Source organism: Vanacampus margaritifer, chromosome 13 (genome assembly GCF_051991255.1).
Source record: "Vanacampus margaritifer isolate UIUO_Vmar chromosome 13, RoL_Vmar_1.0, whole genome shotgun sequence".
Classification (NCBI taxonomy): domain Eukaryota; kingdom Metazoa; phylum Chordata; class Actinopteri; order Syngnathiformes; family Syngnathidae; genus Vanacampus; species Vanacampus margaritifer.
The window spans coordinates 2,416,887-2,488,975 of record NC_135444.1 but is presented as its reverse complement, the minus strand read 5'-3'; the positions used below and the strand labels follow the sequence as shown (position 1 = coordinate 2,488,975).

The following is a 72,089-nucleotide window of genomic DNA, read 5'->3' as shown; positions in this document are numbered from 1 at the left end:
CTACAACTCCCCCCCAATTTTAATGCACCACACAACTTGTGTGTGGGGGGGGGGGGGGGGGGCATTGGTCGGGGCAGACCGCAGTATAGAGCAGTGCTGCCGTGTCCTCGACCCCCCACCCCCATTTTTTTTTTTTAATGCACCACATACACTCACTGACATGCCTGGGAGGTGGGTGGATCGGAGTATGGGGATATAATTTCCCTCTGCTCCGGTTCACCTGCTCCCAATTTTAATGCACCACACACACACACTTGTATATACACTGGGTGGGGTCACATTCAAGGTTTAGGGGTAGAGTTTGCCAGTCGGCGAGCTGGCGAACTCAGTAACAGGGTTAACTCTCACTAAGAATGCTGGGGTGACGACCGGGGCCTTTCCCCGCTGGGCCTGGAGTTCGGGTGTGCCGCCCGTCCTCCGGTGCCCCCATCCCCTTCTGCCCCCGGTGTTCCGTCCCTCCACGCGGTGGGGGATGGGGTGGGCTCGGATGCCCTCGCCGCTCCGCTACCCGGCCCCTCTTTGGCGCCGGTGCCTGGGTGCGAGGGATCTGGGGGTCGGGGGCTGGGGGGCTGCCGGTTGGTGGGATCGGGGGGAGGGGCGGCTTGATTGCCGGCTGGGGCTGGGTTGGGGTGGATGGCGGATGTGGATGGGGGGCGGGGGGGTCGTGGGGGAACGGGGGCTGTGGGCCGGTGGGGTTCCTGGCGGGCCTGCAGTGCCCCGTCCTGCTGCATTGGGTTGGGGGCGCGGGCCACGTTGGGATGGGGGGCGCTCCTGCTCCTGGGTTTGCTCTCCGGCCGGTGGCCCCTGCGTGGCCCGGGGGTCGTCCTTTGGCGCTGCCGCGGCCTGGGGGGCCCTGAGGTGTTGCGCTTGCTCTGTCCTGGCGGGGGTCGACGGCTCCCCTCTTTGGTGGAGATTTTCATGCACGCCAGATCCACCACACCAGCATCTATTGAAACTCAGACACAATCTTCCTCAGGTCATTGAATCGGTGGAGGCTGGTGTCTGTGGATCTCACTCCGCTTTGTCTGTCCTTCCTTCCTTTTCTCAGTCTCTCCTTTGGTCTCTTGAGATCTCCCTGATTTGTTGGAATTTAGATGTCTCTGGGGTTGGTGAAGGACTCTGGTTGGTGGCCTGGTGGGTGGTGTCTGGTCGGTGCTGGATTTCACTTTCCTTTATTTTCTTTGGTCCTTTCTCGGGTTTCCTGATGGCCTCACGACTCTGGCTGGAAGTGTTCGGTTTAGGGAAACGGTATGGGATTATTTATTTTTTTTATTGGTTTTAGGTGAACTAATGAATACACACACACTCGCCCGCACGCACACATGCACATACACATATTCACCCACATACAAAAAAAAATAAAAATACAAAAAATATATATATATATATATATATATATATATATATATATATATATATATATATATATATATATATATATATAATAAAAAAAATTATTAAAAAAAGGAGAGCAATGATAATGACATGTCAAATCGGTAAAATTACCGAATGAACAATACTGAGCTCTCCAGGAAAAAAAAAAGAATTTTCAAAATAAAACAGGAAATGACAAGACAACCTCACCGCGGTGTGACAAGAAGAAGAACAAATGTGATGCTCCTCCACAGCCATTGGTTCCTTGAAGTACAAAATGCATTTGGGATATTTTCTCAGCCACGCCTTCACCAAGCAACAACCGATGTTTCCTTGGTTTAAGATAGCAAAAAAGAATGACATTGGGGAATTCCCGTGTGGTCTTGGCTTATGCATAGTCAGGAGGGTGGAGTTTGGTGGAGGACCCAAATGCAGGGAGCAAAAGCAGCCAGGCAAGGATGCAGTCAAAAAGGGGATTTAATTAAGAAAAGGGCAAACAAAGTACTTGGCGAAAATAACAAAATCAGCAATATCCAAAAACACAAGTCAAAGCAACAAACCAAACAGGAATATAGCAAGGAAATGATGACGACGGGACATGGCATGGGTGTGACAGCGACAATGACTCGACAAGGACTGAAAGAAAGCAGGGAACTAAATACACAGTAACGAGACAACGAGAGAAACCTGGACAACTTGTTTCTGTAAGTTCGACTTTTGAATGGCAAAAAAGCTGGCAGTAAAGCAACATTGACAACGCGCATGCGCATAATTGGCTTACTTGGCTTGTTCTCCAGTAAACAGTCAGTGGTTGAGAAGAGGGCCGGCAAACGTCAGATTTTTACCCTGAATAGGAACCATCGCCAGCGGGGTACATTTTTGAAAATCCTCAGTGTCCTGGAGGTCTTTGGGCGGCCGTATCTCTCATATCCTAAGACCTACCGGAGATAGAGGCGATAAAGGGCCGGCAAAAGCCAGATATCATGCCCGAGGAGGCTCCAGCAATGCCCAGGAATGCTCCAGCGAGAATATCATTTCAAGTGGTCATCCTACTGAAGTAGCCTAAACATCACGAAAACAGGGAAGAATTTCATCTCTCACTTTCAAGCAAGGATGTACAAGAAACATAAATGGCTTGCTGGCTGTCCACAGGTTAGCAAACTTTATTGTTGGTTGAAACCTCTTGCGGCTCTGCTGCAATGTCATTTTTTCCTCTCCCGGGTTGAGCCCACTTCACGGACACGAGCCAGTTCCGAATACTGTAAATTCCAACGTATTGGCAAATTTGTGGGCATGTGATTTTGTCACATGATTTCACTCACGACAGAACTGGTTACATTGTGTGTGCATCAACCTGTGTCAGTCCTGAATATTTGCGCTTTAATTTTATACCTACGCAGCAATATAAAATAATAATTAAATTATATTTTATATTAAGATTAACAAAAAAAATACCCCCACATTTTTCAGTCACTACAGCATGCACACTCTAAAAGGTCACTGCTCACCACTGCGTTTAACTGTTGCTGACGTAGGTCACTGGGGTCCCCTTCTAAATCCAGCTCCAGAGGAGGGGCTCAATAGCAAGTGCCAGGTGCCAATTCCTATGGCCGTGTGCAGAGTATAGTGTCAAAGCTGTTTCAAACCTTTTTTTGAGAGTTTGTTGACTTAAACCCCTGGGCGTTATTATAGTTTGATTAAATTCTTGTATTTTTTGCCAAAATCTGGCATGTGTGATAACTTAGTCATTTATGAATATTTTTTTCACTTTCAACCGCTCAAAATGTTCACTGGCATCAGACCTATCTATTCATATATAGTTTAATTTTTTTTTTTTTTAATGCCCTCTATGGACAATAATAGCAGTATTATGCTAACAGCAAAATTAACTATGCTGTAATAAAGGAAAAAATAAAGGTCTAATTTGAATATTTCATATGACATATTTAGAGGCTTGAAAAAGTCCATAAGTCATAACAATATAATTTTTTTATGCATGCCCAGTTTTTCACAATGGCATTTTTCTGAATAGCACAAAACTCTTGTAATTTTGCCAAAATCTGGCATTTCCTTTGAAGTGAGATAACTTAGTCATTTATGAATATTTTTTCACTTTCAACCGCTCAAAATGTTCAGTGGCATCAGACCTATCTATACATATATAGTTTTTATTTTATTTTATTTTTTTAATGCCCCCTATGGACAATAATAGCGGTATTATGCTAATAGCAAGACTAACTATGCTGTATATATATATAAAATAAAAGACTAATTTGAATATTTCATATGACATATTTAGAGGCTTAAATAAGTCCATAAGTCATAACAATAGAATTTTTTCTGCATGCCCAGTTTTCACACAATGGCAGTTTTCCGAATAGCACAAAACTCTTGTAATTTTGCCAAAATCCGGCATTTCCTTTGAAGTGAGATAACTTAGTCATGTATGAATATGACATAGTTAGAGGCTCAAACAAGTCCATAAGTCATGACAATAGAATTTTTTTATGCCTGCGTTTTGTATTCATTTATTAGCCTTTGGCGCCACCTAGTGGATTTTTGTGTTAACACTCTAAACACACAAATTCCTCTATTTTCATGTTTATGACTCGTCAAAGAAGCGATTGCATCAGTAATCACGGAAAATGCATTATAACACATCAGGTTTACAGCATATCAAAAACTGTGATTTATAATGGGAGTCAAAGAGCCAAAATCGGGCATTATTACAACAACTTCGTGTGAATCCCTCCCTCCTGTTTGGTAATAATTATAAATTACAGCATGGCGCCAATTTGAACTTCTACATTTTTAAACAATCCTGGTAAAATGTCAGGTCCCTAGTGTATTTTTTTCAAATGCTTTTTCTTTGATGAAAAACAGAAAAAAGCCAGAAATGGACAAATAACATCCAGGGGTTAAACTGGACTCAAATCGTCACATATAGTGTACACATGACTACTAAAATATGACAAAGACTAATTAATTTTCATCCAAAAGACTAAAACTCAAAGTTTGTTTCTTTTGACTTATGAATATGGAGGATCAGTTGCATAACAGAAAAGTAACTAAAAAAGCAAGATAACTGGGACAGCCAACAGCAGTGAATGTTCCAGTCTCAAGTCTCCCTTGCTGATTTGCCAAGGTTCAAGTAGAACAGTTAATATCAAGGACATGGAGTAATGGCACATAGCTTTTTTTCTCTTTTCTTGCCAAGAGAAAAAAAAAAAAAAAAAGAGAGCTGTCAGCAAACATACAGCACTTGTCCTTGGAACACTAAAATGGAATGAGTCAAAAAGGCTGGCTGACAACAACTATATATATATATATATATATATATATATATATATATATATATATATATATAAGACTTGACTGATGTGACTACTGTTTTGTACCACATTATTGATATTCTGCCTTTAAGTGATTTGGAACTATCTTCTAATAATCAAAAGACTTGGTCACACAGTGTTTAAATTAATGGTGACCACATCTGCCTCGCAGTTCTGAGGTTAGAGGTTCAAATTTGGGCTGCAATCTCTCGGTGTTGCAGTTTGCATGTTCTCCCTGTGTGTAAGTTTTATGCATACATTTTATAATTATACTTTGTTGTGAATGGTTGTTTTTCTATATGTTCCCTGTCATTGGCTGACGGCTGGCCGCCATTTTAGGGTGTTTCCTGGCTCTTGCACCAAGTCAGCTGGGATCATCTCTAGCTCACCGGCTCAAAAAAATACATGGATGGAATCAGAATAAACTCATGGCCAAATCCACTAGGAATGCACAGTGTCCACTGATAGCTCCATAATTTGCTCTTCATTTCAGTTCGCTCCCTCTGAACATCATATTCACCAACACCCCTGAATATGTATGCATTGTCCAAACTTTGGGGGAAATTACAAGACGTACACAATTTCAACATATCTATGGTCAGTGAATATGAAAAGTATTACCTCCATACATTATAACCATGTTTTGCTTCATTTTTTTTTTGAATTGTTTTCATGCTAGAACGAGGAAGAATTATGAAGACCATGGAACTGAAAATGGAAGTATGCAAGTCTTTGTTCTTGCAGCTCATGAAAATTTGAAATGATTGACAACACACCAGAAATAATGAAAGAGAAACAGATTTTACACCAAAAACTGTGTTGTGTTTAGTCTTTATGTGAAGCAATTGACCTCCCTAAGGCAATAATCTTCCACGGCAAATTGATAAAAGTGTCCATTGCACACAAGCTACACAATTTATTGTTTTTCAATAAAACTATTACTTAGAATGTATGCACTTGTTTGACACTTAAACATGAAATAAAGCTTCACATTTCATTGTTAAGTCAGTAACAATACTGTATTTTTGAATGCCTCAAATGACTTTCACAAATGTGTCATGATATTTGTTTGTCTCGCGATTCTTAGTCTTAAATTAGTACAAACCATTTCAGTTCCCCATATTGTTTGTTTGTTTTCACAACAATCCTTTAGTGCCTTTTATGTCTGGTCAATATGGCTTTGGTGATCACTTAGGAAGCATAAACATTTCTTAACAGGATGTACATTAAAATGAAATATAATAAAAATAGGGGATATCATTAAAATGCAAATCATCTAAATTCAGCAGGCCATCCAAGACATTACATTTAACTGAGTTGTCTGCCCTGCTCCCTTCTGTCAACCAATCAGCTCTCTCAAGCATCTTGTGTTTAGTGTGCCTTGCCGTTCCCAGTAACTTTTTTAGTTATTTAGCAGTGATCCTGTTGCTCCAGTGGTCTTTGGTTGATCTTTTTTGTTAAATAGTATACGACGCATTCATTATGCTGCTTTCTAAATGCGTCCAAAACAGTTTTGAAAACAGGTTGTAACCAGAAATTAAACTGAAAACAAGTGACACATTGATCCCTTTCTCAATTCTGGAAATATGTAATCTCAGAGAAAGTTAATTAATTCTCTGCAGGATTCTGATCACTGTTTTCATACATCTCTTTATTGCTTGTTACGATAGAGGTTGAACAAAACATAGTTATTGTTATTATTTAGCTGAAATATGAGTCGAAAAACCTCAGAAGTCTGAGTCAGACGTGCAAAGAACTCCTAAACCATGTTGGCCCACATTTGAAATTAAATCACTATGTAAGTCATTTAAATCCATTATGAAATAGAAATGAACTTCTCAAAATTCACATGACTAAGCTCTTTAGAGGCCTCAACTTCTTTGTCCAAATGGCCTTGAATTTACAGCAGAAGGTTGACTGTGTCAAGACTTTTAAGAAAGGCTGCCTGTCTACTTGGATGTGAAGGCCTGCAGACCTCACAGCCTCTAGTAAACAGTTGCTATAATGATTCAAAATAAATAAATAATAAAAATACCCGTTGTTTCTTTTTTTTAGTCCTACTGTTTCTTAATCACTGGCAGCATGGTATACACTCACTGTGGTATGATCTTGGCATGTGTTACAGAGCCAAAGATGTTAGGTCTTGTGTTTGGAATACATGCTGGTTCTCCAAGATGATTTAAACAGCTCCTCATATTAGATCATTAATTAGGCTTGTGCTAAGTCTGCCAGGAAAGACTGATGTGGATACGATCCGGCTCCCTTTACATGCTTCAAACATGCTGGCGACATAGAGTGAATGCCCAGAATGTAAAGAACAAATCCAGAAGACCATATTACATAATATCACAACAGACACAAAATCTCATGAGAGCAGATACCAGTTTGACAGGCTTGCCCGTTCAGCCTGGCTGATTTTCAAAACACCAGCTGGATAACTGCCACATTGGCCAAGGAAGAAGCCATTAAATTTAGAGGCAAATTTAATTAACATGGCATGAATGAATATTTTTACTGTGGTTTGCATCCATGTGTGTTGGATTCTTTGCTTACAGGTAGCCTCGTAAGACCACATAAATAAAAAAAACAAAGACTTTAAGGATATGAGACCAAGGCAATGCAAAGTCAGCTTCCATTGGCTACTGATTAATTTAAAAATACATTTAATTGTATTTTTCTCAAACTGCATCTGTAATAATAAACCAATTACATTGTCAGACTACAATACTCCCAGAAGGGCTGCCTGGAAAAAGTGTTGAGTATTGATCCATTCAGGAACCCTTTTGCTGACATCATTGCTGAAAGGCTGTCAGAGAGAAAAAGACCCAGGGGTGTCTTTTCAGTAAGGGACAAGCAACTTAGAAGTTCTAATAAACCCACCATCTTTGCCTAGCAAATGTGATGCTGAATTATCTGACTCTTATTAAGTTTAGCAGTTTCACAGGCTGAGAATGCAGTTCTAGAGACTGTGTTGCTATTGTAATTATATTAATAAACAAACATTGCATTTGTTGAAGTTTGAGCCTGGAGGTTTTTGCTTAAAATAAACTACTAAGTGAATCAATATTGTATCACTTTTGTCGTGTTTCAGTTTTGTAGGGTTTGAGGTTTTGTTTTATTTTGGTGGGTTTGTTGTGTTAGTCTTGTGTTCCTGTGTGTTTCTCCTGTCTGATTACGTCCACCTGTGTGTCTTTCCCCTTCCCAGTGTGTTTGACTAATCAGTGCCCTCACCCTATTGTGTTTCTCATTAGTGTATTTAGTCTGTTGTCTTTGTTCAGTCGGTGTGGGATCATTGTCTATGTCAGGTGTCGTTGTCAAAGTTACGTTTGGAATCCATGCGTGTGTTTTTCCGTCCAAGCCAGGCCAGTGTTTAGTAAGTCTTGTTCGTCTCAGTCTAGTCACCCTCGTCTTCGTTTAGTTGTCTCAGTTCCCATCCAGTGTCCCACGTCACCATCAAGTCCCCCTGGTCTTAGTTTTGTTACCCTCGTCTTGGTCACGTCATCCTTGTTACAGTCCTGTTGCTCACGTTACCTTCAAGTTCTCCTCGTTCAACAAAGTTGCCCTCTTCACCTTCAAGTATCCACGTTCTACAAAGTTGCCCTTGTCACCGCCAAGTTCTCCACATCACCGCCAAGTACTCCACGTCTTGCCAAGTTCGTCAGGTACTGCCTAGTTGCCCACGTTTCTGCCAGCCACAGTCAAGCCAGCCGTAGTCAAGCCAGCAATAATCGAACTTGCCACCTCTTGTCTTGTTCTGTCATGGCGACCAGCCGCCTCTCACCCAGTCTAGTCATGGCGACCAGCCGCCTCTCGCCCAGTCTAGTCATGGCGACCAGCCGCCTCTCGCCCAGTCCAGTCATGGCGACCAGTTTCCTCTCGCCCAGTCTCCTCACCCCATGTCCAGTCACGTCCTCTCACTGGTCCCTACAAGTTTTAATAAAGCTTCTCACTTTGTTCGCAATTCATGTCTCGTCCTGTCTATGTCTCCCCGCATTTGGGTCCACCCTCTCCAACGCATCCCTTATCGCGACAGCTTTTACTGGCACTAAGCATCTTTGAGGAAGGTGGTAGGAACACTGCCATACAAAAAACTACAAACATGCAGTCTGTTTTATGGCTTACTTCACTTTCCCCATTCGTTACAAAGCTGGAAGTCAAGTCAATGGGGAAACGCTCAATATACGTCACCACATTTAATTAATATTTATGACTCTAGTGTAACGAATATTGCCCGTCACCCTCAATATTTTATTTATTTGCCTTTTTAAACACTTCCCCCTGGGAAATGTGTGTGCAAGCCTCAACCCTGCGTTTTCTAAAACTAACCAGAGACAGTTCAAAAAGGAAAAACTCTTTGAATTTTCCACCAGCAGGGACTGGATTTCGTTTTTACAACCCACAGGAAACACATACCTCAGCGCCTAACGAGACCTAAAAGCCTGTTTCGCAAGCAAACTAGCAATAAGACATATCGGTCCCCAGACCACTTTTATGGTCTGGTCTATCTACAGGAATTAGCCATAGGTTTTTGGAAACAACGCCCCTTGAAAGTTATACGGTACAACAGTGCCCTCTAGCGGCCATTGTCGGTATTATCCTCAAGAATCCTGCCGCTCGTAATTAATCTCAAGTCTACATAATTCAGCACATAAAGAAACTCTATGTACTTGACTGACATGAAGTGACTTCTGTTGTTTATCTTTGTACACAACCTTTATGTCTATTTCAAGTGAATGATGTGTGTAACTTCTGCAGCCATCTAAGTTGAGCTAATTAGTTTAGCGGATTCAATAACTTTATGATCGCAGTAATGTTTGAAATGTGTTCAGAATGATAAATGAAGCATCTGGCTTGTCAATTCTGATAAAAAAATTATCAAATGCTATCCCAAAAGCTTGGTCTCAGTCATCCAAGTCTGCTTCAAGCGCACGGTTGAGGCGGGACTGTTTGACCTCCCCGGGGCACAAGCCTAAAAGCTCCCCTCTCTTCTCCCTCTTCGCTCTCCTCCTCTTCTCTTCTTGCCCCATGAACTTCTCCTGACCATCACGAGAGACGTGGTCACTGAACACGCTGAGAGCGACCACGTGGCTTCCTTCTTTGAGCCCTGGACTTGAGCCACACTGCGCGCCCCAAAGCGGCCATCTTGCAAGGACTCGCAACCACACCGCGCGCCGCAAAATTGAGGATCGACGCTCGCCGAGTCTCTCTCTCCCCCGTGCACCTCAACCAGTCCGTAAGTGCGCCTTCATTGCAATCTGACCATACCACTAGCGCAACGCTTTGATCCAAATATAAAAAGATTGACAGGTCAAAACTCTTCCATCTTTTTCATTACCTTTTTATCTTAGTTCGTTAGGTTGTATGTTTTATTTTTATTTTTGATTCACATTTTAATTCCATTTAATTAATACGTTAGGCTGTGTTTGATATATGTGTGTATTTACTAAATAAATTTGTTGTTTAGAGATTCCATTTCTGCCTAATCATTTGTGTTTTCTGAGTGGATTAGTAATTCTCTTATTAAAGCAAAGAACTCCATAAGTAACTAAAATAGCAACTTCAGATTATGAATACTTGATAATAGGATTTTTATCATTTATTTTGCTCCTACAAACAAGCAAAGTCAACGTGGTGCCCCCAGAGGTTGCTGAGTAAATTACAACTCCCCTCAGTACCGTCTAAATTTCTCGTTCGCCATTACGGCAACCCAAATAATCGCTACAATATGTGTATATATATATATATATACTGTATATATATACAATGCAGATTTCACACAATTACGTACATAAAAATAATCTAGGTAAATTACTACAGAAAATGATTTTAAAAAAGATAGTTATGTTTTTTTTTTCAAATCTTTTTTTTTCTGGGGACCCCATTGAGGAGTCCTCTAATGTGGACCTCTTAAAACTTCACTGTTGGGTTTGTAAGGCCATGTTACTTTTAAACATGTCTCTTGTTTACAGATACAACAAAGACATACAAAAGTGGATGCTAATCGATGTTTATTCACCTTTTTCCCCCAAAAAGAATCGATGAGAGAATCGATAAAGAATCAAATCGTTATGCGGAATAGAAAACGGAATTGTAAAAATCTTGTCAATTCCCATCCCTAATAACTGTGGTGTTCATGTTGCTGCAATTATGTCCGTCATGCCAATGTATTTCATCACATAGTGACACAATAATTTCTGCTGTTAATTAATGAACTTTCTGAAATACCCAAGAAGAGTAGGAAAGTCATCTAGATGTGTGAGTCTCTGTTCCTTACAGAATATGTGCATTTAGGGGGTTCGAAATGTTTCTTTGACCATGATTTCTTCCCCCCTTGTGCAGCTGTAGCTGCAGCTTCTTACCTGACGGTCGTGATATGTTGTGGTACGTCATCCAAATCACCTGAGTCACTTAAATCACCAGACTCACTTGACTCATCGTCACTCATGTCCTCTTTGCTAGGAATAGCATTAGGGTCTTCATCTAAGCTTTAATCACATCCCTCAAATTGAGGACACTACCTGTGACGATCTCTAGCGCAACCAGTGAATACTATTGGATTTTGGTATTCGTACTAGAAAATCCACAGCATTGGCACACAATGCATCTATCATTTGATTAATTATTGATTCAATTTGATGTTATTTGTGCTTTATGTAGAATTATGCTGAATTGAATGTAGAATTATGTATCGCCACAGAGAGTACATTAATTCAAATTTATTGAATATGCTGATTTAATTGAGGTTGAGGGTTGCAAAGTATTTTTCAAGTCAGAACAAGTTAAATAGGCCTACAACAAGGGTCATGTTTTTTTTTTAAATTGTGAAGTGACTTATGGTGCCGTTCCATGTCACGTAAAAACACATCTGGGGAACTGAAACAGGCTCACGCCACCCTCCCATCGGTTTGAACAAAAACCGCCAACGCAATGAGACGGCACAATGCAAATTCATTTAAAAATGAGACGAATCAGGAGGAGAAAAAACACATGCACACTACAACCAGCAGGTAACAACATGGCTGTACTATGTCATATCCGGTTTGGCCGCTGCTTCCCGTTGGGAAGATTTTCAGCGCATAATTCAAAAATCCTAAAACTCTGTTAATATGTACACTGCACAGTATTGAGTTATTAGAAGATTTTTAAATACAAATAAAAATCGTTACAAACTTTTTGAATGTTTCTTAATGTCAACAATGACGGATGAACACAATATAATATTTTTGCTTAATCTGTAGAATACAATGTGGTTCTTCATATACAGTATCAATTAGAAAACAAGAGAGTTATTAGTGAAACTCTTATGAAAAATGTCCTGGTACGGGTTCTAGATGAAACCCTTGAAGTATAAAAGGGTTCTACTTCTCACTGGAACTCAGTCTAGAGCAGTCAACCCCAATTAGTGGCCCACGGGCCAAATCCGGCCCGTGAGACCAGCGCCCCATGCCTAGAGTCACGCTGTTGTTATAACCAAGTATAGGGACTCCAACAAGTGGATAAATTGTCACAATTACCTCAATAGGCCACATTGCCTTCACTCCCACGATCGTATTCACAATAATGTGAACAAACCATGTGATCATTGCTGCCATTTGGATCACGGGAGATACTGTTAGCTTTATGTTATGTTGACAAGTGACAAGCAAGTTACTCCTCGCTGGGAAAGTATATTAGCCATTCATTCATGTGACAGGCTTCACTAACACAGCCAGTTTAAAAGCAGCCCAGAGGGGGTGGATTGGAAATTGGTCACCCGTGTTCACCGGAGGACAATAGTCACTTTAAATAACATTTACAAAGACATCCAACTGCTGGTGTTGGGGAGCGAGAAGCGGCGAGCCTGCACATCCGCATCCAAAGTAAATCAATGTTTTACTATTCTGTGTCAAATCACCAACAGTTTTACCATTTAAACACCATATTAGCAATATAAACTTCTAAACTGCTAAATTTGTGACTGGGAATAAAATAAATAAAATAAAACATTTTGTCTCGCTTGTACAGTCGTACGCTTGACATCACATATCATCATCATCGGTTACTATTGGGTGACCAGGGTCGCAGCAAGCACTAAGTACAAAGGTTGCGTTCATTAGCTCAATTTGTCTTCCCCTCCCCCACCCCCATTTCACTTGTAATATAAAGCACAGTTTTAAAAACTTTATGAAACTAGTAAGCACAATTGGTGCTTGGGAATTCTCCCCCACAGAGATCCGGATGTCACGTGACTATTTCTCTGAACACACCCCTGCGGCAGGGAAGTAGCGGCGTAGTGTTAATGGACTAATGGCGAGGAGGGCAAAAACTAGTGTTTATCTGTCAACTTTTCACCCAAGAGCATTGACAGTCACATTGATGAAAAGGACATGATAGACATGCGTAAGGTGGACATGTTGGATTGCCAATGAAGTGTCAGGAGTGCTTTTTTTTTTCAACTCTGCGATGCTGCTACGTGGAATTACCTCCTCTCTTGCCAGTGAGTGCTTTCAAATCTGATCATACAAAGGCTTTACAAGTTTGTACAATTCAGATTTATTTCCCCTTTATGTATGGTCAAAATGCCATCAAAGTTAGCAGTTTCACGTAAGTCTTGCAGTGTTATTTGGGTACGGTAGCAACTTAGCAGCTGCTAAATCGGCCGCGGCTGCCGTCATTTTGTACTGTAAAAAGTCTTCTTTATGGTGTTTGTCAGTTAATTTAACCGTGTAATATCTATTAAACCATAGCAGCACAAATGAACAAAACAGATTATTTCTCCCACATTTTGCGTGTGGTAACAGTTAGCATCTGCTGATTCGGCCACCATGTACAAAGTGCAACATTGGCTTCACAATGGTTCCTCTTTTGGTAGCCTGGAGCATGCTCGATCCTTTTTTTGTCTCTTCTCCAATAGCCAGCATTTCGCTCACTCATTGCCACATCCTTGAAGCACAGCTTTGGTCATTCCACTGGTCTCTTGCCCTGCTGAGTTCTCCATACAGGAGTTGCTTTGGGATACGATCGTCGTTCATTCGTCGAATGTGGCCAAGCCAGTGCAGGTGTGTCTGGCAAAGGAGTGTATACATGGAGGGAATGTCTGCTTTTTCTAGGACAACACTGTTGGTGATACAGTCTTGCCAGGAGATGGAGACAATGCACCTTAGACACCACAAGTTAAAGACAATAGGGGCTTTTCCACCGCCAGAACTTTTGGAGACCTTTTCAATTTACCGTGGTAAAATTAAATTTGCAAGTTTTTCCACCACCAACAATTTCCGGGGTAATTAAATTCCCCAGGGGGCATCCGAGTACTATCTCAGGAGCAGGGTCTTGCTGAGCCAGGCTGGAACTTTGAGGGGGTGGGCTGCACTGACCAAGGCTGATTGGTTGGTCAAAATTGGGGGGTTGTTTTTACATCAGCTGGGCTCATCAAACTCATGTCATCAAACTCATTTGAATAAATTACCAAGAACTCTTAAGATGCTGTGGAAACACAATTACAAATTCCCTGCAGAACTTTTACAACCCAGAACTCCCTTTACCCAGAACTCAAAGATCCTGGGCTTGGTGGAAAAGCAAATATTGATGCGCTTCTGCATAAGTTGTCCAGGACTCTCTGCCGTAGAGGATTGTGATGATAATAAATGCACGGTATACGGCTATCTTGGTGGGGATGGTGAGCTTCTAGTTCTCCCAAACTTGTGTTTTAAGCTTGCACAAAACCAATGGTTTAAAAAAAAAAAAAACTCTCGAACAATTCGGCCCGCGACCTGACAAACTGACATAATTTGGCCCTCAGTGAAAACTAATTGGGGAACCCTGCCTTAGAGGATAAATGGGTTCTTTGTCAAACTCTCAGAGAGTTCTAAGTGGAACCTTTATAAAGGGTTCTAATGGGAACCAAAAAGGGTTCAACTTGACCATTTATTTAAATTAAAAAAAAGGTCTCTGTGGGAGAATTATGTACTTGCACATGCATCCCTTTTTAAATCGATGATATGGTTCTTGCTAGCACCTTTACTTGTACAGTAAGAGTGTATAGTACACCCTATGGGTTTCCTTAAAAAATGGTTTCATCCAGCAGCTCTTCCTCCCTTTTTATAATGCACTTTTTTTTTTAACGGCAAAATGTGGCCCTCATGCTTAATGAATGTCTCATAATCAGATTTGCTCTGGCGCGGAAACTCTCAATACCCTTAAACTTCTGATCCTAAAATTTCCCCTGGTGACAGCCATACCTGAGCTGCCTAACATAGATAACTACAGTACAGTACAATACTACAGTAATTCAGTATCAAAAGAGTATTCCCCACTGCAGTATTGGGTGTGGGGTTGTATCTGCAAAGTATATTAATACTTCTGCTCAACTATTTGTTTTTGTCAAACAGGATGAAGTTGTTACCGTGAGCCTAAATCTGTACATTACTTCCACTGGAAGATGAGTTGAATGTTTCATTCATAGGTACAGCAGTCATTAAAGTTATATCTACTGTGATCTCTTTAACAGGGTTGATCTTGAAGTAAACATTCTGTTTCAATTTAATTATAACTGTTTTGATTTAGTTATAACTATTTAGAATTTGACAAAATTGCTTTGATTTACTGATTTATAGTTTTGTGTGAGAATTCAAATGATGTGAGGGGGTTGGTTCTTTTTGTTCTCTCCTACAGAGTATATGGTGGGGGGAAGCGAATGTGTTAATTAGACCCTTTGTTTATACTACGGCTCCACTCAGTCTGCCTGTATCTCTGAAAGGCTACTCTTATCTGATTACCTGTTTCCATCTTGGGACAAAGAGGGGGGCAGTTGGTCAACTGTATTGAGATATCATGTGACTATGGGAGGGACTTTGCTAGGACAAAGGATATTACTGACGAGCGGAGGGAGAAACGACACAGATGAGAAAGGAGATGGAGCAGGAAAACTCCAATCTCGTCTGTCCACAAATTTGTGTAATAAATCCTTAAGGAAATATCTATTTTCACAGATCTCATTGTATGTTTTGTTAATCAACGACATGAACACGCAAATAGTTAGAATCCTTAATCCAACAATCTCAAATTACGTCACATTTTCCTAATTAATATGCATGAGTCGGACAAAATAACAGCGGGACACACGCGTTGTTAGATATTATTAACATTTAAATTCTTTATTTCCATATATTAACCATTGTTATACATTATTAACATCTTAATTCTTTATATTAACCATGTCGAAATGTTTTATAGATGTGTAAAGCAAGTAGTGTTGAACTCAGTATAATTTGACCTTAAGATGGGACATATTATTTGGTCTAGAAGTTCCTTCTCTGTGGGAAAACACATTTGGTCCTTGAGAACAGAATCTGCTTCGAACACACACCCCTGACTCTGTTTTCGCCATCGCTCACGGAAAAGTACCCAGAGAGTATGTTTTGTCTACAAATGAAAGAGAGGCGGTCTGTTTAACTATAAGAAGCCATTTTACATGCGGAAGAGACACATTCGGCACTCTGAAATTCCACCTGTTATGTGATGTTTGGAGCCTGTCACGATGTCCAGAGATCTCTGTTTTTTTTAATAAATCATCTTGCAAAGGTGTTTTTTCTTACATTAAATCTGTCTTCAAATTTTTGGAACACGCAAAGAGGACAAAATAATTTTATTCCTCTTCAAATGGTGACCCGACGTAGAACGACGATTTGCAGCGGGGCGTTCACAGACGAATAGAATTTCCCGGCCATATTAATCACGGTAAGTGGACACTTTATCCACGTTTTAGGAATTCTGTCTGTCTGGGAGCGCTTCAGCTGGTATATTCGTCTTGCAAAATTATATTGAAGATGGAATTTATGTAAGAAAAATAGTGATCAATTTTGAAGTCGTTTGGTTGGACGCGAAGTCCCAGATTTCGGATTTTACCACGGTATTTGAAGTATACACATGTGGTGACGAGCAATATTTATGAAAATGCTGTCACGTTGAATTGTACGCAATTGCTTTGTTTTGGTAGTCAGTTTTGGGGAATATTTTTGTGTTTTTACAAGACGAGAGATACTTGGAGGATTGACATAAATTCCTTGTATAATAAAAGACGTTGAATTGTACGCGATCGTTTTGTAGTCAGTTTTGAGAAACATTTCTATGTTTTTACAAGACGAGAGATACTTGGAGGATTGACATAAATTCCTTGTATAAAATAGAAGCTGAAGAGGAAAACAGTCTTGTTCACACAGACGAGAGGCACTTAGATAATTTGTTCTTAAAGGTCCTTGTGCAAGGAAAACAGTTTTTTATTATTAAAAAAACGAGAGGTTCTTGGATAAGATTTCGGAGATACTACGATTGAGACAGCGGAATAGTACTGCCCTGATTGACATTGTTAAGATCCTTGAACATTTATTCAGCTTTGGTAGTCAGGTTGACATAAAATGGATTTAATACGCCGCTTTAAGATCAATCGGGAGGGAGAAAAGGTTAGTTTATTCTAATGAGATGTGTCATTTGTTCGGTGGTTTTGGGGGCGGCAGTTTGGCTGTGGATGTGCGTGAACGCCGACCGCTGATTGGAAGAGTATTGGAGCTATATGTATTTTATATAGAGGAAAGTCCCGGACGTAGCTTTAAGAAAAGTGTATTGAATAATGATTAATGCTGAAATGTTGCTTTGCAAATAAAACAGCTGTATAATACAAATTTACGTAATAAAACAAATGAAACCGTTTAATAAACGCTGAACGGGATAAATTGATTTGGACGATATATTACTAATAAAAATTTTAACGCTAAAACCGCGAACGTCAGGGTCTGCGTTAAATAATTGAACGACATTACATGAATTGTTAACGTAACTACTTTTTTAAGGCCTCATTTAAATCTCCTAGCTGACCGCCAGGTGTCACCCTTTTATAAATTAATGACGCAGGTCAATTTGAAAATTGTAGTTGCTATGACTCTAGCTGACCGCCAGATGTCACCCTTTTTCCAAATTAAAATTGATAACAGCCTTAAAACCTTTACAAATAGAGAATACAATTTTTTCTATAAAAGACAAGTTATTAAATGTGTCATTGTTGCTTTTGTATGTGCGTTAATTAAATTTGCTTTTGAAGTTTAATGAGTAAATATATATTTAACTTTTTTGGATTGTTTTTAGATGAAATAGTTTAGTCTCTACTCTCTGTATTTTAATAATAATAATATTAATAATTAAAAAACAAATAATTTGGATAGCAACTAATGTGGAATATTTTGTTATAAGATGATTGTTTTTCCTTTATAATTATTCTTGTGCGCGAGAACATTATTTAACCTTGAAATATCTTTTCAGAAGCGGCTGTCAGCCATTATGAGGAGGAGACGACAAGTTCCTTATCTCCCGTCCTGGGGATGAAGTAATGTGTTAATTATAATTTAAAAAGGGGCTATTCCCATGTTTATAAATAGAAAAATAATTTTTAATCTCTCCTGAATATATTTAACCTTTAAATTCGACATTTGAAGTCCCATTTCAGAGTTTGTAGCAGGCCTTGCGAGTCCTGGAAGACTGGATTCCATGGGGGAAGCCATCTGGGAGAATCACATTTTTGGCATAATTTGAGGTGCTATGTAATTAAAAAATCATTTCTGCTTTGATGTTTGACCAAAGGCTGACTAGGCGGACTGCGGCCTCCATTGAGAAATATTAATTGAAAACTACACACTGGTTAATTGACTCTGTATTATATTCGTAAATTTTAGAGCAAAGCTACCCTTTTTCATCTTAAATATTTATGAAGGTATGCAAAACATATTAAATTAAATATTGTAAACCATAACAAATATTGAAATATAATTAGCAATTATTTAAAATTGTAAACTTTCATTGTTTTAGTTATTTTTATTTTTATTGTTAATTAATAAATTAGCAAGCTTAATGGTAAAATATTAAAATTAAGGGCAACTTTATGTATTAATAATAATTGATGGATTGGCTGAAAACTGAGATTCTATGTAAAATTCATTGGCTTAAGCTACAATATTTTTATAGTACAAAAGATAATACAGGTAAATTTCGTGTTGTTTCAGAAATTGAAAACAGCTAATGTGAATAAAGATAAGATAAAATTTATTTCAATCTTAATTATTATATTTTACGCTTATTGAATTTAGTCTTTTAATATTTTCCAAATTTTCTTTTGAAATTTGAATAGTTGCTTGGGGCGCATTGTCGAATTTACTGGTTAAATGTAAAATTTTCCCCTCTTTTTAAACAAAAAGCAAGCAAAATTTATTTACTGCAGAACTTGTATATTATTAGAGTCTGAAAAATTCTCTAAAGTGATCTTTTTTCAGATGGGGGAATTATTGGTCGGTCTGGGTATGTCGTCGCGAAGGACACAAACAGTCCATGTTGAATTAAATAAATATAAAATTAAAAGTTAGTCGTAATGTGATAATTATAGATAGTCCGTGAGAATGAATGAAATTTACAGGACGACAATTGGGGATTTCCTTGACCATGGAGAAGGAGTAAGTTTTGGCAGAGACGGCGAAAATAAGGTGAATATGTTCCATTTCTATTTTTCCCTGGGGCCCTGGGTTTAGATGTTATTTTTTGATTTTATTTGTTGGCGAAAGTTGCATTTATTTAATGGCTGGAAGCACATTCATGCCATATCTATAACAGTAAATATTATAATAAAACATTCAAATAATCATTACACTCTGTAAACAAAATTGGCCTCGTCAGATTTGAATTGGCTAAGATTTTCATTTTTACATTAATGAATGTGCTTAGGTCATTAAAGTCAGCCAAAGGCTGGATTCTAATTGAATGTCACAACAAACAGAATTTTTTCCCACAAGACAGGCCTACAGAACTTTACTAACATTTACTAACTCCAAACTAATAAAACTACCAGATGCTCTTTCAAAAAGAAGGGATGTGAATATGTATATTATTAGTGACTAAATGAAAATATTCTGCACCCAGATGAGGTGATGAAAAGGTCAATATGGTCCAGTCCACGGGGGGCACCTGGTTCCACATCTTGCCTATCAGACCTGCCGGGGGTCCGCCTTCTACTCAACCCCCACCTTCAGGAGCGAGCCACCAGACGAACCAACCGAGAAACCATTCAACTGTTTCTAGGAGCCACCTGACGAGCTGAAGACATCACTCAATGGAGATTGAGTTTCGCTGAGGACATCCCTCACTGGAGATAGGAGGAACGTATCCATTTTCCGGGGCGTTCCACAAAGAATGAGTCACACCTTGGGAAAACAAACCCCGGTGATCAATCCCTGCATCTCTGGCAGTTGATGTGGGTTCTAAAAGAGCTGAAAGATCCATCCATCCATCCATTCCCTTGACCGCTTGTCCTCACAAGGATTGTGAGGGTACTGGAGCCTATCCCAACTGGCTTCGGGCAGTAGGCGGGGTGCAACCTGAACAGGTTGCCAGCCAATCGCAGAGCTGAAGGACTCTGTTTGAAAAAAACAAAAAAACAAACGCAAGAACGAAAACGGAACTGACAAACGTCAACAAAAACTTCCCTAGCCCAAACAACAACAAGTCTTCAATCGCGTCTCCAATTGCGTACATAATGACACTCTTTCTCATACTGACTGTCATGCCAATTTGCTATTTCTGAGATCCCCACCACAATTTTGAACATAATCACAACACATTGTCTTCATATATGATATGCTTATTTTACTGAAAAAAATCTTTTAATGAATCACATTGTTTTTGACATATGACTGACCTCCTCTCCTGCTAAAAAGAATGTTTTAATTTTTTTCCTTTCTTATGTTGCACCTGCCATTACGATGATGAAGATCCCGCTGGAATCTTTGTGTAAAGATGTTTAAATGTTTAGTTATTGGGCTTTATTTTAAATAAGCCCAAAGGGCGGACTGTTAGATATTATTAACATTTAAATTCTTTATTTCCATATATTAACCATTGTTATACATTATTAACATCTTTATATTAACCATGTCGAAATGTTTTATAGATGTGTAAAGCAAGTAGTGTTGAACCTCACTCTGTTTTCGCCATCGCTCACGGAAAAGTACCCAGAGAGTATGTTTTGTCTACAAATGAAAGAGAGGCAGTCTGTTTAACTATAAGAAGCCATTTTACACGCGGAAGAGACACATTCGGCACTCTGAAATTCCACCTGTTATGTGATGTTTGGAGCCTGTCACGATGTCCAGAGATCTCTGTTTTTTTAACCAATCATCTTGCAAAGGTGTTTTTTCTTACATTAAATCTGTCTTCAAATTTTTGGAACACGCAAAGAGGACAAAATAATTTATTCCTCTTCAGCGTACACATCATTTTGGAAGAGAACGACGTCCCAGGCATCAATTTTCAACATGGTTCAATCGACAAACACTTTGGAACAGTTTAAACGGCGGTTGACATGTGGAGACCTCAAAGTCACTCCGGTGCGATCTAGATGACTGCTAATATCGTGTTGGTCGCTAATTTTCACGAAAACGGAACACATTCAAGTCACAATTTTCATTTGAATATTTTAAGCCTATGTTTGTGCTGTTACTTCTGTCTAGTTGCTTTTGTTAAAGTGGCGTAGTGACACATCTAGCATTTTGTTGTAGGCATATGGTTTTTCTATAGAGCTGATATTTTATATTAATTTTCGCATCTAAGCAGCAGTGGCTTCCGTTGGTAAACTCGATCGGTATTTTTGGTGCATTTACACCATGATCAAGGCCGCTTTAATGCACGGGCTTACCTGGGCTGCAGCCCAGGGGCCTATAGTCGTCAGGGGCCTATCAGAATAACTACTTCTTTTTTTTTAAGAAAAAAAAAAGACAATTTGTTGATTTTTCTGTCAATCATGCATGAGATGACCAACCTGCAGCTGCAGATGATTCTGTGCATCGCTGTGGTCGTAATAGGGTGTGTCCCTAGAGACGGCCTATCAGAGGTCTTAACAGTTTCATATTGACCTTTTGCACGTAATGTCACAGCCCTCATGGGAACGCCTCCTACGGGACGCTGGACGGCAAAAGAGTCACTTGCCTGTATTGTAACCATTGAATCTCGTACAGCGTAAAGTCCTTTATCTAATCGATTATCTTATAAAATGGTCATATCTTGCTATGCGGTCGGTTGTACAGACAGACAAAGGAGTAAACCAAATTTAGCTTTTTATCACATACCTACTAATGAAGACGAACAACGTCGATTGATAGCAGCAATCAACAGAAAGGACTGGCAGCTGAAGACATTTAATATTTGCAATTTGTGGTTTTACTGTTTTTGAATTTACTTATAGACATATAGATGTGATATAATCATGAGTGTTTAATAGAATACAGTGGAATAATGATTTTGTGAACTTTATTTTATCCTCTCACCCTCAAAGCTATTGAAGATAGGAATGTGCATGATGTTATCAGAGACTTTTGTCATTGGAGTCTAAAAGTCTGGGGTTAGATCCTAATTGCATTTGTTCCCCCAGTCAAGAAGGGGAACTGTATGTAAATGCCTGTTTACTAATAAGATTACACCTTTGTCCAACCTGGAATCAACATGTCTGTATGTAAACGTCTGCTTGCTAATAACATCACACATTTGTTCAATCTCGGAGATGACATGTCTGCCCTTTGTTCAATCAAGAGCCGGGAGGAGGAACCTTTTATCTTTTGAGTATAAATGAGTCGATATTCTGTAAATTGTCACACACTTGGGGTCATCACATTGCATTCTGATGTGGTGTCCTGACTGTGTCTTTAGAGGCCTCTAAATAAATTCTTGCAAGAAAACTTCATCAGATCCTGAATACAATTATTTTGGACACGCAAAGATTACACTTAATATAGTAATCAAAAATATTCCTTCAAAATGGTGACGCCGACGTGGACTTATTGAGACGTTTTTTCAACAGCTGTGATTGATCCTGAACACCGGATTTCTAAAGCGCAAAAATATTAACAAGCTGAGTGGACATTTTATCCACGTAGAGAAATTCTGGTTGTTTAGGATCAATACAGTTGCATTTCGTCTGTGCTAAGTTGTATTTGGGATCTGTGAACAAGTTAGGGGGGTTGTAGTAGTATTTCTTACGGTGGGACGGAAAGTCCTCGATTTTGAAAATTACTACGACATTGAACCATGCATGGGAGTTTTTTTCCGCGGTGGAATAGGCTGTGTTTTTTATTTTTTCGTATGAATAAGCCGTCAGTATATTTCTACTGGGCGTGCGGAGTGGATTAGCCGCCTGTGTGTGGTATCATTCACACAAGGTGTGTGCTGTGTGGGATTACTAAAAACCGAGGGACATAATTCCTCGGTGTGTGTGTGTTGTGTTTAAGTCGCGCATAAAAATGCCCCGTGTTTACGGAAGTGACGTCAAGTAGGAGCGCTCCGCCGTTTGAAACGGCATAAGAGATTGAGTACCACGGGGGATTGGCTGTTGTGTTGATTGTAGGTGTGTTATTAGCCGCTAAGTGTTGATCACACTTAAGTGAGTGCTGTTGTGTGTTGTGCTATAAGCGGCCTGTGTTGATCACACGAGGCGACTGCTGTGTTAAACGCCCGTATATTGACGGTGTGTGGTGTGATATTAGCCGTCCATGAATTTTTTTTACGTTCGAGAGCTGTGTGTGCGTGAAGATCCTGGATATATTTATTTAAGTCGCGCAAAAGGTATTTAATATCTGTTTTATTTTCGTCTTGTTTGTATTTGTCTGAAAAAATATATATAATATTAATAATTTTTTGGGGGGGATTAATGTGAATAGTTTTGATCTGTTATATCGTAGTATCATAAGTGAGACGTCACTGACTTTATAAATATTAAAAACGACTAATTACTACATATTATGGACGAAAAAATTCAACCGTAACTAAGGAGGTTCGATTTGCATATACTTCCGGTCGAGAGTCAGAATTGGTCGCTAAGCGAACAGTGAGTTCATGATGCTGGACGCATTTCCACCACGGCGTCAACGTAAGTATGAAACTCTTTTATATGAATGAATGCGCACTAATTGTGATAGTGGTTGGTTCTCACCGTTGTAAAATGTGGTGTGTTCGTGTAATTTGATTGTGTAAACAGCGCCAGACGCTGATTACCTCCGTGAAAAACACATCTATAGTTTCTTCGAATGGAAGAAAAGTTAGACGGTGTGGGGTCGTGGACCAAATGTTGGTTTGTGCTAGAATGTTAGCGTTGGATAGCTCTGTGAAAGTTGCGCGGATGACGGTGTTAAGTGATTTTGAGAATGAGGAGACTGATGCTCAGCTAGCGGCTCTGCCAGCGTACGAGTTTTGCGCAGGAGATGAGTTTTTGGTAAGATGCTACCGTGCGAATCTGTTTTTAAGGCTAAGGATGAGTTAGCTGCGGGCAGCCGCATCTGTTAAGAAATTGGAACATAAATTGGATGAAGTGTTGACTGTGAAAGATGACCCGCGGGGGAAATTTGAACCAAGCGAGAGCTCTTGGCTTAGAAATGAATTGTTGAGTGTACGCGTTTGTTTGTTTGTTAAGCTCCATGGTGTGTTGTGGCCACGCGGTTTTTCGTTGGTTGTCTTAGAATGTGCGCGACGTGTCTGTGTCGCAGCCGTAACGTTGCGATGGATTGTGCGCGAATAAGTCGACATTTGAGCTATAAGTACGTGGTGAAGTTATTATTAGACGAATAAACGGTGTATTTTACAAATGAGTGCGCACTTCGGAGAGGTTTGTGTTCGTCTGTGGTTCAACAACTGAGACGCCACTGAATTAAGTTGAGGAGTTTGTGTTGTGTGTGAGTGTGTTCTGGGTCTAGTTTGGTGAGTTGAAACTGTGAATATGTGAAGCATGTGTGAATTGTGAGTTTAAAGGGGGGATTTGATTTCTTCTTGGTTTTGTGTTTTTTCCTCCTCAATGCCTTTATGACAATGGAGAGGAACTGAAGTTAAGTGAAAGAAGGACTGAGTTTGTTGGAAGGCAGGTATTTTGTGTCTCCAAAAATGAGCGAGATAAGATAGGATGTATATGAATGGCGTTTCGTAGGAAGAGGAAAATAGTAGGTTTCAATGGAAAAGAGGTGGAAAAAATTTCCTCTCTCTCCAGTTTCTTTGTCCTCAAAAAAGGGTGAAAAAGAATGGTAAGCAGGAAATCTGCATATTTTGAAAGTAGGGGAGAATTCTGCCTTTGTCTGTGACAATTTTTAAAGCTCTTCCCCCACGCTTGATTAGGGACTAAAGGTTTGAAAGGATGGGGGCCGTGAGCTGCTGTTTTAAGAAGGTGGTGATTTGTACTGTTGTCTGTTAAAATTTAATTAAACTAAATAAAAAGGACAGGGGGTGTGATAAGTTTAGTCCTCTCTCCCATTGTCTCCATTTGGGAGACTTGTAGTCTGTTGTGTGTGAATAGCAGGGGTCTTCTAATGCTAATCTGTTAAAATCAAATTGTTCCTGTTATGCGGAAGGATATAGAGGTCTAGGTGTTAACTACAGGCCACTATCATATTATTTTTAAAATCAGATCTGTGTTTTTTTATAGTTGAATGAGTAATAAAACCAAATTTTAATATAGTTGAATAAGTAATAAAACCAAATTTTAATTGAAATAGACTTTTCATTTTGGATTTTTATATTTCCCCTGCATCTCTGATAACTTATTCGTAGGTGTGAAAATTATTTAACCTTTGTCCTTATCTGAGTCCCATTCTAGAAGTCTGAGGAGCCCTGAAATTCGAAAGGACTTTCCTCCAAGTGGCCAGGGTGACTGACAGCTGTCACATTTTCTTAAATTTGAGGTAACACGTAATGAAGATGTCTATGGTAGACATATGCATAAATATAGTACTACTACTTGCTATAGTGTAGTGATCAAATTCAAATAAAACCACAAAATAAATAAATGAATAAATTAGGGGTTTGAAAAACAAAATATTTTGGGGGAATTTTTTATTTTATTTTTTCTTGGAAATTGAATGACAACAAGCAGTGTTCTCTTGCTATGACAACAAGCAGTGTTCTCTTGCTATGATCTCATCTCCCTCTGTCTGTTCCGAGTGTATAAATGTTTCAGGCAGGTTCAATCTTTAACTGAAAGGTGTTTCACTTGGGTGACTCAACCAAAAAGTGCTGGAAATGGAATGGACAGCACTCTGCTTGATGTTCAGAGTGGTCGGCGAACTGAACAATGGTCACTTTCGGGGGGGAAGTGACCACACGGACTGCGAAAAGGATGGTACACTGTAAATCCGCTCGTCCTGTGACTGTTCAATGACTCTTATGCATTGTTTGAGCATAATGTCCAGCAACTTTTTGAGCAGACAGGATTATCATCGATTCTGCCATGATGAACTTTTCCTCCAAGAACTCCAGTGCACAAGGCCCAGTGCCCGCTTTGAACTTTGCCCTGCATAAACTGCTATCGACAAGGACAGGAAGGAATATGAACTCTAGTTGTGGACTCAAAGTTCTGGAATCATCTGAGTTTGGTGCCTGAGGTCGTATGTTGTATTCTGTTTGTAGACATTTGCACTCTGTACTATGTCAGAAAGGAGATGTGATCTATAGCAACGCAGTTTCGGAAATTGAGAACAGCTTATGTGAATTAGGGTAGTACAAAATTTATTTTAATCTTTAATACTATGTTTTCCGTTGTTTGATGCTTGTTGAATTTGGCCTTCTAATTTTTTTTCCCATTTCTCTTTTATAACTTTAGCTTCTGGATTGGACTCAGATGTGGAACACTTACGGCGAATTTGCTGGTTAAATTTTTAATTTTTGATTTAGGTCGCAGCACTGATTTTTAATTGGGTCATGATCTGCAAAGTTGCCTGCTGTGTTTTTACAAGCCCCCACTACTCTGTAGAAGAGGTGAGGTTAGTTAGCATTTTAAGAATACTTTTTGGTTGGTTTAAAGTAGGGATTTTGTTTTGTTTTTCTGATTATAACTCGTTCCTTTTACTAGTTGAGATGGCAGATATTTGGAAGATTTGTGACCTGCAATAGATTAATGGGGTTGTTTAAAAAAAAAAAAAGGATTTTCTTCTCCTCCTGACCCTAAAAGTCCTCCGCTGCAGTATCTTAATTTACATCTGCTTAAGTTGTTTGTTTTTCTCACTTTAACTTGCCTGAACAGGATTCAAATTTACATTACAAACTATTGCCTCAAAGGCTTTCGTTTTGATGGCTCATGGCTAGCTCAGCTGGAGATCTTTTTATAGTTCTGGTGTTGGCCAAATTGTCACAACTTGGTTGTTTTTCTAATCTACAGGACACAAGGTGTCTGTTTTTTCCTCTTTGAAGCAGCAATTTGGAAGCGGCTGCAGTTTTCACATTCAGGTCTGAAATGATCAAAATTGATCTTTATCAGATGGGGGAATGACTGGTCTGTCTGTGTATGGTTGAAAAGGAAGTCTGATGTGAGAATGACTGGTCTGTCTGTGTATCAAAAGGAAGTCTGATGTGAGAATGAAGTTTGGTGTGAGGAATTTACAGGCAGAGAATGGAGAGGATTTTGACCATGGAAGGAAAAGTAAGTTCTACAAAGATGACAAAAGACGACCCTTATAGCAGAAATACGGTAAGTATATTCAATTTCAGAAACAATTGAAAAGTATAATTTCTAGAGCCCAAAGAATTTGCCATTTAGGTGTGGAAGGAACATTGACACACATGGGTGACATTTTTTCATGAGACAAGTTGTAAAAATGAACTGCAGGACTGCAGTGTTTATTAAAAGTATAAGTATATATATAAATCTCTTCTCAGACTGTTCATGGCCCGGCCGGACATGAATAGTTCTGAGTTAAGATGATGTTGTTTTTAAATGATTTACACTGCTATAATAAGAAACCAGCGTTAAAAATACAGAAATTTGATGTACGACAAAGAGCACATTTATGCTAAAATCTACAACAGTAAATATCATGGTAAAATATTTGATTAATCATTATCTACCATCATAAGGGTTTCCTAGGAATACTTCATAAGATATAGAAACAATTAACATTTGCTAAAAATTACCAGGTGCTCTTTTCAAAGTAAAGAATGAAGACTATGTATGTTATGAGTGACTAAATGAAAATGATTTTGCACACAGATTGGTTTGCTGATCATAATGGTGGGGGCCACATCCACCACATGTGAGCCACGAGGTCCCAGGCTCATCAAATCACATCAATTGAAACCGACCGAGGGGGTTGACTAAGCTGCTGATCTGCGCCCACACCAATTGGAGCCATCTAACGGATCCCACCACACCCGGTTCCAGTGTCTACCTGACAAGCTGCCCAAGGACGCGGAGGAAAGAAGATTCATTGGAGTGCCTTTTCCCTGGGCACGGATTGAGTCACACTGGGAATGAAGTGCCATGACCTTTCCTGTGATCTCTGGCAGTGAGCCAGGGTTCGGAAAGAGGCTGACAAACGCCTCTTTTTAAAAAATTGACCAACTGTCGAACACACTTTTCATTCAACAAAGACCTTCATCACGAGATGGCTTCGAGGGACGGACACATCTGCTATTGCGTCGTGACACTTAACCACATCACATAGGGTTATGCCTCACATTTATTATGCCCCTTCCACCGAATTTTTTAATGAATCAAACTGAATTCTGACTGCTAAGCCCCTCTATCTATCTCTCTCTCTCTCTCACCTGCTATTCTTATTTCTAAACTCCACACACAAACATTGCTTCATTTTGCGACGATCAAGATCCGCGCTGGACTTTCTCTCTAGACTATTGTGGGATTAAATGTCCAGTTTTTGAACTTATAGAAGTTCAATGGTAGGACTGAAGACATTTAATATTTTCAATTTGTGGTTTTACTGTTTTTGAATTTACTTATAGACATATAGATGTGATATAATCATGAGTGTTTAATAGAATACAGTGGAATAATGATTTTGTGAACTTTATTTTATCCTCTCACCCTCAAAGCTATTGAAGATAGGAATGTGCATGATGTTATCAGAGACTTTTGTCATTGGAGTCTAAAAGTCTGGGGTTAGATCCTAATTGCATTTGTTCCCCCAGTCAAGAAGGGGAACTGTATGTAAATGCCTGTTTACTAATAAGATTACACCTTTGTCCAACCTGGAATCAACATGTCTGTATGTAAACGTCTGCTTGCTAATAACATCACACATTTGTTCAATCTAGGAGATGACATGTCTGCCCTTTGTTCAATCAAGAGCCGGGAGGAGGAACCTTTTATCTTTTGAGTATAAATGAGTCGATGTTCTGTAAATTGTCACACACTTGGGGTCATCACGTTGCATTCTGATGTGATGTCCTGACTGTGTCTTTAGAGGCCTCTAAATAAATTCTTGCAAGAAAACTTCTTCATCAGATCCTGAATACAATTATTTTGGACACGCAAAGATTACACTTAATATAGTAATCAAAAATATTCCTTCACAGCCCACAAAGTATTCGCGGATTTGTGATTTTTTGCGAGGTTAGTAGATAAATGTTCATACATTTTACCAGTAAACGTACACTCTAACAAAGATTGTAAAAGGTGTCGAATTGAGTGTTTCAAATCACATTAACGAGCCAGATAGTTAGTGTAACGATTATTTGGCTTATAATGGCTTATGAGAAATTTAGACGGTACTGAGGGGAGTTGTAATTTCCTCAGCAACCTCTGAGGCACCACGTTGACTTTGCTTGTTTGTAGGAGCAAAATAAACTATAAAAATCCTATTATCAAGTATTCATAATCTGAAGTTGCTACTTTAGTTACTTATGGAGTTCTTTGCTTTACTAAGAGAATTACTAATCCACTCAGAAAACACAAATGATTCGGCAGAAATGGAATTTCTAGACAACAAATTTATTTAGTAAACACACACATATATCAGTCACAGCCTAACCTATTTATGAAACGGAATACAAATGTGAATCAAAGATCAAAAGAAAACATGCAACCTAACTAACTAAAATTTAAAAAAAAAAAAAAGTAGATGAAAAAGGTAGATGGGGTTAAAGATGGAAGCGTTTTGACCTGTCAATCCTTTTATGTTTGAATAAAAGCGTTGCACCAATAGTATATGGTCAGATTGCAATGAAACTTACTTACGGAAATTTACGGACTGATTCAGTTGCACGGAAGAGAGAGACTCAACGAGTATCAATCCTCAGTTGAAGAAAACTCCGTTGGAGGTGAAGAGAATCTTCTGTTTCAATTTAATTATAACTGTTTTGATTTTAGTTATAATTGACTCAGCAAAGATTGATGAGTGTGATGAGTGACCAAACATTCTTTCTGCCTCTTATCTCACTAATCCACCAGCTGCAAGGGGGGGCTGGTGCCAGGGAGTCTGGCTCTGTTACATATCATGATTTTGGATTTTCCTACGGTATTTGAAGTATACACATATGTGGTGACGGAGCAATATTTACGAAAATGCTGTCACGTTGAATTGTACGCAATTGCTTTGCTTTGGAAGTCAGTTTGGGAAACATTTCTGTGTTTTTACAAGACGAGAGATACTTAGAGGATTGATTTAAATTCCTTGTATAAATAGAAGCTGAATAGTAAAACCGTTTTGTTCACGCGAACGAGGGTACATGGATAATTTGTTCTTAAAAATCCTTGTACGCAGCTGGCAATGTAAGTGCGCAGCTGCAAGAAAGTCAGTTTTTTTTTTAAAAAAAAACGAGAGGTTCTTGGATAAAATTTCGGAAATACTACGATTGACACAGGGATAGTACTGCCCTGTTGAGACATCGTAAAGATCCTTGTACATTTATTCAGCGTTGGTAGTCAGGTTGACAGGAGCGGATTTGATACGCCGCTTTGAGATCAATCGGGAGGTCTTTGAGTAATTGGTTATTAATATTCTTAGACAAGATTGTTCAGCTGAAAGAAAAACAAGCATCCGGATTTTTATATGTTTTTGTATGTCGTAAAAGCGACATTTCATGTTATGTATGTCTGTATGTCTGTGATACAAAAATCGGACGTCACTATTATTTTAAAGGGACCGCGATGAGATATTTTGTTAACTAATTCTGTTATAAGTGAGACGTCACTGCATTTATAAATATTAATACGACTTAACTACAATATAATATAATATAATATAATATAATATAATAAGTTATAAAATACGGGAGTCAATAATTAATAAAAATTATGGATGCTCTATTCGAGCGCGACAAAAAATGGTTTGAGCGGAATGCACCTCCACGTCATGAGGCGACATGGAGTTGCGAACGCATGCGCAGTTGCTATCGGATTTTTACCTACTAAACAGACCCGTGAATTGAAGGACTAAATAAAAAATGGGTGCACGATTGCTGTGGAAAAAGTCTTTTAGCGCCGTTATAATCTACGGTAATTTAATTTTATTGATGAAAAACGTTGAACTTGCACCGCCAGGCGTTCGACGGAAAATACAAGATATATCTGTAATTTCTTCGAGTGGAACAAAAGCGAGACATAATCGTGGATTCGTGGATGAAATGATGAATAATACTAGAATGCTAGCTTTGGGTATTTTTGTGAAGTTATAACCATTTATATAACTTTAATATAGTAATAATGTTTAATATAAATTACGGGTGCGCTTTTATTCTGAAGGACTGAATGGCTTGACCTGATAGTACTTCCGCTAGACGTAACTAAAGCTTCCAGGTTAAATAATCGGCGTTCAAAACATAGAGTAAAATATATTTAATATTGAACGATGGGACTTGAATTTATTGTGGAAAAGGTTAGTTTATTCCATTAACATATGGAATTTGTTTGATGGTTTTAAAGGCGGCAGTTTAACTGTGTATTTCCGTAAACGCCGACCGCTGATTAGAAAAAGTATTAGAGCTATATGTATTTTTATATAGTGGAAAATCCCGGACGTAACTTTAAGAAAAGTGTATTAAATAATGATTAAGGAAAAAGGAAAAAGTTCCCCACGGGGAAAATAAAAGTATATTGTATCGTATCGATTAATGCTGAAGTGTTGACTTTGGATGGTTTCGTAAGGACAACTCGTATGGTTTTGATGTGTCTAAGTAAATATCTTACGAATTACGTAATAAAATAAATGAAACCGTTTAGTAAACGCTGAACGGGATAAATTGATTGGGACGGTAATATTACTAATAAAATGTCTACGTTAAATAATTAAACGACATTACATAAATTGTTGCCGTAACTGATTTTTAAGCCCCTCATTTAAATCTCCTAACGACTAATGTTGAATACTTAATCTGGCCTCACAGCGCAAATACGTCATATTTAAAATTATGTTTAATACAAAACAAACTAATACATAACACGAACATAACATGGAGGTACAGTGTTAAAATATTGCAAAACTTCGATGCATATCTCACGTTTATTAAACATACATAACTGTAACTGAATGTATTGCTGTGATATTGGAATAGAAATTAATTAGGTGAATCATTTTAAGATTAAAGTTGTTATGACTCTAGCTGACCGCCAGATGTCACCCTTTTTCCAAAATAAAATTGGCAACAGCCTTAAAACCTTTACAAATAGGGAATACAATTTTTTTCTATAAAAGAGAAGGTGTTAAATGTGTCATTGTTGCGTTTGTATGTGCGTTAATTAAATCTGCTTTTAAAGTTTAATGAGAAAATATATATTTAATTTTTTTTTGGATTGTTTTTTACATGAAATATTTCAGTCTCTACTCTCCGCATTTTAATAATAATGATAATAATAATTAAAAAACGAATAATTTGAATGGCAACTAATGTGGAATATTTTGTTATAAGTTGATTGTTTTTCCCTTATGATTTTTCTCGTACGCGAGAACATTATTTAACTTTGAATATCTTTTCAGAATTTGGTGTCAGCCAAATGATATTTTACTTTATTTAGAAAAGCCTGCTATTTGGTTAGGGGAAGTATTTAACTTAATAACTAAATTCTCACAGTTATCACATTATTCTATTAACTGGACAAAATCAACACTTCTACCTATTACAGAAAATTCATGGAACCCTGCACGCCAGGACCCACACTACTCATTTCCTGTAGGTAATTTAAAATACTTAGGCATAAAAATCTCACCTAAATTAACTGATTTAATTCATTTAAACTTTTCTCCACTTCTGGATAACATTTATAGTGACTTGGAGCGCTGGAATAATCTTCGTATTTCTCTAATAGGACGAATAGCCACCATTAAAATGAAAGTTTTACCCAAAATAAACTATTTTTTCTCAATGATTTGTTGAAATTTAGATGTCTCTGGGGTTGGTGAAGGACTCTGGTTGGTGGCCTGGTCGGTGGTGTCTGGTCGGTGCTGGATTTCACTTTCCTTTCTTTTCTTTGGTCCTTTCTCGGGTTTCCTGACGGCCTCACGACTCTGGCTGGAAGTGTTCGGTTTAAGGAAACGGTATGGGATTTTTTTAAATAGGTTTTAGGTGAACTAATGAATACACACACACTCGCACGCACACGCGCACGCACATACACATAATCCCTCACATACAAAAAGAAAGAAAGTCTGTTCTCGGCAGGAACAGACACGTGCGCTTTGGGGATGCGCAGTGAGGATGCGCAGTGAGGTTGCGAGTCCTTGCGTGACGCGTGCTTTGGGGCGCGCGCTGTGGATCAAGTCCGGGACTCAAAGAAAGAAGCGCCGTGGTCGCTCTCAGCGTGTTCGGCGACCACGTTTCTAGTGATGGTCAGGGGAAGCCCATGGGCCAGAGGAGAGGTGAAGAGGAAGAGAGAGAAGTTTCTTCGAGCGCTGGCTTTTAAACTGTGTCTCAGGGGGCCGGGCAGTAGTCCCGCCCCTTCCGTGAGCATGAAGCAGACTTGGTCGACTGAGACCAAGCTTTTGGTTATAGTATTTGATAATTTTTTGATCAGAATTGACAAGCCAGATGCTTCGTATATCATTCTGACCACATTTCAAACCATACGGCGATCATAAAGTTATTGAATCCGCTAACCTTACTAATTAGCTAAACTTAGGTGGCTACAGAAGTTACACAAATCATTCATTTGAGATAGACATAGACAGATAAGTTGTGTACAAAGATAAACAACAGAAGTCACTTGATGTCAGTCAAGTACATAGAGTCCGTTTATGTCCCGAATTATGTAGACTTCAGGTTAATTAGGAGCGGCAGGATTCTTGAGGATAACACCGATAGTGACCGCTGGAGGGCACTGTTGTACCGTATAATTTCCCAGGGGCGTTGTTTCCAAAAACACATAGCTAATTCCTGTGGATAGACCAGACCATAAAAGATGGTCTGGGGACTGATAAGCAGTCTTATCGCTAGTTTGCTTGCTAAACCGGCTTCCAGGTCTGTAGGCTCTGAGTTATGTGTTTCCTGTGTGTTGTAAAAAAAAAAAAATAATGAAATCCAGTCCCTGCTGGAGGGAAATTCAAAGAGTTGTCTGCCGCTGGTTAGTTTGAGTAAACACAGGGTTGAGGACACACATTCCCCAGGGGGAAATGTTTAAAAAGGCAAATAAAAGGAAAAAATGTAGGGTGACGGGCAATATTCGTTACATTAGCGCCACTCCAACTACACGAACACACAGCTTTGTTTTAAAATGCACCTTCTTCAAAACTATTAAGTGGATTTAACTGTTTAATTATGGGGGATTTCGTCTTTGTGCTTGGAATTTTTCACTCTAGACCCAGAGTCATATTCATGAAATTACTGCATAGCTTGCTACTACGATAGTCATTTGTTCCATGCTAGTAAATATAGTAACATAACATCATCATAGCGTTTCAATATAGAACAGACTATTTAAAAATAAGTCAGTTAGCATGATAAACAAGTTTTACCTTTGCATTACGAGGTATATTGTCCCCCCGTGTGAATGCAGCATCACGTCCCAGAGACTCAGCCAGCGACAAGCTTTTGAATCAGCCCCGGTGTAAGGAGAAGAGACGGCATTGACTACATAATATAGGTCGCTGTGAATTCCGGCAAAGTCGGTGATTTGATTAACTTGGTAAAAACAGCATGCAACAGAAGGTAAGGGGCTGTTTTCAAACTAGCGATTCTCCAACTTGGGTAAATATCGCGCTCGATGAGTCCCGGCTAAATGTGCAACTTCGACTGACAGACGAACTTTGATTGAAGTAGTGGATTCCATGGCTCTATGAGCAATAATAACTTTTAATTTGTAAAATAACAGTCGCTAAGTCACTAAGTCGCTCCGGGTCACGTCCACTTCCATTCAACAATCATTTCCTTCCGCCGTCCGTCATAGGGCAGTCACGTGATCACGTGACGTCGGTGCAAATAGTCAATATTATTGTGCCACTTGTTCAACTTTCTGTCAGTCACTTCGCCGCTGTACCAATTTACTAACCACGCCCACTCCGCCAGGAGGGGATATCGATACAGTTAATGGCGAGCGAGAACAGACAGCCATGTCTGCTAAAAAGCGGCGGTAAAAAAAAATAGTTAAAAAGTAAAAAGAGCGCAGTGACAAAGAGTTAATGGGCCAAATTCCCAAGCTCACTGGGTTTTTAAGACGGGCTTTGGCGAAGAAGGAGCAGGGGAAGTGGGACGGCCCTAATCGGCAAACGGGCCGCCACGACTACACTTGAGGCCGTCGCCGCGGCCACCAACACCAACACCAACACCAGCTGCAGCGACGGGATGAGGGGAGGAGAGCCCGGGGCATTTGACGGAGGAAGAGGATGACAAAGATGGGGGCCCCTCCTTAAGAGGATCCGGTTTGTCCTGCTGCTGCTGCTGTAGGAGGGGACACGGACTCGGACGACCCCTATGACACACATCCTGCTCGATGGGGACACCCTTTAGTTGTCAATGACAAGGTGTGTGCATACTTGGCTAGAATTTTAAAAACCAGAGATGTTTTTTCTCCAGAACGCACTTCACATGAACACTAATGGAGAAAGTGTGCAAAGAGAATGTATGTGCAATTCCCCTCAAAGTGGCAACAAATGTTGCTTTGTTTTTGGGAGTAAAAATATAACTAAATCAGCATTTTCTGCATCAGGATTTTTCTGATTGGAAACCAGCAGATGAGCGATTACGTGAGCATGAATGGCCATGATAGCTTTTATTAACAAGTCAGCTGAACACGGTGTGGTGGATTCTGAACTATGAATGTCAGTACTGGTCTTAGGTGCTTTTTTTTTTTTTTGTCAGAGTGGAGACTGACTTTTAGAGGAAGCGTCCACCAATTTGGTGATGTCCACAATGGTAACTATTTGGGATGTATGAAACTGTTAAGCCAATTTGACCCTTTTTTGAAATCCCACATGGAAAAAGATGGAAATGCTGCAAGTGGAACACCCTCATATTTAACTTTAAATGTGTGTAAGGAATTTATCGATCTGATGGGTAAAAAAGTGCTATCTGAAATTGTTGGTAATGTGAAAATAGTGATATATTTATCCATTAGTGTTGACATTTCCAATGTTGATCAGACAACATTTATACTAAGATTTATGTCACCAGATGGTTGCATTGAAGAGCGCTTTGTAAAAATTTTGCCATGAGTAAGGCACACTGGTGAAAGCCTGTTCCAGTCACTAACAAGTGTTTTAAAGGAGAAGGGGGTTGATATATCAAATTGCAGGGGGCAGTGCTATGATAACGTCTGGAGCCTACAAAGGGATACAAGCACGCTTGAGGAAAATCAACCCCCAAGCTGAGTGGTTGCCATGTGCAGCCCACACACTTAATATGTGCCCTGATTTGTTTGTCAATAGTAAAAAAATAAGCAGCGCATCTCAGTTAGGGTTTGGGAGGGGGGCCTATATTTGATGGTTAGCCTATGGGGCCTATGAGTAGGTAAAGGCGGCCCTGACCATGATGTATAATAGCTAGCATTTTGTAGCAGCTAGCAAGGCTAACGCTGAGAAAGCAGACGATAATCATACCTGCAATCGATTGGTTCTGAATTTTCAGCTGCTGGCCCATTTCCACCGCCGAAATGTAGAGCGCACATATAGGTGTCTTCGGTGACATTTTTCACGTAAATCACTGCCGTTTAATTGTACATGCTTGAACCCAGCGGAGACGTTCCTCATTCGATCCCGGTTACAACATTGCCAGTCACATACAGTAGCAGACGCCAAAGCAGCAGAGGTTTGTTGTAACCATAGTACGTCTGTTAAGTATATTTATGGTGAAATAGCGAGTCAGTTTACAAGTTTTGCTTCGTACGAATGCACTCCCTCAGTCGCCTGCCTGTGTTCGTTCGTAAGCCCATGCGCTGTTCTAAAAATAGTAGTTTGTGCGTAATTGTAAACTGCCCAACACTAACGAATTGACTGTAGAATTTACAGGAAATAACTGGCAAAAAAGTTGCCAGATAATTCTTGTAAAATCTCAGTACATTACTGCATTTTTTGTACAAATATTTACTCTATACAAATTACAGTTACTATGTTTACTTTTACAGCAATTCACTGTAATCTAGTTTACAAGTGTTTCTTGTATTCTACGTAAATTCCACTTACAAAGTTTCAAAAATGTGTGTCCTTAGTTCCCAAATGTTTATCGAATGCTGTTAAAAGAAAAGGTGATGTAACAGTGCTAAACATTACCATGTAACGATTTTTATGGCATGTGTTGCAGCCATAAAATTCCAAGTTAATGACTATTTGCTAAAAACAATCAAGTTTATCAATGTGAACAATAAATATCTTATATTTTTGTTGTGTATTCAATTAATTACAGGTTGAACATGATTTGCAAATCATTGTATTCTGTTTTTATTTATGTTTAAGTTTAACACAAGGTCCTAATTTCATTGGAATTGGGTTTGTAAAAACTTCCACTATTACTAGCACTTAAATGGCTCTTTTTTATTGATTGATTTCTTTAACTGATCAGCTGAATTTTTGTAAATGGGTGGGAAAACGAACCCAAAAAAATTGCCATTCGATCTCAAATTCATGTGCGCCTAAATGTAGTAGATTTAGTTGTTATAGTTAGACTGCCCCCTGCTGCAAAATTCCAAGCACTGCAGTCGACATATATAAAATCATGAAGCAATAGCATTCAAATGTGATGAAGATGTAAGCGTATTATAGTGTAATAATTTAAGCTCAAATACTGTTTATATTTTATGTACTATATATTTTTTTTAATAAGAATATATTTGGAGATGTGTTGTACTCTTCTTTCTCCAACATTTTAACCAGCGAATCCCCTCTTGTTCTCTGTAAACACAAAAAATACACTTAAACATTAGCACATATAACACATCCTTACTGTCACTTTGTACTCACTTTTTTCTCTCACAGTATACATAGCTATTGTGCCAGCTTTAATATGATCAGTAACATGACAGTGAAGCAACCATGTTCCAGGATACTCAGGACGCATTTTTACTGTCTACACAGGATGAAGAGAGAAGAACAAAACAGACAAATTGGGTAGGTTAGCAGGAATTTGATCCCAAAGTAACCTCGAGATTTACAACAACGACTACTGTAATATTTACACTGTAAAGTACAAGCTTTAGAAGAATGTTCTGCAGTCAACTGACCACAATATGACTGCCAGTTTTACCTGGAAGGTGGATGGAAACAGCTGAAACACATCAGTAGTGTGTGGGCCTCCACCCAGCTGGCGAAAAAACAATGTTGGAGATTTAATTTTTCAATTCAGTAATGCTACTTTATGGGAATGCAATTTGTGTTTTCAACTGCAAATACCTTATACTCCACACTGTGCCCGTGCCAGTGTACACCATGTATGTCCACCTCATTGCCCATCCCCATCAGGTACCAGTAGACTTTATCTCCCACCTCCATGTTCAAGCCATTCAGGTTGGCATATACAAAACCGTTAATGGCTAAATTTGTACACAAAGAACAAAATCAACAGTTTGAACATTAAAGCCTTTAAATTCCAGGTCATATTTATAGAAGGCACAGCATAGTATTTACAAGTCAATAATGTACTTTTCTGACCATGCATTTTGTTGCTCTCTATAAAGTCTTCATTATCCTTCAAATTTGGCCGTGGGTTCCCGATGTGGGTCCTAATGTTTTCGCCCAAATACCTGATATATAAACATTGCACATTAAAGCCGATGTTTTGATGCAATTTAAGTATTATGAGTGGAAAAAAACATGAAATATATTTTACATTTGGATCCGGACAGTGTTTCCTGAGTGAAGGCACATATTTTACAGTTGAACTTGAAACATGTCCACCACCAAAAAATGACACATAAGGTATATTCAGTATAATGATGATCTTGTGTGAAACCAGGGGCCTGTTTCATTGAACACAAACTTGTATTCTGTTGTATAAATGGCAACAGGTGGCTACACGGTTATGGATAATTGTACCTTCTGCCATTTAGTCGAAGAGCATGTCAGTGTTCTGCCTGTCACAATATGTTGCTTGTATACATAGATTACCAAATATACATGATTTGCAGTAAATACATATTTTATAGAACATTTAAGTGACATGCCATGAGATCTCGCAGCACAGTGGTTGTGAATCACTTTTTTTCCCTCCAAAGAGACTGTTATTTAATGTGTTAATTCAACGTTTTCATCACATTTATTAATGAATGATTTGTAACTATACTCACCAACTCTCATTCTCATCAAATACGAGCATCAGCAATGCAAACTCTTCTATTTCTTTCTTCAGGCCCAAACTCCTTGAAGTGACAGTTCAACATAAGCATTAGCATCAAATATTTGTTACAAATTAGCACTCCAGTACTTTTAAATCTGGACATCACACAAACACATCATAGAAAAATAAGTTATCCTGAAGTGTTAGCTTACCTCCCATACCAAATAATCAATAATCCTCACCTGGCCCAACTACGTCGACAGATGACCAAGGGACCAATTAGACCACTGTACAGGTCCTGACGGACAGGGAGGTAAAATGTCAGTGTGTGTGTGTGTGTGTGTGTGTGTGTGTGTGTGCGTGTGTGCGTGTGTGTGTGTGTGTGTGTGTGTGTGTGTGTGTGTGTGTGCATGCTGTCTTAAGCACACCTTAGCAACATCCACTGTGGAGTAGTATGCTGACACAGAGCATTCCTCTTGCTCAGTGGTCGGTCCTGTATTCTTTGTAACATACCACTCATAGGTGTGAGTCTCACCTGTGAACACACACGCAGCATTTGACAACTTCAACTAGCAACATCAGACATTAACTATTATTTTACAAACAAAGATTTAGGATGTTCATTTACTTAAAAAAACAAACAAACAGTATATCTAATCAAATTATCAATTCCATTTGAGGTCAACAGAGGCAAAGGCAGCAAAATCAACATACGTATGTATTTTGTTGTTGTGCAGTCATCATAATGGGTTTGCTTACCAGGATTGGTGTGGTAAACATTTGGGTTTTCTGTCTTAACCCCATGTGCATGGATCGAATACGATCTGGATGCCATGTTCTTGAAAACCACCTTGACTTTGTCACCAACGTCAGCATGTATCATTGGACCTAAAAAAACAGAGTGAACATATTGGAGATGAACAAGTCGTACAGCTGAAAATGAGTGATATTCTGTACAATTCTTACCTGTCATAGTTTAATGCAATGTGAAGTGAGAAACATTTTTTTTAACATCCTACCCATAATGCCGAGATGTTCCATGTCGGCACCTCTTTCCACCTGCTTGATGAACTTGTCATTAGTGAACTGGCGATAAACGACCTTCTTGTAGCGTGAGCCAATGAAGCCACCCTCCTGGTTAAGGAAGACAGATGCTGGACTGCAGAAGAAAATGAAACATTAATTTGAGCGCAATTGTTTTTTTATAGATTACACATTTCATTAATAAATAACACTTGTATTGAATAAATATTGTATTCAAATGACAATATACTGTATTTATGTGAGCACTTTGCGCTCCAACTGCTTGTTACTTTTTCAATGATGATGAGTCAGATGCACAATGTGCAACATATTCCGAAAAATAAATAGCATTTCTCTCAGAAATTAAGTGTTTGTGTTGATAAGTGGAGTCAAGTAACAAATCAGAGAAGAAAAAGTGGTTTAGTACCGATTGTGAAATATAGGGGGCAGTCCATTATTGCACTCAGCAAAAATATCCAGAAAATGATTTGCAGAGATCATAGAAGATCCAGAAAGTCAGTATTTTTATTGAATGGTTTAAAATATATATATATATATATATATATATATATATATATATATATAGGCTTATCTGCATATTAGTCCAAGTGAATGATATTTATCATCTGTCATTAAATGTTGATTGATTTGATGAAAGTTTTGAAAAAACTAAAATCTGAGGAAAACTTAAAAAATAAGAATTCTGAAGAAGTACTAACGACTGCCATATAAATCACAAAAATATAAATCCATCCATCCATTGTCTTGTGCTTCTTCAAGTGGGGGCAGCAATTTTAGCAGGGAAGCCCTCCCCAACCACTTTGTCCAGCTCTGCCAGGGGATCCGGAGGCATTGCAACACCAACCAGGAGACATATTAGAGCCTCTTCAAATTCAACTATTTGATAAGGAAATTTCCTTTGCTGTCCTAGCCGAGTGAGATCACCTAGAAACACTTTGATCGTTTCTTTCATTCAAATTCTACATATGCTTACGAAAGATGCCTTGACTGTTCTTTCAATCACTACCCACAGCTCATGACCATAGGTGAGGATGGGACCGTAGATCGAGTAGTAAATTGAGAACCTTGCCTTTCGGCTCAGCTCATTTTTCACCATGACACCCCGATTCTCCGTCACTGCAGAAGATACATCAATTGTCCTATCAATCTCCCGCTCCATCTACCCTCACTCATGAACAAGATCCCAAGATACTTGAACTTGTCATGTTTCGGTTCTGTGGGGGTTAGTTATTTGTTTGTTATGGGTGTTCTTGCTGTTTTTGTCTGTGGTTGGTGTTTTTTGTCCTATGTTCCTGGTTTCTTCCCTTGTCTCATTATGTTTAACCACGTCCCCCTGTGTGTGTCTTCCCTTCCCAAGGTGTGTCTAATTAGTGTTAGTGTATATAGGTGGCGGTGCATTGTCTATGTTATGTGTGGAAGCTCGTGTGTCAAGTCCTCGCCACAGCTAAGTCATCGCCACTGCCAAAGCCATCGCCACAGCCAAGTCCACGCCAAAGCCAAGGAGTCATTGTCACAGCCAAGTAGCCATTGTCACAGCCAAGTCGTCCTCGTCACAGCCAAGTCATCCTCGTCACAGCCAAGAAGCCATAGCCCCAGCCAAGTCATAGCCACTCCACGGCAAGTCAAGGCAAATCAGGTTCTGTCACGTCACGCTCGTTCCAGTCATAGCGACCAGCCTACTCACGTCCTGTCCAGTCATGGCGACCAGTCTACTCGCGTCCCGACCAATCCAGTCACGTCCCATCCAGTCATGGTAGTCTTCTCTCCTTTCTCCCTATGGTTAATAAAAGTACCATGCATTGCACTTTTCCTGCAGTTGGGGCCCACCATCCCTCATCCACTCACGTTCCATCATGACAGAACTCCTCTATTTAGGGCAAGATTTTATCCCTGACCTGAAGCGAGCACACCACTCTTTTCCAATTGAAGACCATGGGCTCAGACTTAAAGGTGCCAATTCTTATCCCACTTCACACTTCGACTGCGGACTGCTCCAGCGAGTGTTGGACTTGATGGAGCCAACAGAACCACATCATGTGCAAAAGGCACAGACAGAACCGGACCCAACCCTTGAGCCTATGGGAAGGGGGACCCACATTGCTTTTTCAAGCTGTCACTGTGCCTCGCTCTGCCCAATGGGTACAGACCACCAGTCGCTCATCAAGCCCAACCTCCAAGCCTAGCTCCAGATGGTGCAAGGAAAAATGTTGTCCAACTCATCATAGGGTGTCATTTGAGCACCCCAGACAACCATGACACAAAGACTCAGGAAGGAGAAATATACAGTAAATCCTCCTGATTTTATTGCAGCTATAAAACTTTAAATCCTTGTCCTAGAAAATCTGGGAAAAAAACACTCTAGTTCTCAGTGGGACAGTTCTTGTATAGACAAAACAAAAATGTTTGTGCTTGATATGTACAGTTACCTTTTCTGACCATGAAACATTTCAGCCTCCCAAGTACGATTTGGAGAGTAGTCCCAGTCCATCTCAATGGCAGCAATGTAGTAGGATTTAGAGTGGAACATGGTCTCACCCTGGCGCTGCAAAAAGCTGCATTTCTTTACGGTGTAGTTTGCTCGCATTCCTCCACGGTACTGGTTGACCGTGGGTGATGCCACTTCAAATTGACCTGGAAAACACCCGCAAAAATTAATAAATGTGTTATGCCCCATGTTTATCATGCAGAAACTCTAAACAGTAACTTCATTTACCCGAGGTGGGCAATTTACAAAATTTAGTTTGTCCGTCATTTGTCAACGCCCTGGGCACCCTTCTGTCATCATCAGTCCATTTTTTCGGGCCGAACCAAACTTTAATCGTCAGTCTGTCATTTTATTGTAACCATTGTTTTGTCATCACCACTATTTTAGGACCACCAGACAAACATGGGCAATCCACCAGTACTAATGGACTGTGCGTCATTCGTCAACAAAATGGGTGATCTGTCAGTGGACTGAGAGTTCCGCCGGTACTTGATCCAGTTAATGACTATTACACTGACAGACAAAAACCCTGTAATTAAAAAAAAAAGTTTCTCCTCATCTGTCGGTGAGTACTGACAGAATGCCCAGCTCTGCCATTTAAACTAAATCTGGCTGTGGGCGGTGGAATTTAGCAGCCCAAGGTGTCCAATATGTTTGTATTACACAAAGACCGATAACGCAAGTCAAACTTTTAATAATAGTTTCAGCCAACGGTTGTTGTTCTCTATATGTCTAATAGGGCTGTGCAGATCGAGCCAAGTATCAATAAAATCAAGACTTAAGTGAGTATCTGTATCGTATTGATACCAAAGAGCTAGTATCAATCCTTTGCATTTATTTATTTTGGTTTCTCATGGGTCCCTCGCGCAATTATGCTTCGTTTGAGCTTTTCCAAATACTCGTTGAACTAGGTATTAGTGTAACACAACATGTAAGTAACGTATTATGTGTCTTAACTAGAGGAACATCGATGTCTGACTTTTGTTTGAGTGCTGAAGAGCGACAGGGACTTCGAATATGAAGATTATTACTTATTACTACATTGTAACTTTAAACAACAGTCTAGGTATGTTTTCATTGAGGATATTGCATTATAGCATATTTAAGAAGCCAACAAGAAAGTTTAATTTGCAAAAAATCAAATAATCAAACAAAAACATTCAAAATACCACATTTTATTAACCTAAAAGTACTTGGTATCAGTATCAGCGATACTGGCACCAGTATTCACTTGATATCACTCGATACCAAAATCTCATGTATCGCACATGCTCTATTTTCAAGTATGGTATTTTTATTAGTTTATGTATTACTTTATTAGTACAGTATTTAATTGTTGTCTATTTTAAGATGACTCAGCTGGGCACCGTCCTAGCACCCTTTGTTGACAAGCCACCACTGAGTTAAAATATGTATAACTTCAAAACTATTGGCTGCTGGCCGCAAAGAAATGTTAGAGCTCATGTTTTATTCTTGTTACAATGATGAGGCACGCACCCATACTGTCTGGCTCCATCGTCACGGTGCGTGAGATGTGTGGAAAAACAGAAATTGTATCCTGTCTGTTCTGGCGAAAGATGAAGCGGTTTCCCTGGAAGTAAAGACTGTTGATATCTGTCTCTGAACCAAGTCCTGACAGGTGCCATGTGACTTTGTCCCCCTTACACATAGTCAGGCCTTCGAGGTTGCCATACACAAACCCATTGATGGCTGAGAGACACAAAATGACACAACAGTTAAAAAAATGCGTTTTTGACTAAAATGTATCAAATAATCATGAAATGTTAGAACTTTTGTTTTTGCTGAAGGCTAAGTCATTTGGTTCATGTATGGGTCATTTCGTGTCTATTGACACGCACTCCCCAGTGACACCTCTTCAAATTTGCCTGATTTTTATGCCATTAGTTCCTTATGATGTCAAAAGAAAGAATCCGAAGTTTTAACTCATGGTCCTTCAAAGTTTGGGTGCCACGCCCACTTTTGGGAATTGCACACAATTTTTTTTTACCATATTTGGAGGCTGGAATATTTTTGTTTTAAGGTAGGTACAGACCTGTGAATTGATATATCTATATATTATGACCATGTCTATCAGAACCTGTGTGTCACACCGCGGTGAGGTTGTCTTGTCATTTCCTGTTTTATTTTGAAAATTCTGACTCCTTTCGTTTCAGGTCACTTGCTCTTCCTCATGTGGTGTCAGTGTCAATCCTGATTCCTGATTGTGTCCACCTGTTTCCCCATTACCCTCATGTGTTAAATGGTCTGCGTCTCCCCTGTCTTGGGCCAAAGTGTTTTCGTCAGAGCCAGTCAGTCCTCAGCCTTGTTGTCCTGTCTCTTGTGTGAACTTTGGTTTGTAACTTTGTATAGACACAGTATAGTTTTAGTTAAAGAGTGATATTGTTTGTAGTTTAGACATCCTCCCTTTTGGAGGGCCTTAAATTTAACATTTAATAGCCTTTGTTTTTTCCCTCTAAACGAGGAGTTTTAATCTTAATCTGCCACGTCGTGTCACTGTGCTTAAAAATAGCACAGGTGTACTATTTTTTTTTGGAGATATTAACCCTTTAAAAGTGGACTCTTTAATGCAATTACATTTTGACAAAAAACATTTCCAAGATATTGACCCACAAAATGCATGATCCGGATCCCAAAAGTGGGTGTGGCACCCAAACTTTGAAGGTCCATAATTCAAAAACTGTTTTGAGCTAGATGGCTCAAACTTCGAATTCTTTCCTTTAACATCATTAGGCACTAATGGAATAAAAATCTGGCAAATTGAAGGGGTGTCACTGGGGATTTCTGTGAATTGATATGGAGTGACCCGTATGTTTATTATTTACATGCAGCTAATTTAGAAAAAGTTGAAGTTCGGTATGCCTACAATGCATTTTGTTGCTTTCAATAAAGCCTTCATCTTCCTTGTTAACAGTGGCAGGAGCTGTGGTGAAGGCACGGATGTTATCATCAAGATACCAGCTCAAATTTTCATCCAACACTGTGGCCAGTAGGTGAAACTCTTTCTTATAGTTCTTCTACAAGGTGGACAGAAAAGAAAGGAAGCTGAAAATGTGGCATTACATAAAAAAGCTGCATTCAAAAAATCAATCAATCAAAATGCTTGATGAGTAGTGTAGCAATGATCTTATTTCATTCAAACCCAAAAACGTGTAAACACGTGTTTTAATACTTTGCCCTTCACTCCCAAAAACGTATATTTACTCTTTTTTTATGTGTTTTTTATGCAAGATCATACAGAAAACTTTGCAGCTTCTGACCTGAAGAGGTCACTTAAAGAAATGGTAGTTATTACAAAAAAAGCAGAGTATAAGAGCTCAGCCAGGGCCATGTTGCAACAAGCTCTTTTTGTCAGTGTTTTCACCAGGAATGTGAATTTTGATGAAACTTATCTATATTCCACTGCTAATTGCTGCAAAACGGAAACAGATTCCTTTTTTTTTCCTGACAAAAGAAGAGACTTTAATCTTTCTTTTAGTAAGTTCCATGTTTTTATAGCAATAGAACACAATATTCTGTGGGCCTTGCAAAATCAGACAGAAGGGGTTGCTTCTGTGAAAATGGCTGGCAGTGAATGAGTTAATGGCACCCATACACATTTATAAACTATGTACTACAATTTTCAATATTTGGTTCAGCTGCACAAAAAAAGGTCATTTATACCACTTTGCAATAACGATACCAATTTAAATATTAATTTAAGTTTATAATTATGTTGTAAATAATGAACGACCTTTCTTTTATGGAGAGCTCAGTATTGTTCATTCGATTTGACATGTCATCATTGCTCTCCTTTTTTATTTATTTTTATTATTATTTTTTATATATATATATACATATATATATATTTTTTTTTTTGTATGTGGGTGAGTATGTGTATGTGCGTGTGTGTGTGCGTGCGAGCGTGTGTGTATTCATTAGTTAACCTAAAACCTATTAAAAAAAATCCCATACTAATAATATAATATAATAATAAATTGCCAAATGCAGAAACGTCAATGTAAGTTATCACGATGTGGTGGCTCTCGCTAACAGGCAGAATTAAGTAACCAGAATTAGGTTAAAAAATTCTATATACGTAGACCATGTTTCTATAAATTTTGATATTTGGTTTTTATTTGAGGCAGATATTTTTTCCATTAAGATGTGATTTATGAAGAGGTTAGACCATTGGTCGATATTCAGAGTTTGTTTATTTTTCCAGTTAACAAGAATTGTTTTTTTTAGCGATAGTAAGGGCTACAAGTGTAGATTGAAATTGTTTATGTGGTAAGTCAGTTGTTGTTAGGTCACCTAGCAAACACAAGTTTGGAGATAAAGGTATCCTACAGTCCAAAATAGCGGAAAGTTTTTCTAAGACTTTAGTCCAGAAATACATAACCGGAGTACATAACCATAAAGCATGAACATAAGCGTCTGTAGTGTTTTGTAAACATTGGAGACAAATGTCGGAGTCTGAGAGTCTCATTTTCTTCATCATATATTGAGTAATGTATGTTCTGTGAATAATTTTATATTGGATAAGTTGTAAATTTGTGTGTTTTGTCATTTTAAATGCGTTTTCACAAACTTGAATCCAAAAGTCAGATTCCGGTGCTATAGACAAGTCTGTCTCCATTTCGAGATGGGTAAAGACATTTTATCAGTATATGAAAGTAACTTGTATATTTTTGAAAGTTTTTTTGTTGTTGTCGGAGAAAGCTTGTTAATATCTTTAGCTAAAACAGGCGGTTGGAGCGTACCCCGAAGTGTTGGAATTTTTTTCTTTATCATATTTTTAACTTGCAGATAATGTAAAAAATTTCCGTTTCAATTTCCTTCACGGCGGCACGGTGGCTGACTGGTTAGCACGTCTGCCTCCCAGTGCTGAGGACGTGAGATCGAGTCCGGGCTTCGGCCTTCCTGGGTGGAGTTTGCATGTTCTCCCCGTGCTTGCGTGGGTTTTCTCCGGGTACTCCGGTTTCCTCCCACATTCCAAAAACATGCATGGCAGGTTGATTGGACACTCCAAATTGTCCATAGGTGTGATTGTGAGTATGATTGTTCGTCTCTGTGTGCCCTGCAATTGAATGGCAACCAGTTCAGGGTGTACCCCGCCTACTGCCCGAAGCCAGCTGGGATAGGCTCCAGCAACCCCCGCGACCCTTGTGAGGACAAGCGGTAAAGAAAATGGATGGATGGATGGATGGAATTTCCTTCACCTTCTTTATCTTTCAACTTAACCATGTTCATTGGTGAGTGACCACTAGTGTGTCATCCTCTTCCATTTTCTCGTCTTCTTTATCTTCTGCTTGAACTCCAGATATCTGCAAGTCTTCTTCCCTCACCACATCTCTGAATCTCCTCTTTGGCCTTTCACTTACCTCCTACCTGGCAGCTCCCTTTCCATCATTGTTCTATTGATGTCCCTCTTCTGTACATGTCCTAACCCTCTCCAGCTGACCTCTCTAGCTTTCAGTCTGTGCTACAGTTACATCACACCTAAAGAGAATCTCAGCATCTTCAACTCTGTCACCATTTCAATCTCCTGGTTTTTGTTACTACCCCTATAAACCAACAACATACTGTAGCCCATCTCATTACCGACTATGAACCTTTTCCTTTTCACTCCTGCATCAAAGCCTCTTTTAAGGGAACACTTATTGTAAAGCGATAACAAAAAAAAATAAATGCACACTTCCTTTCCTTTACCTGTATCCCTTTCTTAAGAGAACCAGGTCGACAGACAAGCATTGGTCCGACCAGTCCAGAGTTTGTGTCTTTAACAGGATCTACCGCTGAGTAGTACAGGTATGTCAGACAGTCAGCCTCCCCTTGCACCGGTCCAGCACCCACAGGCACAAACCACTCATAAGTGTGTGTCTTCCCTGGTCCCACCAGAGCAGCTGGAGGAGGCGTCACTATCCCTGTTGAATGCAATATCAGTGTGTTAGTTTTCTCAAAAAAATGCATAAGGGATTTTTCTTATATGGACAATCACATCACTTACTTTGTTCATGTTTTAATTCCCTTAATTTTTTTGCAGTGTAGGACTCTAAATGAATGAAGATCAAATACAGTATAAACAATCATGGACAGGAAATGGTTTTCATTCACTTGAAATGAAAGTTAATACAGTAACAGTGTTAAAACCTTCTAATTCATTGTGGTAGAGCGTCCCATCCTGTTCGATGCTGTACTGTACGCCATGTGGCTGTATAGAGTAAGGCTGACTGGCTTTGTTCTTGAAGACCACCTTGATGGTGTCTTTCTCTTCAGCTCGCAGCACGGGACCTGGAGGAGACACACAATCAGAATGTTTTCAATTTGTTTCAAATGTACGACAGCGTATTAGGGCCACGTATACTTTTTTATTTATAGAGGGTGGAGGCAATATTCCGAGAAAAGTGGCAAATTTGCCACTTTATAAAGTGTCAGGTTTGCGAGGAAAAAACTCAGAAACTTATGAGAAATAGGTAGTGTACTACTCGGATGTTTGTGCCAATACTTTTTGGTCGGGCTTTCAAATAAGGAGATAGTATTTAATTGCTTTTGCCATATGATGTTAAGCATTTGCTCTTTGAAGCGTTGGGTAGGGCCAGCGACAGAAGATGCCTCACTTTGCGAAGGTCCACACCCTGAAGATCAAGCATTTAAGTTAATTTGTTAAAATAAATATTTACTTGTACACTTATGTTTCCAGAATTATCATTTACACATTCATACATTTAGGATTATTTTTTGTACAAGTATCTAATCTGCTGCTCTCCGTCATTCACTTGCATTTACCTAGTATGCTAGCTTCTGATTGGTTAGTGTTAGTCAGCTGATAGGGGATCAGGAAGTGTTGTCTCTCTAGCTGTAAAGTTTAAATTAAGAATGAATCCGTCTCCATCGTGCCTTTTTATTTTATAAACAGTTTCCCATTTACTACCAACGAATCCTCACATTAGACTATAGCTACGCTACGTGTATTTGTCGTAAGTTTCAAAAGTCACAAATTTGCGCCTTTATAAAGTGGCAAATTTGCGAGTTTTTTCTCTGAATATTAACTCTCTGAATTTTTTTTTAAAATTAGACGAGGCCATAATACGCCGTCGTACATATGGAAACTGGTCGAGGTGGCATTTGCAAAAAATATCTATGTCTCCAGAGCTTTTAAGCACAACAATTATTAACGTATCAGTGAATTACAGGCAGATAACAATTGCAAACAGTAACAGTTTTAGGGATGTAATTAGCATGTCAGTCATGCAGTATACAGTATTTGTAAAGTCTACTGCTGAACAGTAGACATTCCACCCCAAATATTGTATGTATGTGGCATTAAATGGCTCATTGCGTCATAATAGGATCATACAGTCTATTAGTGAGTTTTCTGTACTACATAATCATTCAGTGCATATAAATTATCCATTCTTTATTGTGGTCCATCTGGTAATACAAACCAGCCAAGATTACCCAGAAGTCCAAGGTGTCGCTCCTCTACGCTGCGTAGCATCTTTGTCAGAAAGGAGCTGTCAGTGTATTCCACATAGCGAACCTTCTTGTAGCGACTTCCAATACGATTGCTACCTCTGGTCACAAACATGTCTGCCTCACTGCACAAAGACACACAGCTCTACTACGTGTGTGTGTGTGTGTGTGTGTGTGTGTGTGTGCGCGCGTGTGCGTGTGCGTGTGTGCGTGTGTGTGTGTGTGTGTGTGTGTGTGTGTGTGTGTGTGTGTGTGTGTTACATAGTGGGGTTAACATTTCGGGATTTCACAGAGTTGTGGGGCCCACCCGTCCATGTGGGGCCATTTTGCTTGGGCCCCACAAGTTTAGACTTCTTTTTGAGGGTCAAGACTTTGTTTTAGAGTTTAGGTTTGAATTGGGTTATGGTTGAGGTTAGGGTAAGGAATGGGGATAGGCAATCATTTTTTTATGGTTGGGGTTAGGTCAGAGGTGGGCAATCTCGGTCCTCGAGGGCCGGAGTCCTGCAGGTTTTGGAGGTTTCTCACTTCCAACACAAGCTGATTCCAATCAACAGGATCGTTTTCAGGCTTATGCAGAGCTTGCTGATTATATATCAGCTGTGTTGGAGAGGGGCAACATGCAAAACCTGCAGGGCTCCGGCCCTCGATGCCCACCTCTGGGTTAGGTGAAGGGGCTAGGAAATGCATTGTCAATGAGAGCCCCACAAAGATAGTTAAACAAACCTGCGTGTGTGTGCGTGTGTGTGTGAGTTTTGTTGAACCTGTCCGTTGGCAATGTCGGAGCATAGTCCCAGACTTCTTCTTCCGCAGCAATGAAGAACTCTTTTAGCTGACCATGCGGACGAGGTTTGTGGACATTTGGAAAACACTTTCTGATCTCAAATATAGCCTGCATACCACCTTCATAAAAACAAAAGTCATAACAGTCAAGTGAGTAACACAATTGGTGACTCGCAGATAATGTGTTTGGTTACTCCTGTAGCGACAAATCTGACGCGTTACTTTTCCCAGCCATGTAATCAGACTAAAGTTAAACATCAAACTCGCATGTTTCTATGTCACCTTTATTTACTTTGATAAGAAAGTGATGCTGCAATTTCAGCTGGGCAACACCTTTAACCACCAAAAGCAAAATACAATTAATCCACCTCCAGGAGCACGGAAGCAGTTAATTGAATCAAAACATAAATGGACAGTGTGTGTTATTGAGTGCCATCTAAAGGTGAACTAATGAATGCAGTGATTTTGAAGCACTCGCACTACAGTGCCTCAGAGAGACCACACTTTGCGAGGCTACCACCAAATAGGCCTGCTAACAATTATTATTTGGAATGAGCGAGCAAGCAGCCCAGCTAGCGGGAGCAGCGAGCAAGAGTGGCTAGTAGAATATATATATATATATATTCTAAACAAGAGAAGCTAGCAAACCTAGTGAGAGCAAAGAAGAGGGAGACAAGCGGCGGGAGCCCAAATCACGGGACTCACCTGCAGGCCACAGTTGTGGAAGGTAAACGGCGCTTGACCCATTGGGTCCAACACTAGCTTCAAGCACCAACAGAGGATAACTACTTTCATGAAGTCCTTCTCTTTCGGGTAACCGTAACAAAAATTAGCGGTGAAACATGTCAGCCTATGTAATATAAGCAATTACTAGACCTATCTCATTTTTTGTCCAAATATTTAATAGAATTTTCAGTAGGATATCCGAATATCAACATTTTGGATTTTCTTTTCTGTCTGCTCAGTAAATAGAAAACATTTTGAAAACTGGAAAATTTATATTAGGCATTTTTTTATTACAAATTTTGCAAAAATCTCGTCTCGTTTTGGACTCAATCTTGTGAGTCATCTCGTCTTGTGGGATTTGTGTCTCATTCTATGCCTAACAATGATATTTAAAGCTGCTCTTTGTAACAATTTGCCACAAAATATCTTTACAAAAGCCTTTTTATTTGATTATTTATGACTGAAAATCTAATTAGCAGATTAACACCTTAACTGTTCACAATTGCTACTCCTGCAAGCCTCTGGCCAATAGTTTTTAGACTAGATTCGGGTTAAAATTTCCGGCCATCTGTCTGCGGATGTGTCGTGTGCATTGTGTACGTGAAGAAGGGTGTGTGCAATTTTATTTTTCAGCCACAGGCGACAGTAGTGATTCAAAATTGAGTTTTCTGCGTTCAGCAGCTCTAAAAAGATGTATGTTGATGTGATATTATTGAAATTAATAGTGTTTTTTTAAAAAAATAATGAATTATTAATTCACCACTAGATGGCGCTAAATACAACACCCACCCACCCCTCCACACACACGTACACACATACACGCACACTGTTAAAAATGCACTTCCAATTCAGTAAAGTGGCAAAAACGGGAGGCTTTTTTATGTTAATTAGGGTTGTCAGCATCTGCTGAATGTAACTATTAAAGTAATTTGTAATCTAACTTAGTTACTTTCTAAATCAAGTAATTGGTAAAGTAACTAAAGTAGCTTTTAAAAGTAAGCCATCAGTAAAGTAACTAAGTTACTTTTTCAAAGTAAATTTTGCAGCACTAAGTTGTATAGGGAGAAAGAGAGCCCACCACTCAGATGATCATTAACAGTGCACGTCAGCAGCCAGTGTCCAGGGTTGTCTGCTACCATCTCAGCTGTGGTGCTCGAGCCGGGAAAAAGACTGACTGTGTCAGTGTGGTGATTTTCACTTGTCAGAATCTGCCCATGAAAATGAACTGAATGCATGTCCACCTGTCAGGTGGAGAAGAATGGTGGTTAGAGATGTTCCATGCAGTTTATATAGTTTCGACTGATGATATCCTCTGTAGTACCCTCTGTAAGCAGGGCTCTAAATTAACGGCCGCCAAATGCGTGTTAAAATTCATATTTACTATGCGAGAGGCATAGACCTTTTTCACAAAACCCGGAGGCTAAGTGATCATTGTGCGCATCATCGTTTACAGCGACTAGAACAATGTGGTAGGCGAGAAATTAAAGCCACCGTTTCGTACAGGGATGCTCTTCCTGCGTTTTAAACTTTATTAAAGCAGGCTTACTTTTCATTTAATTTGTTTTCCTGTGACACAACTAAAACAGAAGTGGATTTGAGCGATTCGGCGGGATTAAAGACTACATTTTTTATCAGGAAAGGGCAGCACGGGGAAGCTCGGACGTGGCTTAGTTTCAGAAAACTACAACCAATTGTAACCGATCATATTGCTACTTTAAGAAACTTATGTAGGTAAGTTACAGTCGTATGCCCAGTTCAACCTCTGAAAATATAAAAACAATCGCCACAGTATCTTGTATTATATTGGCATTCTGCCTTCCTACCCATAGACGCTCACTATAAAAATCAACTACGACCTAACGCCACCAAAATTTAGGCCTGCATCAATCTCTTAAAATAGCAATACTGCCATAGACATACTGTTGTTACTTTATGTTTAGGGGCAAAGAAAACTAAATTTAGAAAAATGTTCACTTGGGGTGATTGGCTGGTGGAAATAGGGTTTGGCACGTAACTTTAGAGTCACCAGCCATGATGATTGATTTACCTCATTTCCTAAGCCAATCATATACCAGTGGATCTTGTTCCCTTGGCACATACTCAGTCCAGGTAGGTTACCATACAGAAATCCATTTATACCTGCAACCCAGTTTGTACAGTTTGAGAACATACTGTATAGGGTAGCTGGAATCTGTACGGAAATTGGCCCTCTTTTCTCACCATGCATCTTATTACTCTCGATGAAATCTTCATCCTGTTTCAGGCCAGTTGCAGGGTTTGTTATATGTGTCCTGATGTTGTCATCTAGATACCAGCTGAAGTTTTCATCTGACACCAAGAATATCAGAGCATAAATGTAGTTTGCTGAGGTGTCGCCATGTATGTCCAGAGTTCCTACACAAAAGAGATAAAGGTTAACTCAATAATTCAATTGATCATTTTTCATCAATGTTTTGCACTTTGCACAACTGCTTTTTTCATCAACAATTGGATTTCCAATACATGCAGCAGCTAGAAAAACTGCAAACTGTTCCTATTGGTAAATTCCGGTGAATTTTTTACACTGTAACATGATTTCACTGAGTCACACTACGATGCAGTACCAGAAAATACTACATAAAGTCTTGTATGCAACATACATTTGCACCCTTCTCTTAATTATTAGCTCATTTACTCCCATCCATTTTTACTGAAGCAACCCCTTTCGCACCCGGCTGTTTTACTGGATTTTGACAGATTTTGCAAGGCCCACAGAATATTGTGTTCTATTACTATTACTATACTTCTTTTAACAGGAGAAAAAAAGTATATTTCTATCTGTTTCCGTTTTCAAGCAATTAGCATTAGAATATAGCTAAGTTTCATCATTATTCACAAATCTGTTTGGGAACTGTGAGGAAAACAGCTTGTTGCTATTTTTTGTTTTTTCTGTTCAGGGTTACAGGAGAGCTATGGAACCTAGCTCATCTGACTTTATACCTTGGACTGATCACCTGTCAATCACAACGCTGCCACATAGAGACATAAAACAATTCAAAGTCACACACACCACATTGTTCAACTAACATAATACAAATGTGTTTGGGCTGCAACAGGAAGCGACAGTACCTAAACAACTCCTGCAACTGTGGGAAGAACCTTCAAACTCCACACAGAAACGCCACTTATCAAATTCACCAAGTACCTGTCTTACAGAGAATGAGGGGTCCAATTAATCCTGAGTTTATATCTTTTGGAGTAGACACATGGGAGTGATAGAATCTGGTCAGGCAGTTGCTCTCTGTTGGTTTTGGGCTGTGGGAATGTCGTAGGGTCCATTCATAAGTTACTGTTGTACCAGGAGCCACTGAGTCATCTCCCTTCATCTCTGGTGGGGTGCCATCTGGGTAAAATGCCCCTAAGAAAAGAAGCACACACAAAGACAAGATCTCACTGTAATATGCCTCGAATGGATTTGACAACAAGACATTTTATTGCTCACCCTCGCTGCCTTTGCTGTAGTTCAATCCATGGGGATGGATGCTGTATGGTCTGGACGCGGTGTTTCGTAGGTGGATAATCAAAGTGTCTCCTTCTTCAGCCATCAGCAGGGGTCCCAGGTAGCCCAACCAGTCTTGTTTCATAACCTCTGTTCTGTATGTTGCATCACTGTATTGCTTATAAATAGCCTTCTTGTAGCTTGAGCCGATTCGCTGGGGGCCTTTCTTCAAAAAGACTACAGCTTCTCTGCGGTGACATCCAAACCAACAAGTCATGTACACTCTAAAAACAGTTGGGTCAAAAGTAATCCCCAATAGTGGATCAAAAATGGACTGATCCACTTTATGGGTCAATTTGATCCAATTTTCTGGATTGTTCTATACAAAATTACCTTTTTTCTTTTCTTTAAAAAAAACGGAAAGTTGGGAAAATCCTCTATTTGGGTCATTTTTGGTTAATTGAGACAAGTAGACGATCTGACCAACTTTTAGACAAAATTACTTTTTTGTATGCATTTTTTTTTTTAAACACCAATTAAGTGGGATGAAATTGAGACAAATCAACGATCTAACCCAACTTGTGTACAAAATCACTTTTTTTTCAAAAACACCAATTAAGTGGGGTGAAATTGAGACAAATAAACGATCTGACCCAACTTGTATACAAAATTACTTATTTTTCTTTTTAAAAAAACACCCAGAATGTGGGGTGAAATTGAGACAAATTGATGATTTGACCCAACTTTCTCTGTTTTATACAAAATTATCTTTTTTTTTTCTTCTTTTTTTTAAAGAAAAAAAAAACAGAAAGTTGGGTGAATCCTCTATTTGGGTCAATTTGGGTTAATTGAGGCAAGTAGACGATCTGACCAATTTTATACAAAATTACTTTTTTTAATGCCTTTTTTTTTTTCAAAAACACCAATAAAGTGGGATGAAATTGAGACAAATAGATGGTCTGACCCAACTTGTATATACAAAATTATTTTTTTTCCCCTTTTTTTTTCAAAAACACCCAGAATGTGGGGTGAAATTGAGACAAAAAACTTTCTGGATTGTTTTGTACAAAATGATATATATATATATATATATATATATACTGTATATATATATATATATATATATATATATATATATATATATACCTTAAATTGTGTCAAAATGACCCAAGTAGAGAGTATCTGACCCAACTTTCTGGGTTGTTTTATAGAAAATTACCTTTTTTTTTCTTTTTTGAGAAATTGGGTAAATCCTCCATTAGGGTCATTTTGGGTTAATTGAGACAAGTAAACGATCTGACCAGCTTTTATACAAAACTACTTTTTTTCTTTTCTTTTCTAAAACACCCAGAATGTGGGGTGAAATTGAGACAAAAAAACTTTCTGGGTTGTTTTGTACAAAATGACCTTCTTCTTTTTTTTTTTAAAGTAAAAAAAACCTGAAAGTTAGGTCAAATCCTCTATTTGGGTAATTTTGGCTTAATTGAGACAAATAGACGATCTGACCAACTTTTATACAAAATTACTTCTTTCTTTCTTTTTGCAAAAACACCCAGAAAGTGGTGTGAAATTGAGACAAATTGATGATTTGACCCAACTTTCTCTGTTGTTTTATACAAAATGAGACCATTTTTTACCCAAGGTTCAGTCAAACTAACCCAAAATGACTTGGAGAAACCTCAAAAAAAGCACAGGGAGGGTTGTCATTTTCACTGACTTCTGGAGGGCGATTGTATTGACTTAGTGAGACCTGTGCTCTCCTCAGTAATATATTTACTGTAAATGTTGTACCCACTGTACATCTAAGCCAGCACATTATATTGAGTGGGAATTGACACCAATTACATAGAAAGGTCAGCTATGCAAACTACTTTTTCAATGGCCATGACTTCAACCATCCATTAAGGTTCACAGTCCACAGTTAGTAGCTACAAATACATCACGGAAAAAGGAAAGACTTACGCATCTTCCTGGATTGTGTGATTCTGTATGAGGTTCATCCCACTCGGTGCATAGTTCCAATTAACTTCCTCTATCCTGAGGAAATATTCTCGCCTCATTCCAGAAATGCCTACTGATGCACAGCACAGTAGAAATAAAACCAACACCGACTGCTGCATATTGAGAGAGAACTTCTACTCTTTACAGTCTGTCAGTGTGTCTGAGTGATGTTTTGACCACTCCGACTTTATGCTTGCTCAGATGTCTGACTGCTGTTATGTCAATAATGCTAAGAGGGTTCACTGACCAACCACCACCATGAACTCCTGTTCGACTTGCACAACTTGCACAAAAAAAAACAACCTGAATAATGTTTAATCTGAAAATGTTCACAACCTCTGTTTTTGTTGATCTCTGCATTGTTTTGATTTGACTTAATTTTGTTTTTAGCTGTCTCTTGTTCATGTCTTATCTGCTCTTTAGGCTTTTGTCTCCTCCATCTTGTCAGCCCTGTTCTTGTGTCTACCAATCAGATGCCTCTAGACACTCAAGTCTATTCCAGGTGTGCCCATCTTGTCACTTTGTTTGGACTTAGCACCCTGATTTCTTTCCACTCAACTTTAATTTAAATATCACCTCAACAACAACCGCAGATTTACCAAAGCACTGTCCACAAAACATACACCAGTAAAATAACAAAGTTCACGTACATTTTATTTCATGTTATATTTCTGGTGTATTTGATTGTTGTTGTTTTAATTATTAATAATAATAATATAGTTTGTTTTTGCAGGGACTGCTGGGCTCTATCAAATGAGCATACCAAAACCCTTCACCAAGAAAAACTACCACTAACATTTACTTTATGTGTCAGTATGGCTCTAGAGTTGGAAATTGTGGAAACCCCTCAACTCTAACCCAGAAATTGATTACACAACACAGCAGTTGGTGCTCCATCATGCATATATGCTTGAAATGAAAATATTTTTTATTTATGGCAACACAAACATGCATTATAAAAATATGTCGCTAAAATATATCTATGTATAAACATTTTTTAACATTGAACTAGCATTTAGGAGCCACGGCAAAGTATTTCAAAAATAGGAACAAATGTACAAACAAACACACATTTTGTAGTCCGGAACTAATGCTACAATAGTGGATAGAACAAATACCTCCTTCCGCAACACAATACATGTGTCACAAGAAGGCACATTGAATTCAAACTGACAAATACTTCAGCCTTTCACGCACAAGAAAAAATGTACAAGGCATCTCACATTTATTAGTGAACTAACAAGAGTTTGATGATTGAATTGTGCTTACTTTATCCCATCAGTTGCTAAGAGACTCTTCAATTTTAACTGAAAAAATGAATCAAATTATAATGACAGAGAGAAGTAGGACAGTAGTAGTCGAGTAGTCTTCTTAATCGATGTCTTTGAGTTGCTACATTTTTACACGTTATAACAAAATAGGAGTGTTGGCAGGCCTCAAATCGTCATCCTCAGAGTGCTTCTCTAACTTGTGCATTTCATGGATATCATGGACTGATAATGTATCGTGTAATCTAAGCATTGCTTCTGTGTGGTGTGTTGAAATGAATACAATAATGGACTGAGCTGTCGACACCTGTGTGGACATGTGGCCTTCAGTGTGTAGATGATGCAAGTGTGTATTTAGGCATATGTCAATGTTGGGTGCTAGTGTCTAAGCATTCAAACTATACTCCTGCTTATAGCAACAAGGCCGACAGACAGCGTTGACTAAACCGTTGGCCAGTTGTAAGAGGCACAGGATGAACTCTAGCACAGCCAGACCCAACAGCACGCACAGAAGAGTCACATTCCACTCGACAATGTGGAGTGGCTGAAGGCACACAGACCACGTCTCGGACTGCAGGAGATACCTGAAACAGACAATTTGTGACGAAAATCATTAACAATGCAGGACCATAAAGTGGAACAAATATATATTTTAATACACAGTAGGACAATGTTGAGGCTAGGTTAGTGTCGTGTAGTGTCTCGTGGTTCACACTACTGCCTCACAGTTCTGATGTTCCGGATTAAAATCCTCCAGCCTTCCTGTGGGGTGAGAATACTTTTTTCATTATTATATATATATATATATATATATATATATATAGTTATTTTTTATTTATATATTTATTATTTATGTACTTTTAATTCATTTTTATAGCAGGTTTGTCTATTTATTTTTTATTATTTTTATTATACATTTTATGAGGTAAGTGAATATGGCTTGGTAAACGTATGAAGATAAAGCGCTATTAAAGTGCTTAAGTTAACTCATCCACTCCCAGCCATTTTCATCTAAGCAACCCCCTTCGCTCCCAGATGTTTTACTGGATTTTGACAGATTTTGTAAGGCCTGCTGAATATTGTTCTATTGCTATAAAAACATGGAACCTACCAATAGAAAGATTAGTCTCTTCTTTCATTAGGAACAAAGTATATTTCTATCTGTTTCCGTTTTGCGGCAATTAGCATTAGAATATAGCTAAGTTTCATCAATATTCACCAAATCTATTGAAAACACTGGGGAAAAGAGCTTGCTGCAACATAGCCCTGGCTGGTCTCTTACACTCTGCTGCCACCTGCTGGCCGTTTTTTGTAATAACTACCTTTGCCTTAAGCGACTTCTTCAAAGCCTTCTGTATGCCCTAGCTTAAAAACAAAAGTTACATATGTAACTGCGGTTCTATAAGTCCCGAATGACCACCAGGTGGCAGTGCTGAAACAGCATGGAAAATCCCCCACGCGCACGCGTCACTCGAGAAAGAATTCATAAAGGATATGTCCATTGTTCCGGCTGACGTGACCCTCATGTATAAAGGAGGAGCGTAGCCGTAAACGTGTCTCTCAGAACCTTCTTGCGCAAACCAACACGAGGTTCCTGAGTGACAAGCAAGGCTGTCAGTCGTTCGGGACTCAGAACCGTAGTGACATACGTAACTTTCGTTCTATTTCGTCCCTCCCGACCGCCAGGTGGCGATGCTGAAACAGCACGGAACGCCAAATACCAGCGATGTCACGAAGACCCGGGAAAGTGTACCTCACAGAGGGGCCTCCACCGGACCACATCCAGTGGATGAGGAGATGTGACATCCAAACTGTAGAATCTGGAGAACGTGCAAGGAGAAAGAGAAAGGAGAAGGAAGCAGCCACACAAACGTCCTCCAAGGACACTCCTTTCAGAACTGCCCATGATGTAGACACACTCCAGGTGGAGTGACTGCGTACCCCAGGAGGAGGGGGATGACAAGAGACCCGGTACGACTGCTGAATCACCTCCACGATCCAACGTGAGAGGCGTTGCTTGGATACAGCAACCCCTTTATTCGGGCTATCGTAAGCCACAAAAAGCTGAGTGGATGCACGGAAACATGCCGTAGCATCCAAATAAGAGCGGAGCGCCCTCACAGGACAACAAAACCCCGGGGCGTCAACCCCATCTGTCGACGGTGGAGCAAAACGAGCGAGACAAATAGGGTGGTTGGCTTGAGAGCCAGACAAAACTTTTGGCACAAACGTAGCATTTGACCTCTGCCCCGTCAGGGTGCCAACAAAGGAATTCAGGGCTAACAGAGCTCCCCCGCCCACTTAGCGGATGCTATCACAAGACACTGTCTTGTGAGACAGCCAGCGAATTTCCCCTTCGGCCAACGGTTCAAAAGGGGACTTAATGCGTCGAGCACCAGACAAAGGTCCCAGGTGGGAACTCAAGGCGGGTTCCTAGAACGAAGGCGAAGGGTACCCCTGAGGAAGGAGGCCACTAGGTTATGGCAACCCACAGACTTGCCATCCACTGCAATACGGCGGGCCGAAATGGCCGCCACGTAGACCTTGATCGTAGAAGGGGAACGCCCCTTATCGTAAACAGATTGGAGGTATTCCAACACAGTGAAGTGGAAGTCCGTGACATGTTCCTGTGAGGGATGACGAGGCCCGTATCCCCCCTTAGGCCAAAAGGACTGCACATTACGTAACAGAGGGGCGGCCAGGAGAGCAGCTCCGCTAGAGTTTGTCGGAGCATAGGGCCTGGCAAGGCAAGGGAACTTACTCCTTGCATCATCAGCACACACTGTGTGCTCCAGCCGGCCCCAGTCGCTGCAGAACCGAACACATGACCCGGTACCACTGGGAGGTGACGCAGTTCCTTCCGAGAGGGCTCACGCAAGGGCGACTGAGCCAACCAGACCTTCTTTTTTTTTTTTTTCCTGAGAGCTCAGTATTGTTCATTCGGTAATTTTACCGATTTGACATGTCATCATCATTGCTCGTTCTTTTTTTTTTTTTTTTAGATTTTTTTTTTTTAATTAATTTTTATTTTGTATGTGGGTGAGTATGTGCATGTGCGCGTGTGTGCGTGCGTGTGAGTGTGTATTCATTAGTTCACCTAAAAATCCCATACCGTTCACCTAAACCAAACACTTCAGAACCCAGCCAGAGCTGTGAGGCCATCAGGAGACCCGAGGAAGGACCAAAGAAAAGAAAGGAGAGTGAAATCCAGCACCGACCAGACACCACCCACCACCCACCACCCACCACCCACCGGGCCACCAACCAGAGTCCTTCACCAACCCCAGAAACATCCAAATTCCAACAAATCAGGGAGACCTCAAGAGACGAAAGGATAGACTGAGGAAAGGAAGGAAGGACAGACGAAGCAGAGTGAGATCCACAGACACCAGCCTGCACCGATTCAACGACCAGAGGAAGAAGCAGATTGTGTGAGTTTCGATAGATGCTGGTGTGGTGGATCTGGCATGCATGAAAATCTCCACCAAAGAGGGGAGCAGTCGACCCCTGCTAGGACAGAGCAAGCGCAACACCTCAGGGGCCCTCAGGCCACGGCAGCGCCAAGGGACAACCCCCGGGCCCCGCAGGGGCCACCGGCCGGAGAGCAAACCCAGGAGCAGGAGCGCCCCCCACCCCAAAACGGCCCGCTCCCCCAACCCAACGGAGCAGGATGGGGCACTGCAGGCCCGCCAGGCACCCCACCGGTCCACAGCCCCCGCTACCCCCACGACCACTCCCCCCCCATACACCCCAACCCAGCTCCAGACCCCCCCCCCCCCCTCCACGATAGGTCTGTCAAAAAAAGACGAGATTCCGGGATCCAAAAAGACTCGGTTGAGTAGACCATTGGAGAGAGGCCACACTCAGTCTGGGGCTGAGAAAAAACAGACATGTCCAACATTAAACGTTAGAAAGCGATAAGCATAACAGAACACACCAAATCCTGTCCAGCTGAAAAACGGTCAGATGGAGGAGAAGACGGGGCAGTGGACAGTGGAGTCCATTCCCGAATATGGCCCAGAATCCCGTATGGAGACGTCATCCTCAAAGACGTCGTCCGCTTGGGAGGGCAATTGGAGTGTTGCATCCGGCAAGTCCATCTCTGCATCGGGCAACGCCACTGCAGAGGCCTGAGAAGCATTAGGGTTTTGATTACCCAAAGTGGCTCAACTGCAAGGCAATCTGAGAGTCAGCCCGACTCTTCTTAATCCGATAATCATGGGCAGCAGGAGAAACAGACCTGCGTTTTGCCCGGGGAAGGGTGGGCCCATTGCCTCCGTCGGCGATGACCGCCCCTGGGCAGCCACTGCGTCCTGGTGAGGCGCAACAACAGTAGTGTTCACCGGAGTGTGGACCGTCGCAGCACCGGTCGCTACTGCGTTACAGTCAAGACAGCAGTCAGTGCATCCTTCTTCGGGCCAGAAGGAGCCACCACATTGCTTGCAACAGGCGTCGTCGTTCATAGCAGCCGCCAATCGAAGCGCAATGAGAGTGCGCAAGTCAACAGGCTGCTATCTTCGTGTGGGAGAGGAGGCGGAAAATCGGCCTCTTCACCAACGGAACAAACAAATCCACAAGTGCTCATGGCAACACGTAAGTGAACGTTTGTGGCGTCATAAAGTAGTAGACGTCATGAAGCCATCAACCAACATCAAGGCGGCTGGCGGCCCATAGACGGAGTTGCATAGGTTGAGAGGCAATACAAGTTCGAAAAAGATACGCATAACCGTATCACACTAGCGAGTTTTAAAACAGACATCAACAGTCGCTGACTCCCATCATAAGTACCCACGAACTTGAAGCCTCACTCAGCAATGAGGAGCGGAGCCATGCAAAGATGGAAGGGGAGCTCCAACATTTATACATATAATTAAAAAGTGAAAAATACACTGAGCTGTCGCAGCCAAGGGGGGCAGGAAACCCCGCTGCCCTGATCAACACAATCACAGGCCACCAGCGACGGATACGGAGACGAAGAACAGCGGTAAACACCGCCAGAGTGACAGAGCGAGAAAGTTCAAAGAGACACGTTTCCAGCTACGCTCCTCCTTTATACATGAGGGTCACATCAGCCGGAACAATGGACATTTCCTTTATGAATTCTTTCTCGAGTGACGCGTGGGAGATTTTCCGTGTTGTTTCAGCACTGCCACCTGGTGGTCAGTCGGGACTTATAGAACTGTAGTTACATACGTAACTTTTGTTTTTAAGCTAGGGCAGGGCGGGAGGGACGAAATAGAACAACAACATAAAAAACGTATATACGTTTTGGGGACCATGGCAATGTTTAAAATAGAATATTTGTATACGTTTTTGGAAGCAAATGGGTTAAACATTGAATATTTTGATCAAAGTGGATTTTTCACATGTTTGGACTATGAAGCGTTTTTCGGGAAAAGTACAACAAGCGAGCGATTTGAGTTTATTTGGGACTTGGACGTTAATGTGAACAAGTGCCGATGGTGCCCCCCGAGTTCAGGCACGACCAGTAACTGTCATTAGTTCTGTTTATCAATTCATATGATGCTATAATTACTGTACATATGGAATGTCAAGTGATGTAAATCCTACACACCCCTACAACATTTATTTAGGAGATTCTGTCAGAAAGGTATTTTTAAATATTATTTATTATTGTGGTTGCAGTTTGCAATGGTATAGGAATCCACTGTAATTGAATAAGAAGTGTTTCTAATACAGTGGAACCTCGGAATTTGAACGTCTCAGAACTCGTACAATTTTAACTTAAATCAAAAAATCTGACAAAAAAATGCCTCGGAGTTTGAATTCATATTTTCAAAGTTCGACGACCCAAGCAAAGCAAGCTAAGTCGAACGTACCTTGAAAACGGGTAGCCGAGTGAAGCCGAGCGAAGCCGAGCAATGCCAAATGCTCACGTTGCGGTAGTTGAGACAATGCTCATTTTCAGCCAGATCGTGAATACTCCCGGAGATGCTCCATACTCGCGAGTGCATTTTGATTTTTCCACGCCAATTTTCTTCGCCATGGGCCCAAAGGAAGACAACAGTGCCAGTGGCAGCAAAGAAAAACATACAATGCTACGAACCACAGTGGAATTAGGAAGGAGATTATCGCGCCGTTGTAACTATTATGACTACTTCTGTAAATACTGGCACAAGGTCCCCCCCACCCCCACCCCCTAGCTGTTCAACAATGTGCCTGACGTTAAACAACGCACGCAATGACCGCTTAGTAGTCTAACAATATGCCCAATGTAAAATACACAAGCTCAGCACTGAACTAAAGCTAGCATTAACATAGCATTTATCATCCACTGATGCCATCACACCACAACAGGTCAGGTAAGATATTTTTTTATTGTTTAAATACTGTACTGTACTGTAAATGTAAAAAATAAAAAAATAAAACATAAATAGAAATTAAAATAGTAATTTTCTGTTTTTGGAACTTGGGAATGGATTAATTGCATTTACATTATTTCCTGTAGGAAAAATTATTTCGGAGGTTGAACAATTTGGACTTTGAACACTTCGCAGGAACGAATTATGTTCAAACTCCAAGGTACCATTGTATGTTGATTCTTTTGAAGTAAAAAAAAAAAACTTTCAGTCACTTTTTCCCCAAAGAATTTTAAGACTGCAGTCCATCTAATCAGTCAAATAATATTTTACATCATTCTCCATTAACTTGAAAGTAACCTGCTAATAGGGATAAACAAATGTTTGTTGCATTATGATAAAGATAAGTGTTAGTTACGTCATTCACATCACAGATGCAGTTGCATCTTGTAGTTTATGCTGCTTTATGAAGTAAAACCACATCAGCCTGAGTCATAATGGGCTCTATCTTGCTACCTTCCTCCTTGATCTGCGAAGGGGTAAGACCACCCAAGAGAAGTGAAGCACTGCGGACCCTGCATCAAGGCAAGGCCTGCAATGACGAAGCAGTAGCTTGCCCCTACCAGGCCCACCACGGCAGCCAACACTGATCCACACATCTGGAGAATAACAGGAATATATAATTACTTGGAAGAGATTCAGTCAGTGCAGCATTGGATATTTCGGAGTTTCTACTCTTGTTCATTTCATCAATTTAAAGAGGCTTAATATTATTTCCTAAATGTCTAATACGATTTGTTTATTATGAAACAAATAAGAGAGGCAGCAGCACACACACAGCAGCTGCGCATGTGGCTTGACTTGTGTGTGCCAAGCTCACGGTGTTGCGTGTTAACTTACAAAAGGACCCTTGTTCAATTATCATGGTTGGATTAGCATTAGCATACCACCTACCAAAGGGTGTAGGGTAATATAGTTGTTGATACAACTGTTTAACAGTATGTGCTGTGTTTTGAGGAAATGGGAACATGCAAAAAGCATTCAATTTCAATATTGATGTGAAATAATAATGTGATGATGATAATAATCATCTGTGAAGTGAGTATCTTACCATTAAACTCTCATTCCAACAGCAACTACATTTTCCCAAAGTGATGAAGGTTACAGCAGGGACAAGCATCTAAAATGATACAGGAAAATAAAGTTGTCATGTGTAATGGAGTAATCCCCTAAAATACAATATACATTAGATTACAAAAAAAGAAGAGATAGGATACAGTGTGGATGAGGGAGGCAGATTACGGCTATTGTAAAGCGGAAGTCAAGTCAAAATTTTCCTTACTATAATATCTTCTATGCATCCCTACTAGTCTAAACATGGCATTTATTAATTCATATTGTATTTGTGGAATAGGAATCAAGCAGCAAAATCCACCCGTTTTTATCATTTTAGGGGGCGGCCATTTTGCCCTTTGCCTTCAACTGAAAATGACATCACAGTTGCTCTGAAAACGACCAATCATGACTTAACTTGCGAACATCACATGACCAAACTCAGAAAACAGGTAAGCCATGATTGGTCGTTAAATTAGCTCTGAGCAACTGTGATGTAATTTTCAGTTGATGCCAAGTGGCAAAATGGCTGCCCCTTGAGATGGACAAAAACGGGTGGATATTGCTGCTCAATACATATTCCGCAAACACAATATTAATCAGAATGTCATGTTTACTCGTAAACATACAAATGTAAACCATTTTTTTTACTTGACTTCCCCTTTAAACTATATTTTTCAATTGATGAATGATTATGCTAATTTCATATTCCTTGTAGTTTTCCAAGGTTCCCTCTCTACCCTGTGCCCTCCTATTGCTCACAGGAAGTTCAATCACATCCTAAGAGAGGGAGTGAAGTTCCCAAGGTTTTGCTTTTTCCCAAGCACACATGCAAGCACAATAACGTCATATAGTCAAATGAGAGACTGGAAGAGCTTTTAAAAAAAAAATTGCAAGAGGAGAGAGGAAGTAGGCTAAATATAGATTCTGACAGAAAGCCGATGGGACACAAACCATTTCAGATATGAAAGTAACTCCAATTATGATTTTCAACATTAAAAGTCAGCTCAACATGACACCGTGAAGCCTTTTTTTTTCTTTTGCTTGTTTCCTTGCCTTTAAAAATACAATTCAAACTTTGAAATGATATCTTGAGTAAGGAAGACCCAACTTTGCTGCGCTAGTCAACAATGTGAGTCTTGTGTGGGAAAATATAAACTTCATCTGTTTCTCCCCTTAAACCCAAACAAAGGGAACAGCTCAGTGGGAGTATAAACCCCACAGATCCGCACCATGTACAGGGCAGAAGGATTAACTGTTTATTCACACAGAACGTCACTGTTCTCAGGGGACAAAAGTAAACACATGCAGATTGAATGATGCCAAAATAACTTCATGAAAATGTTGGAATAAAGAAGGTTTATGGTACATTAAAATAATTTAACTAATAAAATTGCGATCATTTCAAGTATTTTCAGTAAATCCTGTATCCATTAGTGCATGCACATTCATATCCCAGGGATTTTCAGTAGTTCGATGATCGACTTTGTAGTCGTGTCATCGGACTTGCGGCCGTATGTGTTGGACACTCGGGTTAAGAGAGGGGCGGAGCTGTCAACTGATCACCACCTGGTGGTGTGTTGGCTCCGATGGCGGGGTAAGATGCCGGTCCGACCAGGCAGGCCCAAACGTACTGTGAGGGTCTGCTGGGAACGTCTGGCAGAATCCCCTGTCAGAAAGAGTTTCAACGCCCATCTCCGGCAGAGCTTCTCCATTGTCCCGGGGGAGGCGGGGGACATTGAGTCCGAGTGGACCATGTTCCGCGCCTCAATTGTTGAGGCGGCCGATCGGAGCTGTGGCCGTAAGGTGGTTGGTGCCTGTCGTGGCGGCAATCCTCGAACCCGCTGGTGGACACCAGCGGTAAGGGATGCCGTCAAGCTGAAGAAGGAGTCCTATCGGGCCTTTTTGGCCTGTGGGACTCCGGAGGCTGCTGACGGGTACCGGCTGGCCAAGCGGAATGCGGCTTTGGCGGTCGCTGAGGCAAAAACTCGGGCATGGGAGGAGTTCGGTGAGGCCATGGAAAACGACTTCCGGACGGCTTCGAGGAAATTCTGGTCCACCATCCGGCGTCTCAGGAGAGGAAAGCAGTGCACCGTTAACACCGTGTATAGTGGAGACGGAGTGCTGTTGACCTCGACTCGGGACGTCGTGAACCGGTGGGGAGAGTACTTCGAAGACCTCCTCAATTCCACCAACACGCCTTCCTTTGAGGAAGCAGGGTCTGGGGACTCTGAGGTGGGCTCCCCTATCTCTGGGGTCGAAGTCGCCGAGGTGGTTGGAAAGCTTCTCGGTGGCAGGGCCTCGGGGGTGGATGTGATCCGCCCGGAGTTCCTGAAGGCTCTGGATGTTGTGGGGCTGTCGTGGTTGACACGTCTCTGCAGCATCGCGTGGAAATCGGGGACGGTGCCTCTGGATTGGCAGACCGGGGTGGTGGTTCCCCTTTTTAAGAAGGGGGACCGGAGGGTGTGTTCCAACTTTAGAGGGATCACACTCCTCAGCCTCCCAGGTAAGGTCTATTCAGGGGTGCTGGAGAGGAGGGTCCGTCGGGAGGTCGAATCTCGGATCCAGGAGGAGCAGTGTGGTTTTCGTCCCGGCCGTGGAACAGTGGACCAGCTCTACACCCTCAGCAGGATCCTCGAGGGTGCGTGGGAATTCGCCCAACCAGTCCACATGTGCTTTGTGGACTTGGAGAAGGCGTTTGACCGTGTACCTCGGGGAGTTCTGTGGGGGGTGCTGTTGGCTTCTTCAAGCCGTGACCTCCAGCTCTCACTGGAGCGGTTCGCAGCCGAGTGTGAAGCGGTTGGGATGAGGATCAGCACCTCCAAATCCGAGACCATGGTCCTCAGTCGGAAAAGGGTGGAGTGCCCTCTCCGGGTCGGGGAGGAGGTCCTGCCCCAAGTGGAGGAGTTCAAGTATCTTGGGGTCTTGTTCACGAGTGAGGGTAGGTTAGAGCGGGAGATCGACAGGCGGATCGGTGCAGCGTCTGCAGTGATGCGGACGCTGTATCGGTCCGTTGTGGTGAAGAAGGAGCTGACCCGAAAGGCAAAGCTCTCGATTTACCGGTCGATCTACGTTCCTACCCTCACCTATGGTCACGAGCTGTGGGTCGTGACCGAAAGAACAAGATCCCGGATACAAGCGGCCAAAATGAGTTTCCTCCGCAGGGTAGCCGGGCTCTCCCTTAGAGATAGGGTGAGAAGCTCGGTCATCCGACAGGGACTCAGCGTCGAGTCGCTGCTCCTCCACGTTGAGAGGAACCAGTTGAGGTGGCTCGGGCATCTGGTTCGGATGCCTCCTGGACGCCTCCCTGGGGAAGTGTTCCGGGCATGTCCTATCGGCAGGAGGCCCCGGGGACGACCCAGGACACGCTGGAGAGACTATGTCTCTCGGCTGTCCTGGGAACGCCTTGGGGTCCCGTCGGATGAGCTGGCTGAAGTGGCTGGGGAGAGGGAAGTCTGGGCTTCCCTGCTAAAGCTGCTGCCCCCACGACCCTACCCCGGATAAGCGGAAGAAGACGGACGGACGGGATTTTCAGTGAATGCTTAATTACATTTAGATTGACAGCTGGTAATTGTGAGCAACCAAATTGGTGGGATGGAAGAACCAGTCAGGTTTCAAAAACGTAGCTTGCTTTTATCCTGATCTATCAACCACTATGATCCCCCCCCCCCCCCTAAAATTATCAACACCAATTTGAATGTTTGGGTATTCACAATCGTTTACCTTCCAGCCTCAGACAGTGTTAGATTTATGAACATCACAGTAAAAGTATGTATTCGTTACACTAAATCGTTTGCAATGCACATTGAAAAGCTGAAAACTTCCAAATCATTTATTCTCTCTGTTCTAAAGACCATACCATACAGATAATGAATAAAAAAGTATGTTTTGTTGTTGTTTTCCCACTTACCAGCAGTCCTCCACCACCCAGTCCACCAAAGTACCAGATGTAGTTAGCCAGGCGCCCCTGCTGGATGTATGTCATTTCTCCCATAGGAAACAAGAGGAGCAGATTGGCCAGGATACAACAAAGGGCCAGAGGTAACAGAGCCAGGCCCAAAGACCTGGCGAAGCCCACTGAACAACACATCACTTCGATGAAAAACAGCAGAAAAAACAAAAGAACACAAGGAGAGGACAAAACTGGAGTGGACAGGGAGGCGAGTGGAGAAAGAATGTAAGGATCGGTCGGAGCAGCTGGCTGGGGAGTCAGGAAACAGGCGTAAATCGGTGAGAGCTTGTGTGTTGGACAGATAATCCTTCCCTTTAGAGGCACTTCTACTACTGAACAACATAGGCCAGGAAACGCACACACACAGGAAACAAGTTGACCAATAGCTGCATGGAGCTTATAATTAGAAGTATGAAAACTAACGGTAGGTTTGTTGCGTTTTCTTTGGCTTTCTTAAAAACATTTCGAAAGTTGGCCCATCTTAAACTATCTGCTTCTTTTTACATTTGTGTCATTGATCTTAAAAACTGAAATAATTGAGGAACATCAGAATTTGTCATGCCTGTTAACCAGGAATACAATTTCGGCTCTAAAGATGAAATTTCTACCAGATCCTAAAACACAGTATGCTAATATCGTTCAAAATTAAGTCTATTTGATGTATGCACTGTAGCTTAATCTGTGCCTTTCCCTCTAATTAAGAGAGCATTTTTCACTTGTATTTATCAGAGCATTTCACTTGTACAAACCCAATTCCCAAAAACTTGGGACACTATACAAATTGTGAATAAAAACTGAATGCAATTATGTGGAAGTGCCAAATTTTATTATTTTATTCAGAATAGAACATAGAGAACAGGTCAAAAGTTTAAACTGAGAAAATGTATAATTTTAAGGGAAAACTATGTTGCTTTTAAATTCCATGGTGTCAACAAATCAAATCATCAGTCAAAAAAGTTGAGACAAGGCCATTTTCACCACTGTGAGGCATCCCCTCTTCTTACGATCGAAGAGACAAGTTTCTCAAGTTTAGAAATAGGAATGCTGTCCCATTTTTGTCTAACACACATCTCTCTTAACTGTTCAACTGTCTTGGGCTTTCTTTGTTGAACCTTCCCCTTAATGATGTGCCAAATGTGCTCTATAAGTGAAAGAAGTGGACTGCAGGCTGGCCATTTCAATACCCGGATCCTTTTCCTACGAAGCCATGATGTTGTAATTGGTGCTGCATGTGATCTGGCATTATCGTATTGAGAAATGCAAGATCTTCTCTGAAAGTGATAATGCCTGGATGGGAGCTTATGTTCTCGAATCTGAATATACCTCTCTGCATTGACAATGCCTTTCCAGATGTGGAAGCTGCCCATGCCACACGCACTAATGCAACCCTATACGATCACAGATGCAGGCTTATGAACTGAGTGCTGATAACAACTTGGGTTGTCCTTGTACTCTTTAGTCAGTATGATATAGCACCCCTGTTTTCCACAAAGAACTTTGAATTGTGATTTGTCTGACCACAAAACAGGTTTCCACTTTGCCACACTTCATTTTAAATAACCCGTGGCCCAGAGAAACGCCTGCACTTCTTAGTCTGCTTTAGAAATGGCTTCTTCTTTGTACTGTAGAGTTTCATCTGGCAACGGCGGCTGGCACGGTGGATTGTGTTCACCCACAATGTTTTCTGGAAGTATTGCTGAGCCCTTTCTGTGATTTCCCTTACAGTAAGCATTCCTGTTTGAGGAGCAGTGCCGTTTAAGAGCCCGAAGATCCTGGGCATCCCTTACACACAGAGATTGTTCCAGATTCTCTAAATCTTTGGATGATGTTATGCACTGTAGATGATGATTATTTCAACCTTTTTGCAATTTTTCACTGGTAAACACCTTTCTGATATTTCTCCACTATCTTTCTGCGCAACATTGGAGGAATTGGTGATTGTCTACCCATCTTCGCTTCTGAGAGACACTGCCACTCCGAGAAGCTCTTTTTATACTCCAATCAAGTTGCCAATGGACCTCATAAGTGTTAATTGGTCTTCCAGCTGTTTTTTTGTGTAATTGTATAAGTGCAATTGACTTTTCCAGCCTCTTATTGTTACCTGTCGCAACTTTTCTGAGATTTGTTGGCACCATGAAATTTACAATCAACATATTTTTCCCTTAAAATGATACATTTTCTCAGTTTAAACTTTTGACGTGTCATCTATGTTCTATTCTGAACAAAATATTGAAATTTGGCACTTCCACATAATTGCATTCAGTTTTTATTCACAATTT

The 72,089-nt window shown here is 40.3% G+C and overlaps 2 protein-coding genes across 2 annotated transcripts; both read right to left on the bottom strand.

The window, feature by feature from the left end:
- Positions 1-37,685: 37,685 nt before the first annotated feature.
- Positions 37,686-57,357, bottom strand: cp (ceruloplasmin). Its single transcript, XM_077583819.1, has 24 exons — positions 57,119-57,357; positions 55,160-55,404; positions 54,863-55,075; positions 53,899-54,072; positions 53,726-53,817; positions 52,757-52,919; positions 50,934-51,072; positions 50,158-50,297; positions 48,850-48,990; positions 48,707-48,751; positions 48,409-48,623; positions 45,584-45,734; positions 44,197-44,409; positions 42,641-42,845; positions 40,190-40,329; positions 39,930-40,058; positions 39,599-39,705; positions 39,413-39,468; positions 39,181-39,252; positions 38,546-38,637; positions 38,288-38,427; positions 38,142-38,198; positions 37,859-37,964; positions 37,686-37,789 (listed from the first exon to the last, which is right to left on the bottom strand). Exons 1-24 carry the CDS (start codon positions 57,274-57,276, stop codon positions 37,764-37,766), a joined length of 3,219 nt encoding a protein of 1,072 aa, XP_077439945.1. The 5' UTR covers positions 57,277-57,357; the 3' UTR covers positions 37,686-37,763.
- A 685-nt stretch (positions 57,358-58,042) lies between these two features.
- tm4sf18 (transmembrane 4 L six family member 18) lies at positions 58,043-70,244 on the bottom strand. Its single transcript, XM_077585076.1, has 4 exons — positions 69,769-70,244; positions 65,857-65,925; positions 65,262-65,404; positions 58,043-59,009 (listed from the first exon to the last, which is right to left on the bottom strand). Exons 1-4 carry the CDS (start codon positions 69,946-69,948, stop codon positions 58,811-58,813), a joined length of 591 nt encoding a protein of 196 aa, XP_077441202.1. The 5' UTR covers positions 69,949-70,244; the 3' UTR covers positions 58,043-58,810.
- Between the last annotated feature and the right edge of the window lie 1,845 nt (positions 70,245-72,089).

Bases quoted from the DNA above. Each gene is read 5' to 3' on its own strand.
- cp (XM_077583819.1), bottom strand. From the start codon at position 57,276: ATGCAGCAGTCGGTGTTGGTTTTATTTCTACTGTGCTGTGCATCAGTA. The intron at 38,428-38,545 runs GTCAGAAAAGTA...GTACAAATTTAG, and splicing joins AGAGAGCAACAAAATGCATG to CCATTAACGGTTTTGTATAT. The intron at 37,790-37,858 runs GTGAGTACAAAG...TTGTGTTTACAG, and splicing joins GTATACTGTGAGAGAAAAAA to AGAACAAGAGGGGATTCGCT.
- tm4sf18 (XM_077585076.1), bottom strand. From the start codon at position 69,948: ATGTGTTGTTCAGTGGGCTTCGCCAGGTCTTTGGGCCTGGCTCTGTTA. The intron at 65,405-65,856 runs GTAAGATACTCA...GTTATTCTCCAG, and splicing joins GTTGGAATGAGAGTTTAATG to ATGTGTGGATCAGTGTTGGC. The intron at 59,010-65,261 runs GTAGCAAGATAG...TGTCTGTTTCAG, and splicing joins TTCGCAGATCAAGGAGGAAG to GTATCTCCTGCAGTCCGAGA.